Source organism: Nuphar pumila, chromosome 9 (genome assembly GCF_984573655.1).
Source record: "Nuphar pumila chromosome 9, dmNupPumi1.hap1.1, whole genome shotgun sequence".
Lineage (NCBI taxonomy): Eukaryota > Viridiplantae > Streptophyta > Magnoliopsida > Nymphaeales > Nymphaeaceae > Nuphar > Nuphar pumila.
This window is the reverse complement of record NC_143257.1, coordinates 125,315,279-125,387,367: the sequence shown is the minus strand read 5'-3', so window position 1 is coordinate 125,387,367 and position 72,089 is coordinate 125,315,279. Positions and strand designations below refer to the sequence as shown.

General features: G+C 39.4%; 2 pseudogenes across 2 annotated transcripts; both read right to left on the bottom strand.

The window, feature by feature from the left end:
• Nucleotides 1–15,768: 15,768 nt before the first annotated feature.
• On the bottom strand, nucleotides 15,769–29,588 carry LOC149829304 (F-box/kelch-repeat protein SKIP30 pseudogene; annotated as a pseudogene). Of its 2 annotated transcripts, none has more exons than XR_016434434.1 (2): nucleotides 29,500–29,588; nucleotides 15,769–17,265 (listed from the first exon to the last, which is right to left on the bottom strand). The product of XR_016434434.1 is annotated as an F-box/kelch-repeat protein SKIP30 pseudogene, transcript variant X1 (transcript). The 2 variants fall into 2 exon arrangements; XR_016434435.1 differs by having other exon boundaries at nucleotides 15,769–17,249; nucleotides 29,500–29,587.
• A 2,521-nt stretch (nucleotides 29,589–32,109) lies between these two features.
• LOC149829303 (protein ANTAGONIST OF LIKE HETEROCHROMATIN PROTEIN 1-like) lies at nucleotides 32,110–64,874 on the bottom strand (annotated as a pseudogene).
• Between the last annotated feature and the right edge of the window lie 7,215 nt (nucleotides 64,875–72,089).

The window sequence follows — 72,089 nt, the reverse complement described above, 5'->3', positions numbered from 1 at the left end:
ATGGAGAGTGTTTGGCTGAGAGAGCCGAAAGAATTTTCTTATTTTGAGCCGAAAGAAAGGATCATTTGGCTGAGAGAGAGAGAGAGAGAGAGAGAGGTATTTTGCCGTTGGCTGTTACGAAACAAAGAGTTTTTTTCCCGTTGGCTGTTTCGAAACAAAGAAAAAATGATGGGTGGTGGAAAAGAAGAGGCCGCGAAGTCAAACATTGCGGACTCTATTGGCTTTGCTTTTGGCTTTTAAAAACAGAAGCAACGAAAACATGGGGGGGGGGCGTTAGGATATATATATATATATATATATATATATATATATATATATATATATATATATATATATATATATATATATATAGAGAGAGAGAGAGAGAGAGAGAGAGAGAGAGAGAGAGAGAGAGTCGTTTTCCGTTGGCCACAACGGGACAAGGTAAAATCACGGGTGGCGTTAGGATCACAACGGGACAAGGTAAAATGACGGGTGGCGGAAAACAAGATGTCGTGAGGTCAAACATTGCTGAATATATTGGCTTGCCATTTGCTATTAAAAAAATCGGAATAAATCAACTCCCGTAGTTTTGCCCTTATTAAAGTTTAAGTCACAAAGATACCTGTACGACCAGACTCGTGACACGAGTTCGATTTTTTTTCTGCAAAATATGTCATGCGGTCACCGACTTTTTGACTGTTTTAATCAATAAAAAGCCAAGTGTTTCATACTTTTAGTATTTCAAATCTAAATTTGTCAAAATATTATTATTTAAACGATATTAAAATATTATACGTGAGTATGTTCATGTCAATGTTGTGGCATGGGGTGTGTTTGACCCAGGCCCAATCTGTTAGGGTTTGGTGACAAACAAGGAGGTCCTATTAGAACCAGGGTTAGAGTTTAAAGGGTCCGATTAATCTATGGAGCCAGGTATGATTTGTGAAATTTCATACTAGACTCAGGCCCTACCCAAGTTTCAACTAAAACCTGTAATTTTTTATTGTTAAAAAAAAAATAGTTTACTGGGTATGGCCTAGGTCTGGTTCGTGTATTCCTCATAGGATCCGGGTATGGTTTCTCTTATGGTGTATCTGATTGAACTCGAGATCTGGCCTGATACCGTCATCTAAAATCATATGCGAGTTTGGTTACTAATGCTATCATTTATCTTCATCTGTCATTTGAGTTCAACCTCATTCACCATCATCTTGAACCTCCAAAAATCTCCTTAATTTCTCACCTCCAAACAAAAGCCATGGAATGCCCTCATTCTTCCCAAATCTGTAGCCAACCCTCATCATATTTTAGACATTGCCCAACTGTTTCGATGATCATTAGAAAAGAAGGTTGTCGCGGCTGCTCCACCATTCCTAATTTGAAGCAAGAAAGCAAAACCCCAAATGATTTATTTTTTATAGGCTGAGGTTGGAAGGATTTTATGTCAAATAATTCATTCAAAGAAGCTTATTTTATTTATATAACATAATATTAAGGTTGTTTCCTCATAGCAAGTTCACCCAGCTTCCATCTTACAACAAGTGATGCTCTCTTAGGGTTTCTAACCATCCCTGTCAGATAACAAGCATCGGTCACTCGTACCTGGTGGAACACTTGTGATTGTGAAAATATGCATATAATCTTGGCGAATTCTAACTCCCAAGTACACTAACTAGTTTTGTTTTCGCTATCTAGAAAAAAGGCTTTTATCAAGGGAAAGTAGGGGAATTATCTGTTTTTTTAATACAAAAGCAAGTCTAATAGAATTTGTTTCCACTCATCCCCTTTGTCATCCCCCATCTTAATATCCATTTTAAATCTTATGATGCAAGTTGTTTTGTTCAAATTTGACCCTATAGATGGATTCAACATGGTCGATTTGATAAGAGTCGACCTTTGGATCGTATTTTTTCAACAAAAAATAGGATTTTTTTTAAATCACAAAATTTCATGCTTTGTCAACCATGGACTTTTAACTATCTATATTCAGTAAATGAATGATGTATAATACATCTGTGGAGTCCGATTTTGATAAAAAACAATTTGCATCAATGAAATCCCAAACAGTGGGTATGAAGATAGGGATGACGAACCGATTTGAGTCAAAATAGCAGCATGTTTGACGATCTCAATTCCGCCACCCACTTGTCATACGTACGAGCAAGTGATTATGCCCAACGGTCAAAAGACCTCTCTCTCTCTCTCTCCTTGTGTCTATAAATCACTTTCTCCATCTCTATTCCAACAAATCATCTCTCTCTCCTTGTGTCTCTTTAAATCACTCTCTCCATCTCTAATCCAACAAATCACACATCTCTCTCTCTCTCTCTCTCAATGGAGGAGAGCAAGGAACTCCCGATTACCCTAAGACCATTCGAGCTCACAGACATCGACGACTTAATGTTGTGGGCCTCAGACGATGGTGTTGCCAAATGGTGCGGTTGGGATGCAGTCAAGTCTCGAGAAGATGCTCAGTCATATCTTGAACGCTCCCTCATCTCCCACCCTTGGGCAAGAGCCGTATGCCTCGATGGCCATCCCATCGGTCAAATTAAGTTTGATGTGGGCGAGGGCATTGGGCGCTGTAGGGGAATGATTGGGTGTGCACTTGCCCGCACCCACTGTGGCAAAGGCATTGCCACACTAGCCGTGAAAATGGCACTCTCTTCCATCTTTCTCCAATTCCCACAGCTACAAAGGATCGAGGCTCTGGCCATTGTCGGGAATATCAAGTCTCAAACGGCCCTCGAGAAGGGAGGGTTCGTTAAAGAAGGTCTTTTAAGGAAATATCTCATTAAGGAAGGGAAAGTCTTAGACGTGCTTCTTTTCAGTATCCTTGCCTCCGAACACAAAGGCAAAGTGCCGTATCCTCGCCTTTGACCACAAAGAGACGTATCGAATGTGTAATAAATGCCTCGATCTATTTAAAAGATAATAGATCAATACAAGGAATATCTTTTATTTATAACTAGGAAATTGTTCATCTATGTATAGATGAGACGTTTGAGAGTTAGACAGTTCTGTTGAGATTTGATATTCAAGTTAACACCTAGTTTTCTAGTTAATTTCTTGTAATTTCCCATTATTTTAGAATACTTTTAGATATATATTCTTAAAAAGAAGCACACCACAAGAGAGAACAGCACGAATTTACATGCTTCGTTGTATTTTCCACTTACGTGCATGGAACACCTCAAAACGACTGCACACGAGGTGTTGTATTATTTATCGTGTTTAGTACCCATTGAAGAGGAGTCCTCCTTTCCACGTTTTTCCTTGGAGGATCTCCTTCATTGTGGGTATTGCTTACAATATTGTCAGTATTGTTACATTTAGATTTGTTAACATCGTCTCCTTCACAATTCTTCTTGATTCCATTATCAGCTGAACTTTTCTTAAAGTAGAGATGCTGACAAAACTTTTCATGTTCATGAGGATAAGGTTTCTTTCTTTCCATCTTCATGAGGATCCATACCATTATCGTTATGGACGTGGCTGGATCCCATAGTCCAAGTGTGTCTCTTATGCGTGCAAGGTTCTGCCGGAGTAGAGCCTTGGTGAAGATACGGTTCTTCGAAGGAACATACTTAGTCTTCAAGGACCCATGATCAACTTTCTCATGTATGAAGTGATAATTGATCTCAACATGTTTCATTCTAGAACGAGAAAACTAGTTTGATAGAAACTTGTAAAGCAGACAAATTATCACAGAGCAAAATTAGCAGTTTGGACAAATACAAGCCCAAATCACGTAAAACAACAGCAGAGGTTATAGTTTTGTATTCTGCCTCAGAAATGGAGTGAGCAACTTAAGCATGTTTCTTAGCATTCCAAGAAATGCAATTTGCCCCAAGAAAAGTGCATCATGCAGTGGTGGATCTCCTGCTAAAAGGGCATCCAGCCCTGTCAGTTTTAGAGAAGACATATAATTCAAAAAGTGATTGGGCCAATAACTGAACTCCTAGATCTATGGTACCATGAATATACCAAAGAATTCTTTTAACTAGCGGATGAAAAATTGTAGGCTTCTGCTTAAATTGACTCACATAATTAACATTGAAGTAGATATCAGATCTTGTAAAAGTACTAAATTCCCCCAACAAGACTTCGATATAGCATCGTGTCTGAAAAGTCCAAATCCACATGTTAGTAGATCGATGATTAGAGACTATATGAGTTGACAGAGGTCTAGAGCCAACCATTTGGGCTCGATCCAAAAGTTCATACACATTGGTTTAAGAATAAACCTTTCAAAACCTTATGAACTTCTTTGCCAAGAAAAAAATGAAGCATCCCAAGATCTTTCATGATGAGCTTTGTACTTACCATGTATTATTAATCATGTTTAGTATTGTTGATAAAAATTTGGAGTTGGCAAAAGAAAGACTTACTCGGATTATGCAAAATCTTTTTTGAATTTGTGAGGATGTAATGTGCAAGTCTAGACAGTACTTTGCCCAAAAGAAAGGTAAAGTACAAACCAGATTCTCGATTTTCATAGAGTGAATCGCACAATCAAGAAACAACAGATTGCAATAGAATAAAAAAAAGTGTATCTATTAAAATGAATAAATAACTAACTAAATAAATAAAAATAGATAAATTGATCTGAAAAGTATTTTTTTCGGTCTGGATGGTCCGTTTTGTTCTTTTTGGCCCTTTTTAGTCGGTTAGCACCTCCACATAGATTCTTTAATGGCTTCGGGACAAAGTGCAGGTAAGGTTAAAGTAGGCTTGTTTTGCAGGGCCAGCACTTGGGAATCTAATTTTTAAATGTTTAGGTTCTAGAGGTATAACCTTATTTATAGGTTTTTTGGACGAAATATAGATTACTAGATTCTTGGATCTAGATCCAAACCAAATGGGTTCAAGTCTAACCCAAATGGGGATAAGGCCTATCCAGAACAATCCTCCGTTCCTAAGAAATGTGTGTGGGGGAGGAGAACAGTTAGAGACAAGATAGGGATATGCCAAATGGTTTATCCGCACATTCGGTATACCAGATGATAAAAGGAATTTGTCATCTACTGACAGAACCGCAAAAGGCTTTTATCGTAGATTGACTGGACAATAAAGCCTTTTTGCTGTCCCCAAACCTGGACGGGTCAAACGGAGATGAAACAATATTATGTTGTGTCGTCCCCTAAATTGGACAACATTATTGGAATGCCATCCCTAGGGACAAGATGGTTGAACAAGACTCGACAAACACACTTTGTCATCCCCAATACCGAACGACAATCCCTAAATGCCCTTAAATGTAATGGCATTTTTAAAATGTATGTTTAGTTTTTTAAACATTACGAGTTCTTTGGTTATTTGTAATTTGATTCATGTAGATATGCTTGCATATTTCAATTGATTATTTATGATCTTATATATAAACGAAGAACATTATCTCATTGTTATGATTATGTAAAATAAAAAAAAATAAAAAGATGTGATTGTTTCTCATAAAATAAACTAATAAAATTCTACACTTAATTATAATTATATGTGGATACACAATACTCAATTGATAATAGTATTTGAATTTTATAAAGTTTATAAGTTATTTTTATTATCTTGACTTACTACATTTTCTAACAATTTTGACCAAGTTTGACATGATGGATGTCTTCGTTATGGTCAAAACCGTAGGAATGCGAAGTTAGATTATAATTTTTTGCCCTTAAATCATGTTTTTTTGAGGTTTGAAATTTTGATACATTGTAGGCTGTTGATTTTTCAACCCTCAAAATTTGACCAAAGATCATTTTCTATACTTGATATATAGATTACATCTGAAAGGTCGGATATGCAAAAAAAAACCAAAAAAATAAAAATATTATATTTTTTCACTAGGGGTTCCTTATTCACTAGGGTAGCAAATACGAAAATGAGTTTTGAATCATACAATTGTGACACATAAACATTTTTTGGAATGACTTCAAAAATTAACCATCCACAATGCACTAAAATTTCATGACCATGGAAAAAATCAGACTTACCATGGGAAAACCATACTCAGTGCCTATAAAGATTACATAAAGTACACTCACTTAATACCTGGTAAATAATATTTTTTATGCTTTTTACATTAAATATTGCAGATGTTAATTAAAACTTAGGACAAACCTGGATTTAGTGTGAAATTTCATAACCATATCCGGCTCCATACACCAACTGGTCCCTATGAGTCTAACATGAAGTCTTATTCAATTCTCCTTCATTATCAAACCAGAATCCTATTGGATCTGGTACTGTTGGGATCGGGTCAGATGATTGACACCCCTACTTTTCTCGCATCATGAACTTTGAGCTCAAAATAACATATAGAATACAACCAAACAAGATAAAAAACTATGTTTACATTACTGACTTGGACACTTGAACAAAGCTAAAAGAATACATTTTTTTTAATCAAAATACCTAAATCCTCACATTGAACAAACATCCCACTTGTTGTCCTGACTTTGACCCAGACCCGACAAAACCAGATCATGGCCTAGCTTGGTGGTTTTGACGATCAGGCTTACTAAGTTGGCCCAACACATTTTCTAAAGTCCACTCGACCTGTTTTTTATTTGAGGACCAAGAAATTTACACAGACCAAACCCGAATCCAGGTCTTGAATGTGAACCAGATTCAGTTTGTCCATACCTGATCCGTTACGCTATTCACTCATGACACCCTCCGTGAGAATACTGAAGACGACCACATCTCTGACTCTACCCTTGAAAACCAAATATTTTATCAACAACCCCTCCCTAACGAAGCCACATTTCTCCAAAACCCTCTGGGACACGATATCCTCCGAGACGACCTATGCCTGGATCCGCTCCAGACCCGAGAAGGTGGGAACTCTCTGAAGATGGTGGGGATCGCCATCCTCACCGTTGATGTGGTGATTCCCTTACCCCAGTAGGGTTGGGCAAGCACATATGCTATCTCTCCTTGGCACCTATCGACGTTGCTGCCTATCGAGAAGGAGAAGGAGATGGAGTCGATCGAACGGCCGCTGAAGTAGATGGTGTGGCACCAAGGGTGGGGCATGGCGAAGTCTCTGATGAACTATATGGCATCATCTCGGCACGTGTGGGTGTCCCACGCGAGGGTCAGTTGACACCCCTACTTTGTCAAGGACTAGCCCCTAAAGTTTTAAATTTGTGACTTTAGGAAGTTGCCCCTACTAGATGAGGGAAACCCCTTGTGGGCAACGGGTCAATGAATGTTTATACAAACTTAGTTGAACTTTATGACAAGCTTGAATAAAAAGCACAAATGCACTCACAATGTTCCGACAAGGAAAAGAATAATTGGGAATTTTCATACTCATCACCTTATGTTTATCGCATCATGAACTTTGTGTTGAAGCAAGGGCAGCGGAAGCAACTCCAGAAGAAGCAGAGGCAGATCAAACTTCCCGACTGATAAAAGAAAGAAAAAAGGAAAGAGGAGGAATTGAGTGGCGTCTTTGAGGTTTTCTTCGAAGGCTTCTAGTTACAGAGGTAGATTTCTCTGTGTGTATTTTTAGGGGTCGAGTCCCTTAGATTTATAGCCTTCGGTTTCCCTCTCTCGGCTCAACAACCAGTTGAGAGAATCATGATGAGTCGAGGTTTTTGATGAAAATAAAATGCGAATTTTGAAATGCTTTTATAAAACCGACTCTGCTTATCCATGAGCAGGCCTACTCATGGATAAGCATAATGTGCAACACATGGCCACACGCACCAACATCTCCCACTTGGACATGAGACTGGTCAGTTTGCTCTCACTAGCGTAGGTTTCCTTGAACTAATTATGGATTTTCCATTAAGGATTTCCTTCGTAATCATACGTATCTCAATCCCATACAGGCAACGTGCTTGGTAAACAAGTCTTATGAAATACCCTTTGTTAAGAGATCAGTTACCATATCCAATGTAGGATGGTAGTCCACAAATATTTTATTATTTTCAATCATATCATGTATGTAGTGATATTTCACCATTATATACTTGCTCTTGGAGCTATCAGCTCCACTTTTTATTAGAGTAATAGCTGCTTGATTATCACAGTATATCTGTACATGTTCACATACTAGATCTATCTTTAAGTTTTTAATGAACCTGTTGATCCATACTGCAAATGTCGCGGTTGCATTACACGCAATACACTCAACCTCTTGAGTATGCTGAGCCATACAACCCTGTTTCTTATATAACCAAGCAGCAACTCCTTCTCTAAAGAGGAAGATGTAGCCAGAAGTAGAATTGTTGTCATCATTGTACCCTGTAAAGTCAGCATCAGAGTATCCCATCAAGTCAAGGTTGTCATCTTGAAACCTCAGTTGTAAGCCTTTAGAACCTTTTAAGTATCAAAATATCCTCTTAACAACTTGCCAGTGAGGCCATCCTGAATTACTTTGATATCTGCTAACAAGACCTAATGTGAAGCTTATGTCAAGTCTTGTACATAGCATCACATACATTATACTTCCAACAACCTGAGCATAAGGAATTTCAAGTCTTTGTTGGCCCTCATCAAGACAATCACTTTTACTCCTTTAGCAACAGAAGTCCCAAATGTGTTTGGAGTCATGCATTCTATATCTCTTCAGAATATAGTCAATATACCTTTTTTGACTTAGACAAAGAGACCTTGAACCTCTGTATCGGGTGATTTTAATTCCCAAGATAAAAGAGGCTTCACCCATATCCTTCATTTCAAAGTTGGTATATAACCATTTCTTTGTGTTAACTATCATTTCATTATCATTACCAGTCAACAGGATATCATCAACATATAATGATAGGATACAAAATAGACTTTCACTTTTCTACACATATACACAGTGGTCTAATTGATTCGGTACATATTCAATCTTTGTTATGGCTTTGTAAAAAACCAAATACCACTGTCTTGGTGATTGATTTAGATTGTACAAGGATTTTTTCAACTTGTACACTTTATCATTATTTGTCACATAACCTTCTGGCTGAGTCATATAAATAGCTTCTTTTAAATCATCATTAAGAAAGACAGTCTTTACATCCATCTGCCATATGTCCAAATCATAATGAGCAGCTATGGATAATATTATCTTGATGGATGTAAATTTAGCAACTGGTGAATAGGTTTCTATATAATCAATCCTTTCTTTTTGAGAAAAATCTTTTGCAACCAGTCTTGCTTTAAACTTGTCTATAGATCCATCAACTTTATACTTTTTCTTAATAACCCATTTACAACCAACCAATTTCCTTCCTTGAGAAAGTTTAGTTAATTCTCAAACTTGGTTCTTTTCGATGGATTCAATTTCTTCATCCATAGCCCCTTTCCATTCTGTTGCCTCTTTTGAATTAATTACATCAACATATGAGAGATTATTGATCATTTCATCAAGGTCTACAGAGTAGCAAAGTTCCTCATATAAATACACATAGTAGTCATCCAAATAGAATGGAGGAGCTCTAGACCTTTTATGACCACTTAGTCCTTGAGAGGTAGGGGGTTTCAAAATTAGTTGGTTAATCGCCTAACCGTTCCACTGTTGGTTCATTACCTATAACTGTTCATCTTGATCATCAAGATCATCCAGCAAATCAAATGGTTCCCCAATTGGATCATTGAATTCATTGTTGAGATTTTTTAGAAACTCAACATCTCTACTCTCAATTAGTATCAATCTTTGGTAGTACAACCTGTAGCCTTTTGATCATTTTGGATAACCAACAAAGATACACCTTGCAGATCTGTTATCCAATTTATCCATAGTTGGATCTAAGATCTTCACATGAGCTACAGATCCCCATCTTCAAAGATGATTTAAATTTGGTTTCATATCAGTCCATCTTTCATATGGAGTTGTTGGGACAGCCTTGCAGAGCACTCTATTTAAAGTATACATTACTGTATTTACAGCTTCACCCCAAAAAACTTTGGGTCATTGTGCATCTGCCAACATAGATCTAACCATGTTCAAGCGAGTTCTATTACACCTCTCAGCAACACCATTTTGTTGCGGTGTCCTTGGCATGATTCTTTGCTTATTAATGCCAAGATCTTTGCAATAATCACAAAATTTATTTGAGGTGTATTCACCACCTCTATCAGATCTTATAGTTTTAATGTATCTCCCAAGTTGTCTTTCAACTTCATTCTTGTATTCTTTAAATTTCTTAAGTGCTTCATATTTGAGTATGATAAGATACAAGTATCCATATCTTGAGAAATCATAGATAAATGTTATAAAATATAACATGCCACTATGTGTTTGGATTCTAAACGGTCGACAAATATCAGTATAAATTATCTTTAATAATTCAGTGGCTCGTATAGCATTAGGTGGAAAGGGTTTACTTACCATCTTTTCATATATACAGGACTCACATTTTTCGAAGTGAGATTCATTAAAGGTAGAAATTATTTCTTGTTGGGCCAGTTTTTTTATTTTTTTTAGGCTTATATGCCCAAGTCTTTTATGTCATGTATTCAGATCAATAATTAAGGCACGGTCAATATAAGAGGAAAAGTTATCTTTATTATCGCATAACTTAAACATGTCATATTTTTTGTCAAACTTTCCTTCAAACAATATCCTACTATGTTTTTCCATTGTGACCTTTCCTGAGACAAAATGGACCTCAAAGCCTTTTCTAGTCAAAGTTGGTACAAACACAAGGTTTCTTTTCATTGAAGGGACATAGAGAACATCTTTAAGTAAGACACTAGTCCCTCCAACATTGAGTCTGTAAGACCTGACTCCTAATATATCACTATAGGAGTTATTGCCCATGTAGACCTTGTGCTTTCCTAAACTGAGCTCTTTGAGATCTACGGCTCCATCAGTAGACTTGACAATGTGGCGCGTAGCTCTAGAGTCTACCCACCATCTAGAGAGTTCTTTATTTATGAAGTGGTATTCTGATACAATATAGACGACTTCTTTTCCATCGTTCTTCTTGTTTGAGGTGGTGTATCTTCCATTGTTCCTGTTGTTCTTATTGTTGGAAAACATTGTCCTGCAATTCTTCTGAATGTGTCCCATCTTGGTACACTTGAAACACTTGACTTGCGAGCCCTTGTTGCCTTGAGGTTTGAAACCTGCATTTTGCCTTTTGTAGAACTTGCCATTACCCTTTTTCTTAAAGTTGTTATGTTTAAAGGGTACTCGACTATTGGATGGTGTGTCTTGAGCCACCATCAACTCAGTCTTCTTTTCTTTAGCCATATGTTCATGCTCTATGGCTAATTGTAAGGGCAACTCGGTCAGGTTTAAGTTCTTTGAGTTCAACCTCAGTGCAGTTGTCACCATTTTCCACGAATGTAGGAGACTATTTAGTATAATGAACACCTGCATTCTGTCTGTAATGACATTTCCAGCAATGACTAGGTCTTTAGGCATGACCAACATCCTATTCACATGGTCCATTACACTTTCTTTCATCCTATACGAATTGTATTGTTCAAGTAGTAGTTGAATATGGACTTCGGATGTGGTATCGTACTTCATGGCGATTGCCTCCATCAACTCCTTAGCGGTCTTATAGTCTTCAAAGACCCTAATTAGGTCATCGTCCATATAGGTGAGCATAATTGTTATGGCCATTAGGTTATCCTTTTGAAATTTCTTGAACTTATTGATATCATCTTGGGTTACTTCGACACTTGGTTTGTCCATAGATGTGTTCAGGACATATTCTAGACCTTCGAGGATTAAGGCCAAGGGTATCTGTCTTTTCTAAACTGGAAAATTAGTCCCATTCAGTTTGTCGGTTTGGCTAGCTTAGAAGCACAGACTCGACTTGTCATTTTATACTAAAGTATATTGTTTTATTATTTTATGACAAGTCAGCATAAAAGGATAAATAAAAAAAAAAGATTTCTATTAGGCTAAAAAATGAAAATAGAATTTAAAGCAGGTCTCTGTTCGCGAGACATAATAATTTTGGGCCTTAAAATAGAATTTAACAGAAACCATGAGCTAATTAGTAATAAAAAAACTTATTTCTGCAAAACTGAAACTATTACAGGTACTGATTTGGAATTAAGTCTCATTTTGAATATTTTCTGGAAATTTCAACCGATGCAAGCCTGCTTCTAAGAATTTAAAAAAAGTAAAAAGAGGCGGGTTACAAATTTAAGAATTATAACAGCTTTTTAAAAAAAAATGCATAAAATCTTAGGGCAAAAAAGTCTTTTTGCCCACCGTGATATAAAAACCCAAAACCCTATCGAAAACTTTATGTCGACAAGGGGGTTTCTCTCTCCTCTTCATCGAAGCACCAGAGCGATCAAAATGATCAAAGAGTTTCCGGACGTTCTTCTGTAGTGACAGCCCAACTCTGTGGTTGGGTTTGCTCCTCTCGACGCAGGCTCCCTCTGCGCACAAACCCGGGGCCAAACGATGGCTGAAAATCAGTTTTTCGGTAACTTAGGGTTTATTCTCGAGTTTCCTTTTTTCCTCCTGTGTTCGGTCTCCTGAGTTTCTACTATTTTTCTTGTTCTGTTTTTGTGTTTGTTTTGTGATTTGGTATTTGCAGGTTGTTGTTCGGCCATTGAGGGTTTTACCCTCTGCAGAACCGAGAGCACAGTGAATGATGTCAGAAAGGAGAGGGCTTTTGTTTACATAGCCCAAATCCACTCGACGTTGCTAGAAAAAGGGCAGTCGACCGACCTTAATCGGACAACAAAAAACTTTTTTTTTTGTTTGCAGAGACAAACAAGAAAAAGACTGCCTCTTTCGTGAAGAAGCCAAACCTCTATTTGCCCTTTAGGGTTTTCAGAGACAGAAAAAAAATGTAGAGGAGCAGACTCACTAGTGAGCACTTTTCCTTTCTCGCAGGTTGGAGGCAGCACAACTTGGGGAGCGTCCTCGAACCATGGCTCTGATACCACTGTTGAAGCAAGAGCAGTAGAAACTATTCCAGAAGAAGCAGAGGTAGATCAAACTTCCCGAGTGATAAAAGAAAGAAAAAAAGAAAGAGGAGGAATTGAGTGGTGTCTTTGAGGTTTTCTTCGAAGGCTTCTAGTTACAGAGATAGATTTCTCTTTGTGTATTTTTAGGGGCCGAGTCCCTTAGATTTATAGCCTTCGGTTTCCCTCTCTCGGCTTAACAGTCAGTTGAGGGAATCACGGTGAGTCAAGGTTTTTGATAAAGATAAAATGCGAATTTTGAAATGCTTTTATAAAACTGATTCTGCATGAGGTGCAGCACATGGCCACACACCAACACTTTGTACACAAAATCACATAACACTATACAACCAAACAAGATCAAAAGACATCATTCACTAAACTTTGGCACTTCAACAAAGCTACCAAAATACATCTTGTTAACTAAAATACCTAAAGCCTCACTTCAACACGAACCCAACTTCTTCTCTTGGCTTTGACCCAAACCAAACCGAAGCTGCCCATCCTGGACCCGACCCGACAAGAACAAATCATATCCTAGATTGGCGGTTTTGACAATCAGTTTACTGGGTCAGCCCGTGAATTATCTAAACCCCACTCGGACCTGTTTTTGATTTATAGACCATGAAATTTACCCGAATCCAAGACACAGTCTCGAATATGAAACCAGATCCAGATAAGTCCATACCCGATCCGTCTGGACTATTGGCGCATGACATCCTCCGAGAGAATACTGAAGATGACCATAACTATGACCCCGCGCTTCAAAATCACATATTTTCTCCGTAGCCCCTCCCTGACGAAACCACATTTCTCCAAAACCCTCTGTGATGCGATGTTCTCTGAATCGACCAGCCCCTTGATCCGCTCCAGACCCGGGAACTCCCTGAAGACGGTGGGGACGGCCAACCTCACCCCCGGCCCTGAAATGGTCTGTGTGTGTGTGTGTGTGTGTGTGTGAGAGAGAGAGAGAGAGAGAGAGAGAGAGAGAGAGAAAAAAGCTAAGAAACACCATCTGTGAATGTAGGGTATTGTTTCTCAGGTCAGTTTTCATAAGTCCCCATTATTGTATGCAAATCTATCTTGCGATACCGATATCCTTGTCTTCTTATGTACCTATAATCCAAGCATTTTTTTTCATAGATTTGTTGTGTAAAATAGTGAGCGTCTCATACATTCAGTTAAGTTCTTTAATATTTCATCTGCTTTTTGTTGCATGCAGATTTTTATACTTCCCAAGAATCAGAAGTCTCATACTGTGGAAGATGGGTGGTAGAGTTGAGATGACTTGACCTAGTGGGTGGAGCATCAGAGTTATTTAGCAAGGCTTTTGCAGGAGTGAATGGGATGAATTCCCTCTTGACCCAAATTATGTGACGATTTTTTAATTAGATGTTCTTTTTTCACTTGAGATGTTCAACTAAATGGTGATTTATTATTTTGAAAGATGTTCAACTGAACGGTGATTTTTACCATGATTTATTTCTGATGGCAATTTGTTTTGAAGAGGATAACATTAATTTTCATATATCTTCCGTTATCGATTCTCCCTAGGAGTTTTGATTAGTTAGCATATAGAGCAGTAGTTAAACGATCCAAGATGGCTTGTAGGTAAACACTTTCGCTGCACAACACTATAATCTAAGAGTTGATTCATGGTGTACACAAGATTGAATGTGGTAAGAACTATAAATAAATAAAGAGCAAGAATTAAATTTCTTTATCGTTAAAAGGTTGTGGTGGGAACATCAAGGGTTCATCTCATAGTTGACTGTTTAAAGCAACTGCCATCTGAATTGGTTTGATGACTGCCAATGACTATCTTTATGTTTTTTTTCAATCGCATATTTTTGTTGCAGAGAGAGAGAGAGAGGGAGTTCAATTAATAAACTTTCATGAATCAATCTCTTTTCTTGTTTGAATGGTTACAAATGGAACGCCATGAATTAATTACATACAAAACTAAGCATAGATGTGCTAAATAAGCAGTAAAAGCAACTATTGTTGATGCTCGTTCAACGTATTCTCCTCCTTATACATGACAATAAATTTTTTATGATGGCCTACAAGATTCAATCAAATTCTTAATTTTTTCAAGTGGACTCCTAATTCTTTTAACGCATACCTCAAAAAATTTCTAGTGACATCACTCGTTACAACACCTCCATGTAACATACATAATCGCTACATGCATTGCTCCCCATATTACATGGCCTATAAGAAGGTAATTTCGGAGCAAGACACACCAAATACGTACACCTGCACTTCACTAGCTAATAAGCCCTATCTACACACCGAGTTCAACGATAAGATTAACCATACACCTTTGCTCCTATTACGGTCAATCATGGGCTGAAATCGGTAGCTTCCAACCATGATAACAGAGAGCCTCTATCCGCTGTCTAGCAAACTTGTATATGAACATGCAGATAAAACACCAGTAAGCGTAAAAACATGGTGGTTAACTATTTCCTTTCCTTTCCTTTCAAAAAATAAATAGATAAATAAATAAAACTCCTTCCTTTCACCTGTGAAAGAAAATAATATCACACTAACCCCATTCCTACGTGATAATGGCATTCCATGAGAAGCCCGTACTCTCAAACATATCAGCAGATACTTGGCTTGCAATTTCAAATTCCCATTTTCACATACATTCTATTGAGAGAATAAATCAAAAACAAGTCGAGCTTAATATCATTTTTAATGTACCTTGTTTCATGAATCTTAGCACCGGTTCTCTTTCGTCTTGTTTCATGAATCTTCTTGAGAAAGTGCTTTTATTGTGTTTTGCAATTACAAGAAGATAAGAAAATCCAAAAATCAGTGTTTGTGTGTCTCATCACACATGCATACGCATGCACGCACGCGCACACACACATTCAATCATGTATGGTATGCCAAAGATTGCATATTTCACCTCCTAGTCTAAAGCCAGTCTAAAGATGCAGTCATTTCCATATCAATTCAATGATCAGCATCTCAACAAAATAAACTTACCAAACTGTAAATCAACCAGCTCATACATCGATATAACAAAAGTTGATGTTGATACCCGTGGCAATTCCACCACTCAAAATGGTGCTTTGTCCCTGTATGTGCCAAACAGTGAACCCTTGCGGAACCCAAAGTGTATGACATACAATCACAGGCAAAACACAAGCTCTTACATCAAATCCCCATAGAGGAAAATGAGCAAAAAGCAGATGCAAAAGACCATGAACAGCCACTCCCCATGCTCAAATCCTCAGCAATGTACATCCAACTACAGTTCCATGGCACCGTGTCATTGGAGACACTTGTCGCCATGTCGGCTTCTCACTCCTCACATCGAGAACATCCACATCAGAGAGCAACTTGATTGGAAGGTTCCATTGTCCCGGACCATCCACTCCCCCAATGACATACAAATCATCACCTAGTCCAACCGGTGCAAATCCAATCCTGCTTTGCAAATCAGTTGCTAGTGCGACTGCCTTCCTTGACCTCTGTCGTTTTGCCTGTTGAATGATCATGCCATGGCTGTACACATACAGATCCCCACCAACCATAGCCACTGGTCCCTGCAGCCATCCATAGTCTTCCACCACCCAACGATTCTCATAGTATTCCAGCACCTGCACCATCGACAATCCCTTATGCAACACATGGAACTTTCCTGAGATCACTACCCCAGTGCAAGCTGAGTTATGGGTGTGTTGAAGATCTGCTATTGTATCCCATATATCCTTGTCAGGGTCATATATCTCTGCTCTGGAGATGGATTTTCTGCAGTCACTGAAGCCACCGGCAACAATTATCTGCTCATCTAACACGCCGCAAGCAAACATGGCCCGGGCAACCAACATTGGTGAACGTGAGCTCCACCGCTGAAGAATTGGGTCATAGGACCACACCTCATTGGTGGGGAAAATCCCATCATGATCCCCAGTCTGTGGATCCACAGCATCACTGTTACCACCAAGCACAAACAATTTTCCACCAACAGAAACAACCCCAAAGTTTGTAAGGAGCTTGATTTTAGATGGCAAAGGTGGAAGTGTCATCCAAATATCTCGGTGGGGGTCATACAGTTGCCACAAGTTTTCCGGTTCAAAGGCAGCCACACAGAGGAACTCCTCAGCTGCCCCAACCTCAATCCGAGCCTTGAATAGCTCAGGACTGCGGAGGACAGCTCTCCATGAGCGGCAGACAAGCTGCAGCTGGGGATGGAGATAGAAGGGAACACGTGCAAGGCAGTGAAGTGCAACAGCATCTGGAAGACCATCAATCAGGCCAGACATACTACCAGGATCACCTATACGCCAGTTAGATGCTTCAGACAGCCCAATGTTCAGCTAAAGTGCAGTCAAACTTACTGGTTTCTGGAAAACTCGACTGCTCAATTCCTGCACCACGAAAAGACTGAAAACAAAATTTCATACAAAGAGATACAGAGAATTAGTGCCAAGCAGCAGTATAGAATCTAGACTTTAGGCCCTGGCCAAAAATTTTCACATGTAAAATAGGTAACCAAGACAATACCATGTCATCTAAATGCATAACGACCATTAGGTGCTTGATTGCAGGAGTCATCTTCTCGTCAGCGAAGAAAAGGATCAAGCTCATTTAAAGATACTGTATTGAATAGTATAGGTTTCATTTATTTGTATGTGTTCACAAGCACACAGGCATGTTTGGATTGGTGCAGATACCCATGCAATGGTTGGCACTGAATGATAGCGAAAAAATGGCATCCTGTGGATAAATATTTAGCTAGAATCCACCAGGTGTAATGAATTTCTTCATGGCATTCTGTACAACTTTGATGTTTATCTATCTCACGATCTTGTCCTATGAGTTTCGCTGGCTATAACAGACTGATTGAGAATGATTCTAACTAAAGGAATATTTTCAGAGAAAAAGACTACACTGCATTATTTAATTATGAGAGATCTGAAGTATTGAAGCAGTAATTATGGATCCAAAAAGTCAAAGACAATAATCCACTGTGTCAGCAACATCAACAACACAGAGTGATGTAGCAATGTGTAGAGTGCAGTGCATGTTGGCATCAATTCATGGTGAATAATAATATCTGTCGTAGCTAGACAAGATATGTCATATCGTGAGGATTCCAACCATCTTTTCACAAAGTTGAACATGCAATAGAACACCACCTGTGGGATGCATCTTCATAATTATCTAATCCAGAATATATATTCCTTCCCAGAATCAGAAAATCAGGTAATATAAATGATACCCACAGCATATTCTGTGGTTCTAGCCTATATAATAAGAATATGTCACCTTCAGTTGAAGAAACATTCACACCTCTACATGGCATTCAAAACTCCTTGCGAAAATACTGTATCAGCATATGTCATATCTCTAAAATCATCCATGTGAGAGCAAGAACCTTGAGTTTTCAAAAATTTGACCAGCAAAGGTAATGTTCTAAACTTGACTTTCTGTGAAAGCAACAACTTTAGCTGCAAATACAATATGCCAGCAAAAGAAGCTTCTCTAAAATCATCTCTATGAAAGGGTCAAAAGCTAAAAGGAAGTATGGATTTCTTCAGATGCAGCTTATCAAATTGAATTTGCTCAGACATTTACCTACTGAGGACTGTAGTGTCAAGACACATGAACCAGATCCATGCCGTCCTATCCAATTAAATCCATATCCAACATCTCAAGAGAGCAAGTTCACAATGGACACCAAAGGCAGTAGCAAGCTCAAGGAAATCCCAGGTTATGAGTTCCTAGTGCTGATGAGTTTGAAAACAATAGGGACTCCTTATGTAATCCAAAGTCCTTCTCAAGAAGAAAACATGCTGGTTTCAAATCTGAAATTTTCTCTATAAATAGAGAGCCTCTTCCTCACGTTGAATAAGAGAGGGAGAGGCATCGTGGACGTAGGTCATTCTGACCGAACCACGTTAAAATCTTTGTGTACTGTGCATGTGAGTGTTTTCTTCCTAACATGTGTGTGAGGTTTTCCTTCTTGTGTGGATCGACCTCTTAACTGTGTTTCTGCCTATTACGCAGTCGTTGATTTCTTTACGGCATCAGAGTTGCGACTTGGGCAACTGAATCAATAAGGGCCTCACTGTTTCCGTTGCACGCACCATCCAGGATGGAGTCGTCTTCGTCTGAGATAAGTTCTTTTGTCTCATCGACATTTGTTTTGCCTTCACCAAGTTGACTGTTGAAAACTATATGCTTTGGGAGTCCCAATTTACTCTTCCCATATCACATGATTTGGAAGGGTTCATTGATGAATCAAAACCCTACACAAATCAGTTTATTATTCAAAACGGAATCAGCTCTTTGAATCCTGAATTTATTTCATGAAAAAGATGAGACCAAGCTCTTCTTAGCCGGATAATCTAGTCACTTACTGAACATGTGCATACACAGGTGATTGGTTTGAGGTCATCGTTTGATGTATGGAAGGAATTACGAGAGGGCTATTCTGCTCACTCTCGTTTCAAAATTATGCAGTTGAAAGGACAACTGCAAACTTTACATAAGGGTGACAGATCTATTGTTGTGATCGGCCACCAGTTGACCATGGCTACCAAGCCTGTTAGTGATGATGAAATGGTGATGTATATTCTTAGAGGGCTGCCACATGAATATGCTTCTTTTCGCACGTCTGTATTCACCCGTATAGAGCCCATCACCATGAGCGAACTGCATCATCTATTATTATCTCATGAGGCTCAACTTCTTGAAAGTGAAGAAAAATAGTCATGTAGAGGACAATGTGGTTCAACAAAATAATAATTATCGCAACAATAATCATAGTAAAAGAGGTAGTTTTAATAATAATCATTCCAGAGGAAGAAATAGAGGACGATTTGGTCAGTTTCAGCAGAACTAGGTTTCAGGACGTGGTTATCAAAATAATTCTAGCCGTGGTTATCAAAAAGTCAGGATCAGTCCTACGGCCAGCAGGTCTGCCAATTGTGTGACAAAAGTGGGCACACGGCCAAAGCGTGCAACTTGTATGCACAAAATTAGGTTAAAGGCGATCCTCCTCACATCTACTCAGCTAACTTTGACTTAGGGAACAACAGTGATGCTTGGTATCCCGACTCCGGAGCATCACATCATGTGTCTCCAGATCTAAATGCATTGAACATCCACAATTAATATCATGGCAATGATTCGATGAAAATTGGCAATGGTAAAGGTCTACACATCCTTCATACTGGCAATAGTTGTTTTAATTTGAATTCTTCTAATATCCTGCTGAAAGATATTTTGCATGTTCCTCAGATTACTAAGTGATTGCTTTTTGTTCAAAGATTCACACAGAACAATGGAGTGATTTTTGAGTTTCACTCTAAATTTTGTTGTATCAAGGATAGCAGGACCAGAAAGGAGCTATTTCGGGGCATGAGTAAAGACAAATTATACTCTATTAATTTTGGTGATTGCAATAAGCATGCGAATGTTGGTGAACGTGCCTCATTGGATCAGTGGCACAATTGACTTGGCCATCCATATTTTAGAATTGTTAGAAACTTAAAACAATTATTAATCATTTTGGATTGCCTTTTATTAATAAAAATTTACTGCGTGTTTGTCCTACCTGTCAAACGAGCAAGTCACTTAAACTGCCTTTTGCCAACTCTGCTAACCCTATCACACGAACACTTAAGCTTGTTTATTTTGATGTCTGAGGACCTGCCCTTGTACCAAGAAACAATAGTCTGCGTTACTATGTGATTTTTATTGACGGTTTCTCAAAGCATACATGGATATATTTGCTATCTCACAAATTTGATGTGTATAGTGCTTTTCAAAAAATAAAAAAGTTAGCAGAAACCACTATGGGTAAGAAAATTAAATTTTTCCAATCTGATGGTGATGGAGAGTTTACTGCCTTGGCACCCTATCTAAGTCAATGTGAGATCCAACATCGTGTGTCATGCCCTCACATGCAAAAGCAAAATGGTAGGGTTAAGAGAAAGCACAGGCATGTTGTCAAAATTGGCCTATCCCTTATGGCACATGAAGATGTCCCTGCACGTTTTTGGACCTATGCCTTCCCTACAGTTTTTTACCTAATTAATTGTCTTCCTACCCCCAACCTAGGTCACAAAACTCCTCTTGAAATTCTTTTCTAGAAAAAACCAAACTTGAGTTTCTTGAAAACCTTTGGTTGTGCTTGTTATCCCAATCTTAGACCTTGTTGATCTCATGAACTAGAATACCAATCCAAACTTCATGTTTTTCTAGGCTACAATCCTACTCACCATGGGTACATTTGCTTAGATCCCACTACTAGAAAAATTCTCATCTCCTGTCAAGTTGTCTTCGATGAAAACCGTTTTCCCCTCCAGGTGTCACCCGCTTCAACCCAGTTCCCTCCTAAACAACCTGACACCCACTCGATAGCTACTCTTGCTCCACCGATTATCATTATTGAGCCTATGGTAACCTATTGGTCCTCTTCGCGTCAACCCAATTGCCCTGCTTCCTGTCGGGTCTTCATCAGCTCCTGATTCCCCGACTCCTGTATTGTCCAGCATACCCTTGGTTGTTGACCTAAGCTTACCCCAACCATCTTCACCTCTTCCTCCCCAGCAGACTCATCATATGATCACCTGTGCAGGTTGTTTTACACCACTGCTCATTATGTCGAACTCTTTGTTGACCTTGAACCCACTTCCTATAAACAAGCCTCTCGTGACCCTAACTGGCAACAGGCCATGGCTACAGAATATCAGGATCTTGTTCAGAACCACACTTGGACTGCTGTTCCTCCTCACCCCCAAGTCAGAATGTGGTTGGTTATAAGTGGGTTTACCAAATAAAACGCCGTGCAGATGGATCTCTCGAGCGCTATAAGGCTTGTCTCGTTGTAAAAGGCTTTCATCGAGAAGAGGGGCTAGATTTTTTTGAGACCTTCAGCCCAGTGATCAAGCCCCCGACCATTTGTACCGTTCTTGACATTATCGTCAGTCATCATTGGCCTATCAGGTAGCTCAATGTTAATAAAACCTTTCTCAATGTCGACTTGGAAGAATTAGTATTTATGGCTCAGCCACCTGGTTTTCAAGACTCTCATCATCCAAATTATGTTTGTCAGCTCTCTATGGCATGTGTCAGGCTCCTCGTGCTTGGTTCTAGAAACTTAGTATGGTCCTCACTGACCATGGGTTTCACAGCTCCCGCATGGATCCCTCCTTGTTTATCCTCATTTGTGGCAGCCTTCTTTTATATGTTTTGGTATATGTAGATATTCTTGTCACAGGCAGCTCTTCTACGGCGGTTTGTTCCTTTATCCGCTATTTGGGTTACTGGTTTGCTCTTAAGGATCTTAGAGATCTGCATTATTTCTTGGGTATTCAGGCAGTTCGCTCTTCTCGTGGTCTCCACCTCTCCCAACAAAAGTATATATTTGAGCTCCTTATGCTGACAAACATGCTAGATGTCAAACCTATGTCAACTCCCATGGCATCCTCCACTTGGCTTCCTGCACTCTCTGGGACGCCCCTTAACAATCCTTCCATGCATCGCAGTGTTGGCGCTCTCCAGTATGTCACCCGTACTCAGCCAGATTTGTCCTTTTCGGTGAACCGCGTTTTTCAGTTTATGCATGCTCCTACCACCGACCATTAGACCGTTGTCACGTGAATCCTTTGTTATCTCAAATACTCAATTCAACATGGATTGCAGTTCTCTCCAAACGATTCTTGCCGACTTTTTATCTATGCTGACGTTGACTGGGTTGGGTCCTTGGATGATCGCAAATCCACCTCCGCTTATGCTACGTATCTGGACCCCAACCTTATCTCTTGGAGCTTTAAGAAGCAATCAGTTGTTTCCTACTCTAGCACCGAGGTTGAATACAGATTTGTTACCAATGCAGTTGTTGAATACATGTGGCTCTAGTACCTTCTTTGTGAACTTGGTCATCGTCTTTCTGCATCCCCCATTATCTATTGTGACAATGTCTCTGTCACGTACCTTGCTGCACATACTACTTTTCACAGCAAGCATATTGAGCTTGACGTTCACTTTGTGCGGGACAAGGTAGTTGCCCGTGACCTTGCAGTACAGCACGTCTCTACCAATGACCAGCTCATAAACATTCTCACCAAGCCTTTTGCGGTCCAACAGTTCAATTACTTAAGATCCAAGCTCAACGTCACTCCCGAATCGTTCCCCTTGCGGGGGGATGTCAAGACACATGAACCAAATCCAGGCCGTGACCAAAATCCATGCTGTCCTATCCGATTAAATCCATATCCAACGTCTCAAGAGAGCAAGTTCACGGTGGACACCAAAGGCAGTAGCAAGTCCAACAAGGAAATCCCAGGTTATGAGTTCCTAGTGCAAATGAGTTTGAAAACAATAGGGACCCCTTATGTAATCCAAAGTCCTTCTCAAGAAGGAAACATACTGGTTTCAAATATGAAATTTTCTCTATAAATAGAGAGCCTCTCTGATGCAGAGCCGGATGGACCCGGATCCATACAGCCCCACGTAGGGGACTGGATTTGCACTCTGGGAATCGGATCCAAGCAGTGGATCCAATTCCGATATTGGTTCCGAGACATGGAGGCTCCGCTATGTACCACTGCTAGGCAAGCGCAGAGAGTACGGGTCAGACAGCTCTAGATCCAGCAACATACTGGAGCGACATCGGGTCCAGGGCCAGACCCGATAACCGGATCCAGCCAAAGTCTTTAAAAACCCCTCTAGGGTTTCGTGCACAGGGGAGAATATCGAAGACAAACCACACCTTTCTCTTTTCTGTTGTTATTTTCTTTTCCCTGTTATTCCCTTTCAATAGTTTTCCATTGTTAAGCTAGGATTAGTGGTTCGTTTACAGTTCATTCAGTTGATTTCTTTTATTAAGTTGATTCTTATTGGAATAAAGAAAAGCAAGCATTCAGTTTACACCACCGAATCGGTGGTCTATTCTCTATCTCGATTTTTGTACTCTGCACACGCTGAGATCATGGTTTCCTCTGAACCGACCCCCCCCCCAAGTACCCAGGGAATCCGGCACCCTCACTTCATCAAATGGTATCAGAGCCCCGGGCATCCTCCGTCGCCGACAGCGTGCCACCAACCGTGAGGATCGATCTGGCGAAGGGAAAGGAACAGGAGGACACCGACAGTGACGGTCAGATGTCGTGGATGATGGAGATGATGACCCGAATGGACGGGAATCTGTTGCGTGTCAGCTGAGACGTCACCGGCTTGTCGAAGCGGATGGATGGGATCGAGGCACGGTTGGGAGCACTGGAGTCCAAGGTAGACGCACATGAGGTGCGATTGAACCAGTTAGGCTCACGCGCGAACAAATCCGATGGTGTTGCCGCCGTCGATCCAGCCTCGTCAACACTCCAGTTCGCGGCACGTCGGGAAGACATTGGAGAGACTCTGCACAGGGATGCATGAGGCAACAGTGTTCATCCGGTACACCCTCTCCAACTGGACCCTGTTACAACTGTGGATCGCCCAGTTCCAGACTCTCTCCCACCGAATCAGCAAGGGGTGACAACACCTCAGTCATGGCAGCGAGTTCCTGCCACGGCATCATAGGCTGGGCTCGAGCTGCAGGACCACAGCGTTATGCTGGGTCCTGCCCCAGGCCAGGGATCGTGGCCTTGCACTGGGAAGCCCGCACCACAAGGGGGGTCGGACCTGTAGGGTCCCGACGTCCCCCTGAGCACTGCAGGGGACCCAGGTTCTTCTGTCCGACTTGGGAAGGATGTGACCTTCCCCCTTGAGCCCGTGCGTGGGAGCCGTAAGGCGGCAGACCCACGAGTGGGAGCAGGGGGGGCGTGTGGACAGGTCTGGACCCGAGAAGGTCCGGATCCAAGTTCGTGAACATGGGGCCCGGGTCTCGTGGACCATCATTTGGGTCCCCGGGAGTGGGTCCGAGTTCTGAACCTACTTACCCAACCTACCCAGTTGGATTGGGTTCGCGGTTCGCCCCAAACCAGACCCAACCCCTTAGTTTTGTCCCACAAAATGGATCCAGTGCCGACCCAAACCCATATCGGACCCGGACGCATCATATGGATCGTGGATCGAGTTCAAACCAAGTCTTCTACCCCCACAACTCGATCCCCGATCCAACCTATCCAAATCTGGGTCCGACGAGTAATTTAGGACTTGACCCGATTCAGATCCAATCGGGTCATTCATCTCAGTATTACACTACCCAAAACCCGCACCCTTACGAGGCCCAAGCCTTTAACCCAACCCAAATCCAGAATTCAGTACCAAACCCAATCCACTACCCCTACCCTAATCCAACCCATAACCCAGACCTATACTATCCCATTCCTACCCACCTAGAGCCCGAGACCAGGCAGCCCCATCCCCCTTACCTTGGACATCCTGTCATACCGGTGCCACAACGCCGGCCACAGATGGCTCCCGCCCATGGACCCGCCAGACCGAGGCACGTTCAGCAAGGACCGGCGCAACCAGAGCGCCGACAACAGGTCGTCGAAATTCGTCAACCCCAGCAGCCAGGCGAACAGTACCACGGAGATGAAGCAGTATGGGACGATGACACCTTCTGGCACGAGCATCCTGCAAGAATGGTGGAGACCCGACAACAGAGAGCACTAGAGCGCCCCTTCACGTATGGGGTGAAGTTGGAGCTTCCAGAGTTCGCAGGTCGATTCGATGCAGAGCAGTTCTTCGATTGGTCATATGTCGTCCAGTTCTTCTTGTACTACCACGATGTCGCTGAGCACCGTCGTGTCTCTCTAGCCTCTACTCGGTATATTTCTGGTTTTCGTCCTGCTATTTTTGACGATTTCAGTTGCATCAGAATTGAGTCATTGGATCAGGCCAATAGTTACGTCATGAATGTGGAGGAGAAACTGAAAAGGAGGCAGGAACATAGGACATCCCGTAGTGACCAGTCCGGTCAACCCAAGTCGAGTTTCCCAACCAGAGGAGCGAGCTCCCTTAGGAAAGAAGACTCAACGCCCACTCCAGAAGTCGACCCTAGTAAACCCGATCAGTCTGGACCCGCATACCACACCAGATCCAAAGGTAAGCCCACTGAGTCTATCGTTCGTTGTTTTAGGTGCTAAGGGTTAGGTCATATTGTGTCCAAGTGTCCCACCATGAGTAAGAACACCCATTTAGTAGAGGGCATTGTCGAGTCCGCATCCGATAGTGAGAGCGAGGGTGAGTCACCTGTTGAGGAAAATGACGGGATGAAAGTCGTAGAGTTTGATGGCAGCCTTGAAAATTTGTTAACCATCCGTCATGTTTTGACCACATCCCGAGAGTCGACCCCGACAAAATGGTTGCAGAATAACATTTTTAGAACCCGGTGCAACTGTGAGGGGCGCGCATGTAATGTTATCATTGATACTGGGGCGTGAGAATATGGTGTCCGAGAGTCTTGTGTCCGCCTTGAACTTAACAACAAACAAATTGTCACAACCCTATAAAATGGCGTGGTTCAAAAAAGGAAACGAGGTACCCATCACCCTGCATTGCCTAGTTCGATTCTCCATGGGGGAGCATTACCACGATTAGGTGTGGTGTGATGTGGCCCCTATGAGTGTGTGTCACATCCTTTTTGGGCATCCCTGGCAGTTTGACCGTAAGACTATTCATGACGGCCGTAGGAACACGTACACATTTGTCTTCCAGGGCCTCAAGATAGTCCTTCTTCCCACCAAGAAGCCCGGGCTTCCCCGACTTGCGAACCTATTAGACCGATCTTACCTCTTTGAGCTGCCCGAAAATTGGCACTTTTCTCCTACATTTACTGTGTATGATCTAAATGCCTACTGTGAGAACAATAAGTCGTCAGAGCCAACTTTTTCCCAACCAGGGGAGAATGATGCAAAGCCGGATGGACCCGGATCCATACAGCGTGACCCACGTAGGGGACTGGATTTGCACTCTGGGAATCAGATCCAAGCAGTGGATCCAATTCCGATATTGGTTCCGAGACATGAAGGGGAGGCTCCACCGTATACCACTGCCAGGCAAGCGCAGAGAGTATGGGTCAGATAGCTCCAGATCCAGCAACACACAGGAGCGGCATCGGGTCCGGGGTCGGACCCGATAACTGGATCCAGCCAAAGTCTTTAAAAAACCCTCTAGGGTTTCGTGCGCAGGGGAGAATATCGAAGACAAACCGTAGCTTTCTCTTTTCTATTCTTATTTTCTTTTCCCTGTTATTCCCTTTCAATAGTTTTCCATTGTTAAGCTAGGATTAGTGGTTCGTTTACAGTTCATGCAGTTGATTTCTTTTATTAAGTTGATTCTTATTGGAATAAAGAAAAGCAAGCATTCAGTTTACACCACTGAATCGGTGGTCTATTCTCTATCTCGATTTCTGTACTCTGCACACGCTGAGATCGTGGTTTCCTCTGAACCGACCCCCCCAAGTACCCAGGGAATCTGGCACCCTCACTGCATCACTCTCCCTCATGTTGAATAAGAGAGAGAGAGGCATTGTGGACATAGGTCGTTCTCACCGAACCACACTAAAATCTTTGTGTACTGTGTGCATGTGAGTGTTTTCATCCTAACGTGAGTGAGGTTTTCCTTCTTGTGTGGATCGACCTCTTAACAGTGTTTCTGCCTATCACGGGGTCGTTGATTTCTTTATTTAGTACATATTAAACACAAACCTTTGAAATAGGATCTTAGCACAGGGAACCTTTTTGAGTTTAACAATATCCTAGGAAAAACAAACGACAGCTTTAGTAGGATATAGAATAACTACTTTTAGAAAGATCCAAGACAAAATGAAGGCATATGACAGGAGAATCAGACCTATTGTAGAAAGTGCAGGCTGCTAGACTTTTAATAAGCTCTATAGATGTCATTATGCTATTTTGTTTGGCAGATGATGGTGGTTGCAATATTTGCATCAGAAATAGATGCATTAAACATTTTCAGCCGAAGCAACCACAAGAGGTGGCTGGGTCCTCTCTTCTATTTGGAGAAGAGAGCTTTACATAACCACAATCGAATCATTTCATGAAAAATCTCAAAGACCAAAAGTAATTGTGGTAAACAATAAACACGTTTGAACAAGGTGAAAAAGAAATAATTTATCTAAAAATTATTGGTGGAGGACCATGGTCCAAAAAAAAAACAATGAAACTGTAGAATATCAGTGGACTATCTAGAATCCCCTTTGTGCCTCAGATTCCACTGCACTCCACCAACACTGAGTCATCTCATATATTAGACATGTAATAATTGAATTGCTAAATGCCACTCCTCTTTGCCTGGCTGAACAAAGTGTATGCTCCAGATGATATAAGCAAGCATTTTTAGATCAGTTGGACATGTTCCAGATGCTCCCAGGTGTCTTTTGTAGCTTGAGCTCTTTTAGACTGCTGCCAAATTTTAAATCTCTATCAGATGTGCAACCAGCAGGTCATCTTGCAATTGTTTTATTTCTGCTGATTCAACCTCCTCTCACCATCTAAAATCATTAAAGATGGAAGCACCTCACTTTCACAGTTTCAAAACCCTCACCCAGTTGCCAAATTCTTCATGTGAACAACTTAGCATGAAAATTTCCTACTGCATTCAACTCTATAGCTACAACTCATAGATGTAAAAACTTGATACATCTACACCATGTGAAGAAATTTCAACTTCCTTTTAAGGATCACATAGATATTGTATTCTAGTGTGTATTTGGCCTCAAAAGATGCAACCACTGTTCTTATAATTTATTTCCACATGTAATCTTCTTAAATTAGTTGGAACAAACATAACTTCAGCCATGATACCCACAATTTCATGTTTGTAGGAACCTAATAGTTAGAGCATAACAACCCCCATTAACTGCAAAAAGAAACAACATAACAATCTAGCGCTTCATCAAATAAAATTTGAAAAAACACTGTAAAGCAACTCCACAACATAACATGATAATGCACGTATTAGCATCAATCTCATCATAAACCTAAAACCCCAATACAAATTACAAAGTGCCAAAAGCCTAACAAAAACACCTACTAGTGGTGCAAACATTCAACCGAAGGTCTGATCAATCATAAAATGGCAAGGAAATGTAGAGATGCAAAGGCATATCAAAGCGCAATACGGCACTAACAGCAGCATGATTGATAAGTATCCGCTAACTGCACGAAGATTTGTATGTAGAAACCAACTTCAGCAATTCAGAAACATTACAGAACCAATGCATCAAAAATATACCAGAGAATGAAGAATACCCATCATAATCCCAAAAACACCACGTTCATGATCAAGCCCAAAATGTATTCCATATCAAAGGGTACAATCATTTCTACCCTTAAATCCCATGGAATTTTTCAACGGTACAAAACCAACTTAAGCAAATCTTCAAAATAAGAGGACTAATCCCTAAAGTAATAAGAAACATCAAACACCATCATAAACCCAAAAAACCCAATAAAAATTGTTCAAAAATCCTTATAAAGGAGACCAATTTAAGATACCAAGTTTCAATTTATGCATGTAATCAAGTTGAAAAAGGCAAAATAAAACGGATATTGAGAAAATAAGCATATCAGAGAGAAATCCACCTCTAGACTTCATAAAAACTAATGGGTACAAAAGAATCTTGACAAAAACTCATCATTCTTATAAGACACCATCAAAAAAGAATTTGAGATTGGTGGCTGGAGGGATTACCAGAAAGGTGAGTTGAGGATCTCAACCATTGGCATCTTTTGGTGGAATCGATGAGACCAAAGATGGGATTGCATTTCAAGAGCTAAAGCGTCGGCTTTAGGCACAAAGATGGTGCCTGCCTTATATGGTGTTGCAACGCATATTCGGGGAATAGACGCGACCGGTTTGAAGACTGGGACTCAAAGGAGACCGATTCGAATTGTGCGACCGACTAGCGAGCCGCATTGACTGTATCGGACATAGGTTTCGGATAGAGTACCGACTGGCTTCAAAAATTTAAATATGATGCCGGAAGGGATGGTAAACGAGCCAAACAAACCAAACATGAGGTGTTTAAGCTTAGCTAGTTGCTGTGGCAAGTCGAGCCCATCTCAAGCTCATGATGAGCTAGAGGTGAATGAGCTGGGTTTGAGCTAGCTCGTATATATATAAGAAAAATATACATTGTTTCAAAGCTAAAAATAATAGCACTTGAACTCTGGATCTATTAAACCAAACTCGAGTTGGTCTGTTTTTAAAAAAACAAATACATTGTTTCAATGTTCAAAGCGATAAGTTTTAAAATCTAAACCTATTGCTTGCAATCTAAAGGGATAACATTCCCTCATGGTTAAAGGAGCCCCTTAGTTTAAACTCATAGGGAGAGGTTGTTTTGTCCAAATTTGACCTCATGGATGTGTTCAGAATGGACAAAATAGTAAGAGTTAACATAAAATATGTTCTTTTGAGGTTTGAAATTTTGGTACATTGTAAGCCGTTGATTTTCAACCTTCGTAAGATCAGACATATATGTCAGAAGAACATGATCCAAGGGTCAGTTTCTAGTAAACTTAATATGTGGAACACTTCTGGAGCAGATGTGCTAAAATGCTGAAAAGAGATAAAAATATTATATTTTTTTCACTTGGGGTTTCTTTCCCTCAAGGATAGCAGGCATTACCCCAAATCTAAATGCTTTAACTTTTTATTTTATATAAAGAGTAATGAGTTTGTTAGGCCCCCTTTTTAGTTAGGTCTCATTAGGCCCTTTAAAAAATCATAGTTTTAAGTATTTTTTCTCATGTTTAACACCGTAGATGTGATCTATAGGTTTTGTTTAGTGAGAAGGAACTTTTGGATCGCCAGAATCTGACCTGTATACAGGTTTTTTGGGTAATTCAAAATCAATGGCTATGAAGGTATTAGTTTTTTCCGGCTCATAAAAACATTTTTTTTGATTGAAAAATGTGATCCAAGAGTTGATTCCCACTAAATTGATAATGCTAAACACATCTAACGGTTCAGATCTATCATATAACACTTAAAACTATAGGGCAGAATGCGGCAGAACGGGAAATAGGGCCTAATATGTTCAAATTCTCTTATATAAAATATATCTATAATATATTTATTGTTACTTAATGAGCCTATACAAGACACGCGAAGCCGAACGCCTATTGTTTATGTTGAGCTTGTCAAGTCTATTTCATGAGTTTAAGTAAGCTCTTTAGGAGTTGATCACAAGCTGAACCACCAGTGGCTCATATTGTTTTCCAGCTCTACTCTCAGGTCTGTAAACAGGTTGGATCTGCACTGAATCTGGATCTGAATTTTAAGTGTTAATTCCGATTCTGAGTCCAGGTCCAACATCACATGGCATAGGGGAACCATACCTTCAATGGTAGGGATGTTAGTAGGCTGGGACTCAGGCATGTGTGGATATGGACCCAGAATGGATGAACTGATCAAATGGAGTGATCGGTTCTTCCTACCTGGGTAGGAGGGAATGGATAGGTTTAATTTCTCATTTTTTTCATGTTTTGGTTTATTTTTTCTAATATGACCTTACACATGTAATCTATATGATTATTTTATCAGGAATCGACTTTTGGATCATCCAAATATGACATGTGAGCAAGTTTACATAAGTTTAAAAATTCAACAAAATGAAGTTTTTATAAATTTCAAAGCTTATAAAATCGAACACTTTAATCAGAAAAAACACTACCCAACAGTCAATTTCCTAGTTAATAAATCATGTTGGACACATCTGTAAGGTTTGATTTGCAAAATATGGCCTAAAACATTGAAAATCAGCACTGTCCACACCGTATGGTCTAAAATATTGCCCCTTTGAAAGTGAAACTTGTCTATTTTCCCTCGTCAAAAAAAAGAAGGGTCGGCATTTTAGTAATTTGTCTCAATTTAACTGGGATTTAGCCTGAGTAAATGATCAATTGTAAGCGTAGGTCTCCTTTTACAGTTTCAGAACAACAGAGGCCCATATCAGGAAATTCAGAAACGTGACTCTTTTTGGGGTTTAGGGGAAAAAGGTGGTCCCCTAAATGGAATTTTCCTAAAATTATCTGGAAAATGTTGGTCTGATTTTTCTGTTCGTTTTTAGAATTTGAAGAGATTATTCATATGTCAATTCTGCTCTAGCAGCGCAATTTGCAAGGAAATTTTGGCAATAAGGGGATTACAAAATCATTTGTACATTTTTGTTTGGATAATTTGGAATATTGATAGTGTAAATGCAACTTTACGGTCCATTATATATAGCAAGAGAATTGCTGATGGACAAACATAGATTGCATGTACCATGTTGCGTGATCAACCCAGTATGACTTCCTATACTGATGATAAACAGTACAACAGATTGTTTCTCATGGAATGACCATGTGTATCCACTTGCTGGCTGCATTGCTCTTTGTAGCCTGGATCATGGTGCTCAGAGAGAGCAACAGTCGGCCTTAAGTGTCACCTGTGTCCATAATGATATTGTGCAAGAGGCAACAGACCAACTTGTGCTTGTCAGGTCTCCACACAACCATGTGAAGAATTCTCCAACTACCCTTTAACTGTGCCAACGCTCTCTCTGCAAACTGCCTTGCAGGCTTGTGCTTAGCATTGAAGTTCACCATTGAAGTGGAGATGTTTGTGCTCCACTGGGCAATGCTTTGGCTGCACCGTTCAAACATTCACCACTTTCACAGAGTTTGAAAAATCCTGAACACTTCAGGAGCTGAGAAACTGTCATGCTTCCTGGACAACCAGTCACAATATCCAGAAATCTCATCGTCATCCACTACCACTTGGAGAAACATACTATAGTTTCTCTCAAGGTCGCACCATTCTTCTGAGGTTTCAACTACTAGAAGGGTCATAATGATGTGAGTAGCGTCGATGGCACCACAACAATTAGGCATTCCAAAGGCTGCCTTGAAATGGGCCTTGATCCTCTACTGCATTGGCATCTGGCCACTGTAGATGGTGTTTTGCTCGCTCCTCCAAGGACTCAATGAACTACGCCATGTTACCTGAGAAACTGTTGATTGTCCAACACTAAATGCATCTCCAACAGATAACTGGGAGTCCCCTGAAGCCAACATTCACAGAGCTATAGCTACCTGTTTCTTGACACTAAGAAGCCTGCCTTCAATGTTTGAGGCCTGATGGTGGCCTTGAAATGAGATCTTCCCTCAGAAGTGAACAAATGTATTCAAATGTTTGCTTTGACACTGAAGAAATGTTTGAACCTCTCTTCCTCATCGAATATAACACCCTGCCACATGAAAAAACAATTTCAGGCTCCTTTAGATACTAAGCTTAAAAGATGCAAACAACCTAGGGCTCACGTTTAACAATGTGCAAGTTGCAGACCTCTTCAATATGATGGCACATATTAGTATTGGCATTAGTAAAGGCAAAGCTGCCAAGTCTCATCCAATTTCATGTTTTGATCAAGTTGTTAAACATAGATGAAACATATGTGAAAGTTATAACATATCTGTCCAAGTATAGACCAAGAAACACTTTATGTGAAAGTTATAACATGATTTGTACTTATGTTGCTCATGTTGGAGCCAGAAGTTCAAACAGCCTATATAGTGCCATTGGGCATATGGTGGGTATGATTTGTGATATAATATAAGCATGCATGTACTTTTGTTGGCTCGATGCGAAAGGAGCATTGTACCATGAGAAATACATCATTATATACACTTATAATGTTATGTTCACCTTCAAAGGTAAAGTGATCGTATGGGCTAAAAACACTCGAGCAACAACTGAATGGGTTTTGTACTTACAAATGGATTGCTCTAAAGGGATACTAGGATTATTGAACCCTAAATTGCTTAATGATATGAGGTACATGAAATGACAAAATCCCATAATAAGAATTTTGTAACTCATTTAGATTTATGGTATACTTTGAGAGGTAGGTGGTACAAGCCTCGAGAGACAATATTATATTTTATGTGAGCAAGGTGTTTCAATGATCTCCAGTCACTTAGAGGTTAGGAGATTGGAGCTATCAATGTGTTCTAGGTATTGCAGCTAGTTCAGGATGTACTATGAGTGAAAAGACACGCCCTTTTAAAAAGTACCCAAAATTTTGGAGTAAGAAATAGATTCAGTTCCCAAGGGCCCCTGATTTCATGTACTATGAGTTCGATCTAAGGTGCTCAACATATAGATTCAGTTCAACCCCTTATTTTGGTCCTAGTTCACATATTCAAAAAAAAAATGAATGAAAAGACACGCCCTTTTAAAAAGTTACAGAAAAACGGCAAAATTAGTCGACTGGAATAGTAGTTAGTCGACTCATAATATCATCAGTCGACTGATAAACCCTTTAGTCGACTGTTGCTAAATTTTTCAGAAAACAGACATTCTGTCCGGTCGACTGATAAAACTTTCGGTCGACTAATTTTATGATCACTCGAGTGATAAACCCTTCAGTCGACTGCTGCTAAATTTTTCCAGAAAACAGACATTATGTCCGGTCGACTAATTTTATGATCAGTCGACTGATAAACCCTTCAGTCGACTGCTGCTAAATTTTCCAGAAAACAGACATTCTGTCCGGTCGACTAATTTTATGATTAGTCGACTGATAAACCCTTTAGTCGACTGCTGCTAAATTTTTCCATAAAACACACATTCTGTCCGGTCGACTGATAAAACTTTCGGTCGACTAATTTTATGATCAGTCGACTGATAAACCCTTCAGTCGACTGCTGCTAAATTTTTCCAGAAAACAGACATTTTGTCCGGTCGACTGATAAAACTTTTGGTCGACTAATTTTATGATCAGTCGACTGATAAACCCTTCAGTCGATTGCTGCTAAATTTTTCCAGAAAACAGATATTCTGTCCGGTCGACTGATAAAACTTTCGGTCGACTAATTTTATGATCAGTCGACTGATAAACCCTTTAGTCGACTGCTGCTAAATTATTCCAGAAAATAGACATTCTGTCCGGTCGACTGATAAAATTTTCGGTCGACTAATTTTATGATCAGTCGACTGATAAAATTTTCGGTCGACTAATTTTATGATCAGTCGACTGATAAACCCTTCAATCGACTGCTGCTAAATTTTTCCAGAAAACAGACATTCTGTCCGATCGACTGATAAAACTTTTGGTCGACTAATTTTATGATCAGTCGACTGATAAACCCTTCAGTCGACTGCTGCTAAATTTTTTCAGAAAATAGACATTCTGTCCGGTCGACTGATAAAACTTTCGGTCGACTAATTTTATGATCAGTCGACTGATAAACCCTTCAGTCGACTGCTGTTAAATTTTTTCAGAAAACAGACATTCTGTCCTGTCGACTGATAAAACTTTCGGTCGACTAATTTTATGATCAGTCGACTGATAAACCCTTCAGTCGACTGTTGCTAAATTTTTCCAGAAAACAGACATTCTGTCGGGTCGACTGATAAAACTTTCGGTTGACTAATTTTATGATCAGTCGACTGATAAACCCTTTAGTCAACTGCTGCTAAATTTTTCCAGAAAACAGACATTCTGATCGGTCGACTGATAAACCCTTCAGTCGACTGCTGCTAAATTTTCCAGAAAACAGACATTATGTCCGGTCGACTGATAAAACTTTCAGTTGACTAATTTTATAAAAAATAAAGTTGTGCTTAAAAGATTTGAAGCAAAAAGGTTGGTCGACCGGTGAGTCTATGGGTCGACTAATAAACATGAAAAATTAAGTAAAGAGTTTTCTAAAATGATTTTCATGAAGGGTTCTTTTAGAGAAGTTTTTCTAATGACTTTTCTAGGTGAAATGCAATTGAAATATCTATGAAGGAAATAGTTTTGATGGTAAACTAAATATGTGATTCACATATAGACTTTAGGATTATGTCCAATACATGGAACACACATAATAAAGTTGGATATTGCCATGTTGCGGCATAACCAGTGGGGGTATGAAACGTACACTCGAGCTCATAAACAAAACTGAAAATGCCGAATGTTTAAGTACTTGACACGAAGTTGAACCAGAATTATGAGAAATTGTGGTTGGTGCCTTTGAGGCATTCGATGGGTAATGTGCATACACTAAGATCAACCTGAGTGTGGGTTGGGGTTTTGAAAATCCCCTGTGGTGCAATGACTTGCACATAAGAATAAATAAAATTAAAAATATGCACACATAACCTAAATATGGGATTCTGGGTATACCTGAAAGATGGTATATGTTACTGGTTTCCCAGGGTTCTGGGTACATCTGAAAGACTATGTATGTTACTGGATTCAAACAAAACAAGAATGAAAATTATGCACATATATAATAATTATGGGATTCTGGGTATACCTGAAAGACGGTATATGTTACTGGTTTCCCGGGATATTGGGTATACCTAAAAACGGTATATGTTACTGGTTTCCCAGGGCTCTGGGTACACCTGAAAGATGGTGTATGTTACTGGACCCATGGTCTACCTTGGAGAGGGTAGGTGGTACAAGCTTCGTGGACATTCTAGTTTTTTTGTGAGAGCTAGGCGTCTCACCCGGTCCCCAGTCCACGAAGTTAGGGGACCAGGACTACCAGTATGTCCTAGGTGGTAGATCCAAGTCTTCTGCAGAAGTACGGGGTGCATCCTAATTTTTGTTCTAGCCACTGGGGAGTTCTCTCTTGATCACTGACTGACCCTTTTGGATATCCGTACAGCTAGTCATACGGGTTATTAAATAATAGACCCCCGTATGGTCTCGGTCCGTTACGAGATCTATGCCTGTGCGTACCCACAGGGTAAGAGTAAGATCAACATTAAATAATTTAAGTTGAATGGAAACTTATTTCTGAAGAATTTTATATTGTTGATTTGACTTTAGTAAAACTTGTGGAATCTACAGCTTGTACTAATGGGGATAAATATATCTTTAGTTCAGTTAGCTTTTGCACTGTATCATGAATTAGAAAGCATAATCATCTTCTTAGAATGTTATAAACTTTTATGCTAGTTATATCTGCAATTATTGCACATATTTGTACACAGGTCACTGAGCACCACATATAAATATAATGCTTCTTACGCAGACAGGGGAGTCTGACCCTTCTGCTTTAAATGTTTTCAGGTAGCAACTAATCGGAGCATCGGGGTGTCGTTTTGGATAAAGCCAAGAGATCTCATTTATTCAGTATTTTATGTTTGAACTCTGATTAGTAGATTTACATTTCTGTTATGGGATGTAATTAATGACATTAATATTTCAATTAATGAATGGTATGTTTAGTACTTCTCTGTTTTAGCCTGTAATGCACCCGACTTGTGTTTTCCGCACTTCCGCTATTTCAAAAAAAAAATTACTCCAAAATTTTTACTATAAAAGTTGGGGCGTTACAGGATTGAGGAGGATAGGTCTAGTTTATCCCTGATCTAGATCCAAAATATGTATGGGTCTAGTCTTGACCCAGTCTAGTTTGATATTGGAGCTCTGTTTGATTCTGATTATGTTTAGATTGGGTTTGGATATGTGAACTAGGACCAAAATAAGGGGTTGAACTGAATCTATATGTTGGGCACCTTGGATCGAACTCATAGTACATGAAATCAGGGCCCCTTGGGTCAAAACGGGTGGGATCTATGCTTAGTTTGCATCCAAAACACCTGAGACTGGGTTATGGGTCTGTAATCCAGTTCTGATACTGGACTAGTTATGGGAACCGGTTCGGCTGGTTCATGCCTCTCATGGAAGGAAACCACATGTGCATTTACTAAACGAGACTGAGCAGGTGGTGGCCCTCATCCACCACCCCTCGTCTAATGAAAGCTCGGCGGATGGTGTCTGGGCAATGATGGGGAACCCCCTTCCTTCCTTTTGTAAACCCCTCTTGGATTTATTATGCAAAATTTGAAGGCCCATCATGGTTTCCTCTTTCGAGGATTCCGTTGTCCCATTCAGGTTAAGGGTTAAGCATGAACCTCATTTTTTCATGAGGTATCGTCCCTCTTTCAGGTTAAGGGTTAAGCCTGAGCCTCGTTTTTCCATGAGGTATCGTCCCCTTTCAGGTTAAGGGTTAAGCCTAAACCTCGTTCTTCCACGAGGTATCGTTCCCTTTCAGGTTAAGGGTCAAGCCTGAACCTCGTTCTTCCACGAGGTATTTGTCGTCCCATCCAGGTTAAGGGCTAAGCCTGAGCCTCATTCCAATGAGGTAAGTGGTGTTGGCATTCTCTCCGTCATGTGGGAAGGTGAGTGGTGGTGGAAAGGGGAGGGAGGGTTGAAACCCTCCTCTGAGTTTTTGCGAGACTGAACCTAGCAGCACGAGGATAGGCAGAACCTTGTCGTCATTGTTTATTGGAGTCTCCTCGTCTTGGGATAACAACTGTAGCCCTACGATAGTCAACCTCTTGAATAGGTTTTTCTTTGTCACTGTCACAAATATGATCGCATTTAATCAGCCGTTTCTTAGATGCTATGAGAGATTAACATGATGTTTCAACACCTCTAATCGTTGATTTGTTGCCCCTTGAACTTCTTTTATCCCATTCATCATCTTAGCTATCAACAAGACATCATTGCTCAATCTAAAGACAAGTGCCCTCACTGACGTCATTTCTTTTGATAGATTCCAATAATAGATCTTTGCTTTCGACTTTGATTTGTTCCATGATTTCTTTGTATTCACTTTTAGACATGGTAAACACGATCGAGACTTTGTTTTTAATACCAATTGATGTAAATCGAAAGTCCAATTTATGAGAAATTTCTAACCAGCTTTGGATTATTTAGAAAAACAGGAAATAAATCTAAAAATAGTAAGAAATTCAAGAAAATGCTGAAAATAATAGAAAATTATAAGAAATTAACAAAAAGTAGAAAATAAACCAAATAAACTAAAAATTAACAAATCTTGAATCCAACTCTAGTCTCCTCTAATCCTAGATCTTTCCTATACTTATAGAAAAAGAATCCAAATCTAAGTAAAACCAACCTATCAATTTTGATAAACATAAATTAAAAAACTTGCTAATCCTAATGAACTACTAAGTTGGAATATGAATCAATTATTTATATCTCATTCATTTCAAGAGTTTTAAGTAAAAGTAAAAGATTACTAAGACGGATCCAAATGAACCATGTAGACCCTAAATTATGTCGCTCATGTCCTGCATTAGGGACTGAGTGCCTTGATAAGGCAGGGTTTGCCAAAGAGGGTCGGCTGAGGAAGTATCGAGTTGTAAAAGGGAAGGTTGTCGATAGGTTGATTTTCAGCGTTCTCGTTTTTTATGAGCGTGAGGCTGAGCTCAATGTAGGGGTGGCAAAACCTGACACGACCCGCCAACCTGACCCGCCAACCCTCCTCTTAGGCGGGTTTGGGTTGGGCTTAAGCCAACCCGTTTAATAAACGGGTCGACCCGCCTAACCCGTTTATTAAACAGGTCGGGTTCGGGTTGGGGGTATGCCAACCCGCCAACCCGGCTGACTCGTTTAATAAACGGGTTAGGCGGGCGGGTCGACCCGCCAAGCCGCCAACCCTCCAACCTGTCTGCCAACCCTCCAACCCGCCAACCCGACCCATCAACCCGTCAACCTGACCCGCCAACCTGACCCGCGAACCTGAGAACCCGTTTACCCGACCCAACCCATTTATTAAATGGGTTGGCGGGTCGTGTCGGGTTACCCGTTTATTAAACGGGCCGGGTTCGTGTTTGCCACAGCCGACCCGTTTAATAAACGGGTCGGTTCGGGTTGAGGTATGCTGACCCGCCAACCCATCGGGTCGACCCGCCAACCCGACACGATTGCCACCCCTAGCTCAATGTGTAGCTGATGCAATGGACTTGCAACGAGAACTTTGAAGGGCAGTGCGAATAAAGGATGGGAAAGGAGTTGCGAGTTTTCATCCTGTTTGGTCTTTCATTAGTAAATAAATGTCTTCTCAATATTGGGCACGTTACCTTGTGTTGGGATGTTGCAAGTTCAAATCCCAATGGTATGATGTTTATAATTGGTGGGGTCTGCCTAAACCCAGCTTACCTATAAAAAAAAAAGGGATGGTTTCACCAAGTTAATTTACTTTCATCTATATTTTGCTTTTGAGTTGGCTTGGATTAGTATATCAGTGTTTTTTTAGGGAAGTATATTCATGGATAATCAAAATTAGGAGTTATTCATGAGAAGCAATTAAGTAATTGGTGTTGGATTTTTCTTGGCAGAAATTAGTCATGCATGGGTGGTTCCCTTGGTTGAGAGAGGGGAGGGTGGTGTATGTTCGCCCTCGATGATTCATTGAATCCCACGTCTATGTTTGGGGGGTCGAATGAGCGCCACATATTTACGCACATGGGGCTCGTATTCCCATGTATGTTGACATAACTTTGCATCGTAGTCTGGTGTTGTTGCAAAGACTTAAGTACCCTTTTCTGATATTCTTACCCTGAAATGACGGTTCGAGGAAATGACAAAAATATCCTCCATTCAAAAGTTGGGAAACTACGGTTCGAGAAAAGGGCAAAAAAGTCCTCCATCCAGAAAGCTGGTGTTGTTGCAAAGACTTAAGTACCCTTTCTTGCTATTCTTACCCTGAAACGACAGTTCGAGGTAATGACAAAAATATCTCCATTCAAAAGTTGGGAAACTACGGTTCGAGAAAAGGACAAAAAAGTCCTCTATCCAGAAAGTTTGATGTTAACTATTTAAAGTGGAGACGTTCCCTATTCATTAAACTCCTGCGCCATCTGCTGTAACAGTAGCTCCCATTGTCAACCCAAACTTTGCCTTTGTCTCCAGTTGAGGTTTCCGCCTTGTTTTTTATCCTGTTTTACAACACATTGTCGCATTCTCATGCCTGCCTTGTGTTACAAAACATTCCCGTGTCTTCTCTTCATTTTTGTTATTGTTAGGCATTATGGAAGAAAGCAATGATGCACAAACATTCCAACCAGTGCCATTTAGGCGGCGTGAGTAGATTTCCATCTCATCATGCTATCGATGAAGAAGGCATGTCGTCTTGTGTGCCATTAAGGCATTGTTTGGTTATTGCAGGTAGATCTTGTTCTTACGATGGTTGGAAACTTATCGATATTTGTAAGACGCTGGGACCTGTTGACAAGAATGCTTGTTTACAAATGCTAGGAAGGGCCTCTACCCCATCAGGTATCCTACATTCACTCATTAATTATATGCATTGTATCTCAAACCGCTGTATTAGTAACATACTCTCGACTTTGTGAGATATATTTTTGTTAGTTAATATCGATTTGTTTGCTATTATGCTCATTTTTTCCGTATCGATTTGTAATTTATTATGCAATATATTTATCGACCTTTGAGATATTATGATTTTGTATTGTCGATTTGTAAGTTATTATGCTGAACTGCCGTATCGATTTTCAATATATTATTCGATATGTATATCTATTTGTAAGATATTATATGTTTTGTAATATGTATTTCTAAGATATTTGTACACAGACTTTGAAAACGTGTGCGTGCAGAAACATATTTTCACACGCATGCGGGGGCAATTTTCGCATTTATATCGCTGCTTTGTCAGCAATTTCTATTGAACTCGCTTCACTGCCTCGTGGATATAATGAGAGCGTTATCGTCAACACACATGTACGACATGTGTCTTTTATTGGCATGGTAAGTGACAACTCGATGCTCAGTATAAGCAAATATCAAACCGCACTTGCTTTGATACTGTCATTCATTAAATCGTTTCTTTGACTTGCTTAACCTTATCGGTATCCGTTGTTATATGCATCCTGATTAAATCGTAGTAAACGTATGCGCTTGCTAACGCAAATCGATATATTGCTTACAAAATATTCCACTATCTTCTCTTCTTTTTCGTTGTTGTTAGGCATTATGGAAGAAAGCAATGATGCACAAACATTCCAACCAGTGCCATTTAGGCGGCGTGAGTAGCTTTCCATCTCATCATGCTATCGATGAGGAAGGCATGTCGTCTTGTGTGCCATTAAGGCATTGTTTGGTTATTGCAGGTAGATCTTGTTCTTACGATGGTTGGAAACTTATCGATATTTGTAAGACGCTGGGACCTGTTGACAAGAATGCTTGTTTACAAATGCTAGGAAGGGCCTCTACCCCATCAGGTATGCTACATTCACTCATTAATTATATGCATTGTATCTCAAACCGCTGTATTAGTAACATACTCCTGACTTTGTGAGATATATTTCTGTTAGTTAATATCGATTTGTTTGCTATTATGCTCATTTTTTCCGTATCGATTTATAATTTATGGTGCGATATATTTATCGACCTTTGAGATATTATGGTTTTGTATTGTCGATTTGTAAGTTATTATGCTGAACTGCCGTATCGATTTTCAAGATATTATTCGATATGTATATCTATTTGTAAGATATTATATGTTTTGTAATATGTATTTCTAAGATATTTGTACACAGACTTTGAAAACGTGTGCGTGCAGAAACACATTTTCACACGCTTGCGGTGTCGATTTTCGCCTTCAAATCGCTGCTCTGTCAGCGATTTCTATTGAACTCGCTTCACAGCCTCATGGATATAATAAGAGCATTATCGGCAACACACATGTACGACATGTGTCTTTTATTGGCATGGTAAGTGACAACTCGATGCTCAGTATAAGCAAATATCAAACCGCACTTGCTTTGATATTGTCATTCATTAAATCATTTCTTTGACTTGCTTAACCTTATTGGTATCCGTTGTTATATGCATCCTGATTAAATCATAGTAAATGTATGCGCTTGCTAACGCAAATCGATATATTGCTTACAAAACATTCCACTGTCTTCTCTTCTTTTTTGTTGTTGTTAGGCATTATGGAAGAAAGCAATAATGCACAAACATTCCAACCAGTGCCATTTAGGCGGCGTGAGTAGCTTTCCATCTCATCATGCTATCGATGAGGAAGGCATGTCGTCTTGTGTGCCATTAAGGCATTGTTTGGTTATTGCAGGTAGATCTTGTTCTTACGATGGTTGGAAACTTATCGATATTTGTAAGACACTGGGACCTGTTGACAAGAATGCTTGTTTACAAATGCTAGGAAGGGCCTCTACCCCATCAGGTATCCTATATTCACTCATTAATTATATGCATTGTATCTCAAACCGCTGTATTAGTAACATACTCCCGACTTTGTGAGATATATTTTTGTTAGTTAATATCGATTTGTTTGCTATTATGCTGCCAACACAAATTGATATATTGCTTAAAACATTATTGAGCTTATCATCAGGTTGTAATAAAGATGATGTAGCTCAATCAATTGAAAGATATGGAGAATTGAACATCTATACTAATGACGCAACTGAAGAATTGAACATCTGCACTAATGATGCACATGAAAAGAAATGTGCAGGCATTAGACCCACTCTAGACTTGAATGTTCCAGTGGAAGAAATACAATTCAATAATGAGTTAGATTACCATGACAGTATACATAATAAAAGTGTAGGCACTGGGAATGTACATGGAATTACACTTGACTTGAATGTTCCAGTAGAAGAAATGCAATTCAATAATGAGGTAGATTTTGATGTCAGTAAACATAATAAAAGTGGAGGCAGTGGGAATGTACATGGAATTACACTTGACTCTGTTCCTGTAGAAGGAATGCAGTTTAATAATGAGGAAGCTGCATATAAATTTTACAATGATTATGCCTTAAAAGTTAGCTTCGGTGTGAAAAGGTTTTCTTGGTCAAAAAATGCACAGGGTGTCTTGGTTAGAAAGACATATGTTTGTTCCAAGCAAGGTTGGAAGAAATCAGTGGGAAATCCAACAAGGAGCATGCCAGAATCAAGATGTGGATGTCAAGCGAGAATGGTTTTGAGAAGACATCCGAATGGAAAATTTGTAGTTTGTACTTTAATTAGTGATCATAATCATGATTTATCTGCATCATTTATGACTCCTATGCTAAGGTCACATTGTAAAGTAACTGTAGCGCATGCTGCAATGGCTGAAATAGCCGATAGCGCCGGCATTGCACCAAGGAAGACATACAATTTGTTTACCCACATAGATGGTGGTCGCGATAATGTGTCATTCACACCTTTGGATCTAAGAAACCACTTGAGAAGAAGAGGACAGATAACATGAAGAATGGAGAAATATGTTCTTTGGTTGATTACTTACAGAAGAAATCAAGCAATGAACATGGTTTCTTTAGTGCAATGCAAGTGGATGAAGATGGATATGTTGTGAATATGTTTTGGGCAGATTCAAAGTCAAGAGTAGATTATGAATGCTTCAATGATGTGCTTGTATTTGATACTACAGTAAAGATTAATACTGAACAGTGGCCATTTGCGCAGTTTGTCGAAGTGAACCATCACGCACAAAGTTGTATATTAGGCGGGGCATTTTTGTATGACCAGACCAAGGAAAGCTTGGAGTGGTTGTTCAGAGTATTTACACAGGCAATGAACGGGAAGCAACCTGAAGTTGTACTTACAAATGGTGATCACGCAATTGCGGCTGCAGTGCTTCATGTGTGGCCAGATGCACATCATCGCCTATGTTTGTGGCATATCTTTCAAAATGCAGCAAAGAACATAGGACACATATTTAATCAGAAGACAGGGTTTGACAAAAAGTTTACAAGGTGTGTACTTCATAGCGTAGACGAGGTCACCTTTATGTCAGATTGGGAGGAAATGATTAAGATATACGACCTTAAAGACTGTCCTTGGTTACAAAATTTATATGCAGAAAAAGAGAAGTGGGCATTGGCATATGGAAGACAATACTTTTGTGCAGGTATGATAAGCACACAAAGAGCTGAATCTATGCATGCCACGCTGAAGAAAACCTTGTATTCATGTTTAACAATGTTTCGTTTTATGGAACAATATGAATTATTTGTAGACGGTCTAAGACAGAATGAGCTTGAACAAGACGTGAAATGCTTCAATACACGACCTCTAACTTTTGGCATGAAAATATTGATGTGACCTGCAGCTCTGTATACACTAACTGTATTTGAATGGATCAAGAAAGAGGTGTTACATGTCATGAATTGCAACATAGAAGGACTCGTGCAAACCGAGAATATGCACAAATACCATATTTTATGGCAGGGCGAAAAGCATCACGATAGGCAAGAAGCACATGTCACGTACAATGTTGACAACGGAAGAGTTGAATGTTCGTGCAAAATGTATGAATTCAAAGGTATTTTATGTTGTCATGCATTAAAGGCACTCAATCAAGAGAAGATACAAGAAATACCTGAGTCTTATGTAATGCGAAGATGGAGGAGACATGCAAAGATTGAAATGCTTGTTATGGACAATGTGAGTAAATTTGGTGTTGACGAGAAGTGCCACATAGCCTCCCGTTACCAACAATTGTGTAGGTCATTTATGCATGTTGCTGATTTGGCATCGAGAAATGAAGAAGGCTATGTATGCGCGAGAAAAACGTCAATGGAATTACTTGAAAACGTGGAGTTAATTCACCTTAAGTCCGTTGCAGCGAATAAATACCAGTCGAAGATAATGGGATCGAACAGCGTAGGTGAAAATCATGTTTCGCTTGACACTCCTGAGAAGTTGCGCCGAAGCGTAAACATTATCTTCAACAAGTCAGTAGTGAACGTTGTTGATTATGATGGACATATTCATGAAGCGAAGGGTATCAAAAGAAAATCTGCCTCTGATCGCAGTCGTCGGAGGGCAAAGGGTGCACTAGAATTGGTTGGCAAGAAAAGGACTAAGAAACAACCAACCTGTAATAAAAAACAACAAAGCCCTTCGAATGAACAGGTATGTAAGACATTATATTGCTTTCCATTACGTGAAGCTTGTCAATATCTAACTCGTGCAATGTCCAACATGCAACAATACCCTATAGAAGTAACACCAAACGTTGAAACCTTCATTCCTTCCGACCAGATTTTTGGCAACGATAGCTTCAGTTTTACAAGTCTTTTGGTATGTAATCAATGTTGGGAGGAGGTTTGTATTTCTTGTGAAACTTAATGTAGTGTCTTATATTTTCTATTTCATGACAGGCTCTGATGAATTCGACAGATAGGTATGGGACACAAGAATCTCGTGTGGGCTATTAATTTAGTTGTCATGCCTCTTTGCATGACCCGATTTCCACATTGTCGGATTTGTTAAGAGTTTATAGTGATTTGTTAGTGACGACTTGCGGTCTGTGGTTGGATTTGCTTAAATCGATTTCGTATTCGCTGTATAACAATTTCTGTAGTCAGTCTGCCAGCGATTTGTAGTATCATAATCTTATGATTTGTGAGGATCGCGAGAAAGCGTTTTGTGCTGAGTCAGACATCCATTTGTGAGCCTCGGTAGATAGCGATTTGTGGCTTCTGCAGGAAGTCGATTCATGACATCACTGAATGACGATTTGTGGTTATCGTTGAATAGCGATTTGTGGCATCGCAGCACAGTGATTTGCGTGTATTGTTGGAATGTCAATCTAAGCGGGGTGAGAAGGGTTGTTCCAGTAAGCTTTTTTGGGCCATTGATCAAGGTTGTGATTCATTTTATGATCTGAGTAAGCTTTCACCTACGCAAATGAAAGCTTACTCAGATCATAAAATGAATCGCAACCTTGATCAATGCCCCAAAAAAGCTTACTTGATCATAAAATTCCCACTCAGCTTAGATTGACATTCCAACAATACCCGCAAATCACTATGCTGTGATGCCACAAATCGCTATTCAGCGATAACCACAAATCGCCATTCAGTGATGTCATGAATCGACTTCCTGCAGAAGCCACAAATCACTATCTACCGAGGCTCACAAATGGATGTCCGGCTCACAGCACAAACTATACAGCGATGGCTATAAATCGTTGTCCAGCTGACAGCACAAATCGCTTTCCCGCGATAACCATCGTATTCGCTATGCAGCGAATGCGAAGTCGACTTACGCAGCTCCAAGCGATAACCACAAATTGAAGCTCACACTTCAGGACAGTTGAATCGTCATTCAGCTGATGAGCACTACTACAAATCGTTGTCCAGCGAATACGAAGGACAACCTCAACATGATCAGGCGGCGCGCTTGGAATTCTGCTGCGGAAGTCAATAAGGAGAGAAACCAATCACAAACAGCTGTGAATTGTAACACCATAATTGTTTTTCACTTTAATCCATCACTTATAAGACCCAATGCTTTTCAGATTGCTATAGTGTAAGAATCAATATATGCAAATCGGTCGCACAAATGGTGTTAGGACTGTTTTGCTGTAAGCTTGCATTCGAGGATTGTTTACTTAATTTTTCACTAGACAAAAGGTCTCCATAATTATTACTGTTATCCCATTAAGGTAGGCCTTCTTGAAATCCAGTGGACTATGGCAATTATTCCTCTTCTTCTTCGTCTGTATTGCTCTTCTTCTTCTTCTTCGTCTGTATTGTTCGTCCTCTTCTTCTTCTTAATCCTTAAAAAAATAGACCACAGCGATAGGAGATGCGATGATTGCGGTCAACAAGCGCTATTAATGTTCGCTTTCATAAATAGAACTAGTCCACAGCGATAAGACACGTCTGTTGTTAAGAAATCGTGGTCTTTCTCACAAAGTGTGACTGAAGATCGCAATAACAGATTCTCGATTTATCTGTTGAAGAAGCCTTATAATCTTCGCCCTTAAAAAAAAAATTCCACACATATAAGAGATCGTGTTATTGCTCACCCTCCAGGAATGAAAATCACAATTACTGGTTTGCGATTTTTCTGGTAGATAAGGCCTTTTAATGTTCGCCCTTCGTAATTTAGAGTAGTCCACAACGGTAAGTGAAATATTTATTTGCGAACGAAATCAATTTATTTTAACGCACTTCATCCAAAATTATCATAATTATTGACAATGTGAAACACATAATACATATTTACAAAGAGTATTTACTTCAAATACTGTGCAGCAATTTGTCAAAAATCGCAATATTACTCGTCCTTATTCAATGAAAATCGCAAAAGAAATCAGCGATTTATTCGGTAAACAATTGCCTGTTTGTTGCTCAGAAATCGCTCATTTATAAATCTTCCTTAAAGGCAAATCACATAATAATTTTGCGATTCATGCAGTGAAAAAAGGCTTCTAATATTCCTTCAATATCGAAACACATTCAGTTACAAAAAGTATTTACTTATAATACATAGCGACCAATGGTTTGTCTTAGATACAATACATTAACATCAGCATCAACAACATCAAGCGACGTCCATTAATTGATGTGCTTTGAAACAGACATCATCAACATTGTCGTCATCATCATCAGTAGCAGCAATTTATTGGAGCCCGTATATGAAAACTGGCATTGTTTGTTTGATTAATGGTGGCTTGTGAAAAGAAATTGTCATCATATAAGAATAACACGTCGCACAAGTACTGGCTGGTGTGATTATCTTCTGCTTCGAGATCGAGCAACAGACAGACCCACGGTTTCGTTATAAAACTCTAGTTCGTCAGTCAAACATGTAACCAGCTACATAGCAAATTGTGGTCGATGAGGCAGACGGAGACAACTACACGACCAGCGATGGCGAATCAGGCGTATATTGTGTACACATCGTCGCCATTTTCATGAGATTTCGTCTCTTTTATGATGTTTATGCAATTTCTGTTGTGTACTGTGTAATGTAATTTCAATATCGTTGATTGAAAATTTTGCTCATTTCAGTACAACATCCACCGAAGAACTTGGGCGAAAACTCAGTCAATCACTCCTGGAGGACATCAAACGGATGCGCCATGAATTCGCACAAGGCAACATGATCAGTAATTTTGTTCGTATGAAACCAGTAGGAGTTATCTATATACGTAAGTCATGTGTACCTACGTTAACATCATATTTGCTATAAACAGACTATATCTGATTTCGTCAATTGTATTAAAAGCAACTCCAACAGCAAAACTATAAGCATCGTCAGCCCTTATTTCATGGTATATCGGTTCCAAATATTTTTTTTTGGGGTTATTGATTAACTACAATTGATGTGTATTTTAACATTGTTGTTAACAATGTTTTGGTTTACAGACTGTCGTACGTCGTGAACCATACTCCTGTGGATTTCAAGACGGCCTACCTAACTGGGTTAACGGTAATCATTGCAGAGACCTTCTGTCAAGTGAAAAAGTAAGTAAACAAACCTCTAGTGCAAGGTTACAACACAAAATTGCTAACAGCAATTGTACGATCTATTTGCAGATATTGATTCCTACAATCTGGCAATCTGAAAAGCATTGGGTCTTATACGTGATGGATTTACATGAAAAACAACTCTGGTGTTACAATTCCTTGGATGTTGACAGTGGTTTACGGCTTGATATTTTCCATCTAGTAAGATTTCATCTATAGAAGTATCATGTCATGTACTGGGGTCATGAGTTTACTTTCATCCGCATTATTCTCAGATCGGTTTCATCAAAGTCATTTTGGGAGTCGACGTTAGCGAGTGGATCTATCGCATGGCAGACCATGCTCCTTTACAAAATAACGGCGTTGATTGTGACGTATTTATAATGAAGTACATTGAAGCGATATACAATGGTGTAGAACCTTGTTTCGACGCTGTATGCCATTTATTGCCCTCTGTTATTGGGGATTCAATGTATGTCTATTGTTGCCACATTACAGTTTTTTTTTTTGCAGGTTGATATACCTGTATTCCGCAAAAAACTCTGCGAAAATTTGACGGCCTTTCTAATTGCGGAAGAGAAAATAACTCAGCCAGCACTAAGATCTAAAAGGCAACAAACAGCGGGACCCACCACGTCAGAGTAATATCATGTTCGTCTATTGCAAGTGGATTTTAACCACAAAGTTTTGTGTAAGCAAACCTATTTACACCGAATATTACAAGTCGTTGTTGACCGCATGAATCGTATCGATGTCGACTATTATCATTCAAGGCGTAACATTACCATGCCTCTTTTTTGACAGCATACATCGCAAATTTATTTTTCGAGTTTTAGACCAGGAGGGATAGAGTTACAGCAATTTCTGAACGTCAATCATTTCTTATCGTTCTTTACTTTTATCAATTCTGAACCACGAAGGAGGAACAAATGATTTGAATAACCAAATGATTTTAATAACCAGCCCTAAATGTGTAGCAGCACTTGCTGCCTTTTTTTATTATCGCTCATCCATCCCTTAATTAGAGGAAGAGATCTGCAATAGATGCTAAAAGACCAAACGTTACACAAATCGTCACCGACAAACAACTGAGTCACAAACTTCTGAACAGCTGAATCGTATATCCTAAACCATATTTCCTGAACAACATCGTTTGAGGGTGAACATTAAACTGTAAACCGTAAACCATATATCCCGAACCCACCAACCTACACCGTATACCGGAAACGACAAAAACATCGATAAGAAAATTGCCACGGTAGCCGGTCTTAAATGATAATAGTCAACAGCGATAACGAATACTTGTTATTCCGCAATCGCAATATTCCTATCGAGGAATGAACATCGCAGAACGCGTATGCGATTTATGCGGTCAACACAGGCACGAAATCGAAGTCCGGAAATGAAAAATTGAACATCGAAAAAATAGGACTGTTGTTCATAAATCGTTTTATTTCTCATACTGGACTGAAAATCGCAAACTCGATAAGCGATGCAAGCTCTCAAAAAACATGGAAATGTGCGAACTAAAATAATAATACTCAACAGCGATAAGGAATGTTTGTTGTTTAGAAATCGCAATATTATTTGTCTTCGAAAAAAGTAAATATCGAAAAATAAGACTATTGTTCATAAATCGTTTTATTTCTCACCCTACTGGACTGAAAATCGCAAAGTCGATTAGCGATGCATGCTCTCAAAAAACATTGTTATGTGCGCCCTGAAATAATATTACTCAGCAGCGATATGGAACGTTTGTTGTTTAGAAATTGCCAAATTATTCATCATCATTGAATGAAAATCGCAATAAAAGTATGCGATTTATACGATCAGCATGCTTAAGTAATAAAATCTTGTAATTGTTAAAAGATTTGCGCTCAACCCGCGTGATTGACAATCAAAGTAGTAGATAGTGATGTATGCAATCAACATAGGCTTGTAATGTTCGAAATGATAAAAGTCAACATCGAAAAGAAGATAAATCGTGGCCTTTCTCACAAACCGTAACTGAAAATCGCATCAACGGATTTGCGATTAGTTTGCTGAACAAGCCTTATAATCTTCGCCCTTTGAAAAAAAAAACCACAGCTATAAGAGATGTTTGATGTACAGGATCATGGTATTGTTTACCTTCCAGGTGTGAACATTACAATAAGTGATCTTAGAAAATTGCGATGGAAAAAGGGCTTTTAATGTTCGCCATTCGTAAAGTATACCATAAACAGTAAACCTTAAACCCGAAACCCTAACTCAAAAACCTAAACCCTAAACCCTAACTATATAACCTAAACACTAAACCATACACTAAACCATAAACCCTAAGACATAAAGCCGAAAACCTGAACCATAAACCCCGAGCCGTAGACCCTAAACCCAAAACCATAAGTCTGAAACCCTCTAACCTATACCCTAAACCATAATCCTTAAATTTCGTTAGATATCGCTGCATTGCTCAATGATAAATATTAGAGATTTGCGATGTATGCATTCAAAAATGGCTGGCCAGGTTCGACCGTTTTAAATGATAATAATCAACAATGGTAAGGAATGTTTGTTATTCCGATATCGGAATATCCTTGTCATCACTGAACAAACATCGCACAACGCATATGCGATTTATGCGGTCAACACAGGCATGTAATCGACGTTCGGAAATGAAAAAAGGAAACATTGATATAAAATGATTGTTATTCACAAATCGTTGTATTGCTCCACCTCCTGTAATGAAAATCGCAAACTCGATTAGCGATGAATGCTCTAAAAAAAGATGATAATGTTCACCACAAAATCACAATAGTCAACAGCTATAAGGAACGTTTGTTGTTCACAAATCGCAATATTTTTCGCTGTCATTTAACATAAATCGCAAGAAACATATGCGATTTATACGGTCAGCATACGCAAGTAATGAAATCTTGTAATTGATAAAAGATGTGCGCTCAACCTGCGTGATTGAAAATACTAAGCCGTAAAACTAAAGCGATCGATTCACGAACAAGTCGTTTACGCAAGAATTGTTGATTTTTCGGTTCCTTATTCATGAAGCAAATTAAGACACATCTATAAAGTGTGTGATATGTCATTCATATATAAATGAAACGTCCTATCACCCTACGCCAGTTTTCAAATCATTACACCAGTTGTTAGAAACAGCGATCAAATCTCAAATAAAATACACTCCGCATTAATGAAATTAAACAATGTCATTTCATATAGCTGTATACAAAACTAATGAAAGCGATGGGACATATCTTGTGGGTTTGATTATAGACAGGACTTCGTCCACAACTACACACCCATCACTCCCTTAACAAGGATGCATGAATCGCTAACATATCATTTCCAAACGTCGATTACATGACTGAGTTGACCGCATAAGTCGCAGATTAGTTTTGCGAATTGAAATCAATGTCGATGAGAAAAGTCCGGATTGTTGAAAAACATACGTTCCTTAGCGCTTATGACTCTTATCGCTTATTATAAAAGAATCGCTCATTTACTGATCTACCGTAATTGTAAATCGCAGAACGCGTATGCGATTTATGCGGTCAACACTGGAACGTAATCGAAGTGCAGAAAATGAAAAAAGTAAACATCGACATTGAATGCAAATATTTCTCTCCCTCCTGGAACAATTACTGGTTTGCTGGTCAGAGATCGCTCATTTACTGATCTACCATAACTGCAAATCGCAGAACACATATGCGATTTATGCATTCAACAATTGCAGGTTTGCTGGTCAGAGATCGCTCATTTACTGATCTACCGTAACTGCAAATTGCAGAACTCATGTGCGATTTATTCGGTCAACACTGGCACGTAATCGAAGTACAGAAAATGAAAAAAGTAAACATCGATAATAAAGGATTTATTTCTCTCCTATCTCTTACAATTGCTGGTTTGCTGGTCAGAGATCGCTCATTTACCGATCTACCGTAACTGCAAATCGCAGAACGCATATGCGATTTATGCGTTCAACAATTGCTGGTTTGCTAGTTAGAGATCGCTCATTTACTGATCTACCGTAACTGCAAATCGCAGAACTCATATGCGATTTATTCGGTCAACACTGGCACGTAATCAAAGTGCAGAAAATGAAAAAAGTAAACATCGATAATAAAGGATTTATTTCTCTCCTATCTCTTACAATTGCTGGTTTGCTGGTCAGAGATCATTCATTTACTGATCTGCCGTAACTGCACATCGCAGAACGCATATGCGATTTATGCATTCAATAATTGCTGGTTTGCTGGTCAGAGATCGCTCATTTACTGATCTACCATAACTGCAAATCGCAGAACTCATATGCGATTTATTCGGTCAACACTGGCACGTAATCGAAGTGCAGAAAATGAAAAAAGTAAACATCGATAATAAAGGATTTACTTCTCTCCTATCTCTTATAATTGCTGATTTGCTGGTCAGAGATCGCTCATTTACCGATCTACCGTAACTGCAAATCGCAGAACGCATATGCGATTTATGCATTCAACAATTGCTGGTTTGCTGGTCAGAGATCGCTCATTTACTGATCTATCGTAACTGCAAATCGCAGAACTCATATGCAATTTATTCGGTCAACACTGGCACGTAATCGAAGTGCAGAAAATGAAAAAAGTAAACATCAATAATAAAGGATTTATTTCTCTCCTATCTCTTATAATTGTTGGTTTGCTGGTCAGAGATCGCTCATTTACTGATCTACCGTAACTGCAAATCGCAGAACGCATATGCGATTTATGCGTTCAACAATTGCTAGTTTGCTGGTCAGAGATTGCTCATTTACCGATCTACCATAACTGCAAATCGCAGAACGAATATGCGATTTATGCGTTCAACAATTGCTGGTTTGCTGGTCAGAGATCGCTCATTTACTGATCTACCGTAACTGCAAATCGCAGAACGCATATGCGATTTATGCGGTCAACACTGGCACGTAATCGAAGTGCAGAAAATGAAAAAAGTAAACATCGATAATGAATGATTTATTTCTCTCCCTCCTGGAACAATTGCTGGTTTGCTGGTCAGAGATCGCTCATTTTCTGATCTACCGTAACTGCAAATCGCAGAACACATATGCGATTTATGCGGTCAACACTGGCACGTAATCGAAGTGCAGAAAATGAAAAAGTAAACATCGATAATAAAGTATTTACAGGATCATGGTATCACTCAACATACAGGAATGAACATCACAATAATTAATTTTCGAAGTTTCCTGTAGAAAAGGGCTTTTAATGTTCGCCTTTCGTAATTTATACCATAAACCATAAACCATAAACCATAAACCAAAAATTATAATCCATAAACCATATAACCTAATAACTAAACCCTAAAACCCAAACCATAAACCATAAATCTGAAACCATGAACCGTAAAACCCTAATGCCTAAACCATAAAACCGTAAACCATAAACCCAAAACCCTTGTAAACTAAACCCTAAAAGTCAACATCATAAGAAGTTTTTGATCCGCGAAAATCGCTGTATTGATCAACCTACGAGAATGAAAATCGCCGTTTATACGATCGATTCTCGAACAAATTGTTTATGCAGGAATTGTCGGTTTGTCGGTTCCTTATTCACGAAGCAGAGTGGAACACATCTTTAACATGTGTGGTGTCATTCATATATAAATGAAACGTCCTTACGGCAGTTTTCAAATACATATGCAGTTTTAAAAAACAGCGAGCAAATTTCAAATTAAATATAATGCCCATTAATGAAATTAAACAATGTCATTTCATATCATACAACTGTATAGAAAACTAATCAAAGCGATTAACAAAATCCATCACAGAAAATGATACATTGCTGACTGCTTCGCTATTTTCGATTTTAATTCATGGAGATTGAGCAATTGAACGATTTCTAAGCATCAAGCGTCTCTTATAGCTATGCACTATTTTCATTCACGATGGGCGATCATAACATCGCCTTGTCTGCAGCATAATTCGGCCAAATATATTACGATTTTCATTCTCGTGAGTTCAGCAAAACAACGATTTCTCAGCAACAAACCTTATCGATAATTACCTAGTCATTTGCTAAGGGCGAACATTACATGCCTTTGTTCATCACATAAATCGCTAGCCTATTTCCGCGATTTTCATTCACGGAGTGTCAGTTATACAAAGATTTAGGTACAGCATACAACTGTTATCTTTGTGCAGTATTTTTAATTACTGAAGAGCAGCATTACTAGCCTTGGTTCAACGCATACAACACAAAACTATTTGTCATTCCGATTTAATTTTTGTAGATGAAGCAGTACAACGATTTACAAGCATGTTTATTAAATTTCAATTTTTATTTCAACCAAGACAGATTTACAAAAATTGTATAGTCTTGCAAAAATTGCCTACGGAAAGTGTTGTAGACGATATCCTTCGTCTGTTAGAAATCTATTTACATCCTTTTAATCTTGTCTGGATCGTGCTGTTCGTTTCCTTGTAAGTACTCTTGTTGGCTGATTATTTTTTGTCAGACGACTTTTTAAACTCAATCAAATTTTGGCATAGTTCGTTGCGTATTTCCGGTATATCTTCCTGCAACAAAAAATTGTAATGTGAAACCAATATATAAAAGGATTCCCCAAGAACTGCGGATACAAAGATCATACAGCTCCGAAACAAGGTTCTTCTCCATTGTATATTGCTTCAATATGCTTTATTACGAATATGCCACAATCGACCCCATTAGTTTGTAAAGGAGCATCTTCATCACAGAGCAACATCCACTCAGCAATGTCGACACTCATACCGTCTTTTAGGAATCCCGCCTGTGATAAATGGAGAATATATTAAAATCAGGTCAACCGCAAAAAGATACGGTACACCTACGAGCAGAAGCTTACCAAATAAATAACGTCACGTTCTACACCAATGTGATTGTCCAATGAGTTGTAGCACCATAGTTGTTTTTCCAGTAAATTCATCTCGTATAAGACCCAATGTTCGAGAGTTTGCCACAGTGTAGGAAGTAAAATCTGCGAATCAACACAATATTTTATCAATCGATAGTCATATCGTGATGGGGAAGTTAGGAAACAACCTAGGAGAAGAGGTTTGTTCACTTACCTTTTCAAAATTCCATAAGTCTCCGCAGTGATCATCGTTATTCCAACATGGCAGTGCATCTAGGAATCCACTGCTGTATGGCTTTCGCCGGACGTACGTCTGTTGAACGAAATATATATGTTTAACCACCAAGAAACATGAGTAATTCATAAAAGCAAATAAAACAATAGCAGAACAGGTATACCATGAAATAAGGGGTGATGATGCGTACGGTATTGGTTGTTGCGTTGCTTTGTTATAGTTGACGAAATCAGACATTGTCTGGTTGAAAAAATTTGCGAACTTGTTAACATACAAACCGATGACCTGGAAAATGATAGTGGTTACATACGTACAAAATTACTGATCGTGTGCCCTTCTGCAAATTCATCTTGCATCTGATGGATGTTCTCTTCAAACTCTTTAGAGCGTTGTCGCCGAATGTTTTTTGTGGATGATGCACTAACATGAGCATAGTATTCGAAAATCAACATTGTAATAGTTTTCTACAGTAAACAACATAAATCGAATACACGACATAAAAAGGCATATATTGCCTAAACAGGTCATGAGGTTCAAAAAATATACCACTTAAGCGCTATTATTGGTCCTGTAGATATGGTATTCTTCTTCTTCGTCGACGCTGACTGTGTATCTATCGTCTTCTTCTTTGGCGCCATCCCTGGTCGTAAAGAAATTGTCGTCGACTACGAAGATATCGATGACCCCTTTGCGCCGCAGCTACGGAATCGACTTGTCAGGCATATATAAAGGAAACGTCGTTTCACATACCGCCCTCTTTCAAAAACCGCGCACAAATTAATTGATTGTGTTCTAAATAAAGACAAAAACGTCGTTTCGACTGCATATTATAACAAAAGTTACGTTGGAGATTGACCCGACCCGACCCAAACCGTTGTCCGGGTATGTATAATCTTTGATGATTATTGTATTGACTATCATCTATGGATACCTCGATATATTAAAGAAACATACGTTCCTTATGTGATATTGCGATTGTGCTATGCTATTGTCAGTAAATAACGACGAGTTATATTGCGATTGTGTTGTGCGATTGTAATTAAATAACGACGAGTTATATTGCGATTTGTGAGGAATAATTACTCGTCGTCAGGAGCTATTTTCTTTCAAGGAAGGAGGGCAATACAGCGATCGCTGAACATTAGTCATTGGTAGATTGATCTGCCTTCTTTCGTTCCCAGTCACTAGCAAAGGCTGATGATGAAGATGACGATAATGTTGATGATGTCTGTTTCGAAGCACATCACTATATGAACTTTGGTTGATGTTGTTGATGATGATGTTAATGTATTGTATCTAAGCCAAACCATTGGTCATTATTTATTGTAACTAAATACTCTTTGTAACTGAATGTGTTTGGAGGGGCAAATATTAGAAGCCTTTCTTTAACGCATGAATCGCAAAAAAATTATGCGATTTGTAGTTACGGTAGATCAGTAAATGAGCGATTTCTGAGCAGCAAACAAGCAATTGTTAACCGCATACATTGCCTATGTGTTTTGCGATGTTCATATAATGACGCCAGAGCAATATTGCGATTTGTGAACCACAATTATTCCTTTCGCTGATGAATATTATCATTTTAGACGGGCGAACGTGTACAACGATTGTTGACAAAATACATTGCAATCACGGAGGTTGAGCTTCAATAGTCATTGTTGACATCATAAATCGCATATTTGTTTTGCGATTTTCATTTAAAGACGACGAGTAATATTGCGATTTCTGATCCACAAACGTTCGTTGTCGCTGCTGAATATTATCATTTAAGACGGGCGAACGTGTTCAGCCAATGTTGACAATATACATTGCATTCACGGAGGTCCCGCAATATTATAGCTGACGACTTTAATCGCTTACGTACAACGACCATTAAAGGCCTTTGCTGTCCCGATGAATCGCAATCCACATTTTGCGGTTTTCCAACAAGGAGGTTCACAAATGCCACGATTTATGAACAACAAACATCTATTATCGATTAAAGGTAATATTCTAGGAGGTTGAGCAATACGGCAATTTCGGAACGTCAAAATTTTATTAATGATGACGTCAGTTTTGAAGGGCGAATATTAGAAGCCGTTGGAGGTTGTCATCGGATAAAGCGATTTGAATTTTCTGATGATCATAAATAGCGATTTCTGAGCAGCAAACTTTTGTTATCTCTCTTGACTGTTGTCATTTAAGACGTCAGAACTTGTTCAACCACGGCTCACAGCATACATTGGAAATCCATTTTTGCGATTTTCTTCAGAGAAGGAGAGAAATTTAGCGATTGATGAACAACAATGATCTCTTCAATCGATGTTGGCCTTAATCATTTCCTAACGTCGATTACGGGCCCTTGTGGACCGAATAAATCACATATTTTTTCTGCGATTTTCATTCAATATCAATGGGTTAGAATGCGATTTGTGAACAACAAACATTTCTTTTCGCCGTTTACTAGTATCACTTGGGACTGGCGAACTTGTTCAGCCCTTGTTGACTGCATACATCAAAAATCTCATTTGATATTTTTTTCAAGGATCGCTGAATATCATAAATTTCTTATAGCTGACGACTTTAATCGCTTACGTACAACGACCATTAAAGACCTTTGCTGTCTCGATGAATCGCAATCCACATTTTGCAGTTTTCCACCAAGGAGGTTCAGAAATGCCATGATTTATGAACAACAAACATCTATTATCGATTAAAGGTAATTTATTTATGAGGGGCGAACAATAAACGCATTTGTTTGCTGCGAACAATGATATTCCAAACTGCGATTTTAATTTACATAGGTTCTGCTTTACTACAGTTTTCAAGATTTAAATCTTTTGTATAGTTTTACAAGATTTGCATACAAATATTGGTTTACAGACTATAAAAAATTTGTTAGAAAACTATGTACATCATATTAATCCGGGATGGATGAACACTTACCGTTAACTTATATTCTATGGATCTCTTTGTAGAGATCCATAGACGAAACATGTCTGTTAGATGTAATAAAAAAGAATTGAACAATTAAAGAAACATGTCTGTTAGATGTAATAAAAAAGAATTGAACAATTAAAGAATGTCACGTTACGACAATTACTTATAGAATTACAACAAATAATTATAGTGATAAAAAGAATAGTTAGGGTTTATTCCGTGCCACTTGATGAATCAAATGAAATAAGATAGAGAGCTCATCCCTTTCTTTTTCTTTGTGGACTGTCTATCTTCGGTGGCCTCTTGGTACCGTCCATCTTATTAAAAAAACTGGTCATCATATCTACCAGTGAGTTCAATTGTATACCCATATTGTTTACATCCATCCGTAATTTCTTATTCTCCCTCTCCATCAGTTCGAACCTGGCGGCGGAGACAACGTTCTCTTTTCTAAGATGTGTTCGCTCTTCATCGCGATTTGTTAATGAGGGAATCGTTGATGTAGACGGCGGGGGACGACGGACGGGATGCTGGGATGCAACATGAACGCGGGCAGTTGGGAGGCATGGGTTCCCAATTTTCTCAATCTCCAGATTTCTTCGCATAGGTTCTCAATACCTTTGGAAATAAAAGGGATCAAATTGTCGTCCTTTATAATCATACGCTACGGCAGGGACACCTCTTGTGTTCCAAATTAATAATTTGTCCCTGTAGCGTTCGTGCCAATTCACGTTCCTGCCTCCACCACTATTCATCTTCCTTCTTACTTCCAAAGGCTTCTTTGGGATAGACTGCCCCAACCCAGATTGTAGGAGAACTCGACTACCATGCTGCAACTCGGCTTCAAAATTACAAAACAGCCACATATCGCGGTTACACAATCTAGCAGCCTCGACAACAACGTCTTGGTCATCGTCCTCCCCATCTCCATACGGTCTCCACAAAACCTATATGCAATTGTAATTCTTTTTAATAACGAGTGAAAAATATATTATAATTTACTTAATGCTATGGCGACAACGATTTGTACTAAGGAAGACAAAATCCTACAACGATGATTACTTAAAACTGCTAAAAATTTCAACGATTTATAATACTGAATGATAAATGCTGAACCGATTGTACGCAATTTTAGAACGTTTACCTTATTTAGTTGCAGCCCATCCAAAATGGACTTAGCGTTATGAAATGTGACGTTTATTCTAGCCCAGCGACCGATCTTTGGAAAACCACAAATCGCAGGGCCACAATGGGATAATATGTTCCAACGCCCAAGCCTAAAAAAAATAATACGTTAGTAACACTACAACATTCAATGAGTTTAGTCTACAAGTATTAAGTATGTAAACAAATACCTGAACAAATGGCCAAAATCCCTCAACTGTTTTGGTACCCTTACTCACACGGTAGAGTTGACTGTAGTGTGAGAGCATAGCGGCACCCCATGCATAGCTGTCGACTTCATCTAAGTCTTCCAGGTACTGCAGCCACATGTAACTTATTCTAGAACTAGAACAATCGGAAAATAAAGTAAGAGCAAAAAAAATAAAGAATGAAGTCGCGCAACTCTTGGTCAGCTCTTTCAGATGCACAAGTAGCGGAGCGGCCTTCCCATTTATTACGAAAATATGAGACTTTCATTGATGTGAAATTGATTCCACCAGAAATACATTGACTCCATTCTTCCATCGGCATTCCTAGAAGAGTCGTGCATTTTTTCCTTGCGTTATAGTTTGAATCACGTAATAGGACTGCAGTGCCATGGCACTTAAGGCCAGTGATCCTTGCCACATCTTCTAGGGTCATGGTGATCTCAAAAGAATCAAACTGGAATGTGTTCGTCTTATCATTCCACTTATTTACCAGGTTGGTCATGGTGTTCCAGCATGTTTCAAAATAATGTTGGTCCAGAATGCCACCGAAGTGCATATTTCGTAATCGGTCCTTCTGATATGCAGTAAGCTGACCATACCACGACAGAACTACAGGCCACTGACACCGACCGCCGAGCTTTTGACCTGATGCTTTACTTCTCTTATGAGCTCCCTGTAACACACAATAACATATTACTCGTACCAATTGTAAATTAGACTCATTTGTACTTATAAATAATATTCTACTAATCGCTATAAATAATATCGGTTGCACACACACTATCACAGTAATCGCTATACATATTAATACCTATCACAGTAATCGCTATACAAAAATCGCTAAACGTAGAATTAAATCTTCACAGACAAGACAGATTTATTTACCTTGGTCGCACTTTTCTCCTTTTCAACCAATCCCTCCAACCTAGGCCTTTCGGGTTCGTCCCCTTCCTCCCACTGCATTTTCACTTCTACCGTCCCTAGCTCCATCACCGATATCATCTGATTTTCTATTTTTTCTGTCCTTTGCCTTTCCTTCTCTTCCTCCTCCTCCTTCCTTTGCCTTTTATTCTCCTCCTCCTTCCTTTGCCTTTCCTTCTCTTCTTCCTCCTCTTCCTTCCTTTGCCTTTCCTTCTCTTCCTCCTCCTTCCTTTGCCTTTCCTTCTCTTCCTCCTCCTCCGCCTCCTTCCTTTCTCTTTCCTTCTTTTCCTCTTCCTCATTCTCCTTCCTTTCTCTTTCCTTCTTTTCCTCGGCCTCCTTCTCCTTCCGCCGCCTTTCTTCCTCTTGCTTATGTTGTTTCCTTCTTTCCTCCACTTCCTCCTCCTACTTCTTCCTTTCTCTTTCCTTTTCTTCCTCCTCCTCCTTCTCCTTCCTTTCTCTTTCCTTCTTTTCCTTATCCTCCTTCTCCTTCTGTCGACTTTCCTTCTCTTCCTCAAACTCCTTCTCCTTCCTTTGCCTTTCATTCTCTTCCTCAAACTGCTTCTCCCGCCTTCGCCTTTCCTTTTCTTCCTCCTTCTTATTCAATTGCCTTTGCCTCTCCTCCGCCTCCTTCATTTGCTTTACCCTCATTCGCATAGCTTTATGCTCATTCAACAGCTTTCGCGATTCCGTCTTAGCCTCCTCCATTAGAATCTTCAATTGCCTTTCGCTCTCCTCCTTATTCTTTTTGTGCCTTTCCCTCTCCTCTGCCTTCTTCCTTTGCCTTTTCTTTTCATTCTCCTCCTTATTTCTTTGCTTTGACTTCGCTTGGTCATCCTTCTTCTGCATCTTTAGTTCTTCAGCATTCTTTCTTTGGTCCGCAACCTCAATATCTGATGGATGATCCTCCGCATGATACAATTCTAACGCTTTTTCCCTGTTTTTATCATTCTCAATCTTAAGTATATTTTGATACATTTCAAAAGGCTCAGATAGATGGAACTGGCAGAGCACTTCTCTAATACACAACCCATAGAATGACAGGGTATTTCTTCTCTGATGAGCTGCAGACATTGTTAACCTGCACAACACATTAATAATACAAATTATCCAATTTGTTAAACGATAATCATGATTATAAATCGTCGTAATATTTGGCTTCATAAGTAAACATCGTTATAAGATTTAACAAACTTATGTACAAATCGAGATACCTTCATAAATACACATCGCTATTTCGTTGAATGTATAAACATCGTTGTAAGATTTAACAAACTTATGTATAAATCGAGGTACCTTCGTAAATACAAATCGCTATTGCGTTGAATGTATAAACATCGTTGTAGGATTTAACAAACTTATGTACAAATTGAGGTACCTTCATAAATACACATCCCTATTGCGTTGAATGTATAAACATCGTTGTAAGATTTAACAAACTTATGTACAAATCGAGGTACCTTCGTAAATACACATCGTTATTGCGTTGAATGTATAAACATCGTTGTAGGATTTAACAAACTTATGTACAAATCGAGGTACCTTCATAAATACACATCGCTATTGCGTTGAATGTATAAATTGTCGCAGATTCAAACTTACAAATCGTTGTATAAATCGCAAGATTCAGATTGCATAACGAAACCTTACACGAAACTCACCAAAACGATATAAGACGGAAAATGATGCTCTGGCGGTAGCATAAGAAAGCAAAGGCTGCTCCGGAGGCAACGGATGATCCGGCGACAACAGCAGAAGGCAAAGGATGCTTCGACAACAGAAGATTGTTTGGACTATTTAAATCCTACAGATAAAGCTTCCTGCATACGCAAACTTTGATGAAAATTTTGGCGTCATCACGATGGAGGGCAGTTTTATCCTTTTCACGAACCGCCGATTATGGAGGGCATTTATGTTCGTTCCGGGAAGAGGAAGAGAATTCACGAACCGCCGATTATGGAGGGCATTTATGTTCGTTTCGAGAAGAGGAAGAGAATTCACGAACCGCCGATTATGGAGGGCATTTATGACCGTTTCGAGAAGAAGGAAGAGAATGGCGATAAAGGGTACTTAAGTCTTTGCAGGGGCACCAAATTCCGATGCTATATGATGTGGACATACATGGGGGGATACTAGCCGGGCTAGATCTTATAAGTGGCGCTCATTGGAACCCCGAACATGAGATGCAGGTACCGGTCCTGTTAGGGGGGGCATATAACCTGCTTCGTTGAGAGAGAGAGAGAGAGAGAGAGAGAGAGAGAGAGAGAGAGAGGACGTATGGCGTTGAGATTTGAGGATTTTGGTTTCTATTTCCACTTTTGAGATTTGGGGAGGCCCGATCAGATGCAATTACACTGCACAAAAAGTGCAATGTGCCACTGCAGTTGATCACCCTCCATCTGCTGTTGAGCCTCGCAAATTCCTAGCAAATACAACATTATCAATTTAATAAGAGACCCTTGCTACAACGTCGAGTTCTTGTTGGATCGGGGAGCTTGGATCGACGCCGTCGATGACACCGGCCACACGCCGCTTGACCTCACTGCGAAGGTTCGCCGCAGAGGTCCTCCGTCTCTGGCCGGCCATGGTGGCGTTGGAGGACGCATGTACAGAGACCCCTCTGCACGAAGCATGCCGGCAAGGGTGAGAACGCGAAACCGGAGGGTGTTGCAATTCCATAGATTGCAGCGCTGGGAATCTCGACATCGTGAGGCTTCTGCTGAAGGAGACGAGAGGGGGAGGAGCTGCTTTTGCGTCGCGAGGTGGTGGCCCTCCGGTGAAGGGCAATGAAGCTATCGGCGAGCGGCGAGGCAGCAGAGTGCAGAGGAGGTGGTGGAGTCCCCTCCATCGGATGGGCGAGCACTGCGTCTGCCGGACAGTTGCCGGAACCCCCGGCGGCAGTCACACAACATCGGAAGAAGAGGGAACTGAAAAAAAGAAAAAGGAAAACAAAAGAGAGTTAGGGTTTCACGAAAAATCGAGAAACCTTAGTTTTATTTTCTTTTCATATTCAGTCCTTATTTTATTTTAATATTATATTTTAAGGTCTTTGGTTTTTTATAATTTGAGGATTTTTTCAAAACTACTCTTAACTTTTTTACATTTTTTTAAAAGCACCTATAATTTTATGTTTAACTCAAAAAATTTTGTTTAGTGTTCTGATTTGATATTTTTGCTGCTTTTTGACTTTTTTTATTTTATAGAAAAACATCTTCTATTTTGTTGAATACCTCAAGTTTAGATCTATTATTTGGATCATGAATTATTTTCATGAATTTGATATTTGATTAAAGTAATATCTATAAAAATTAATTAGATATATTAATTTTTTGTGATAAAAAAAATCATAGTTGATTTATTTTTTGAATTCTAGTATTGGATTTAAAGTTGGATCCAAATATTAGATCTAAAATATAAAACTTTGTATTAAATCTAAAGTTTATCATTGGATCTTATAAGAGAATCCAATGACCCGCAGTAGTGGGCCACGTACAAAAAAAGCATGTCCTTTGGTTTTTCTAACTTCTTCCTATTCTATCCTCACGCACAACGCACCATGGACCTTTGGAAATGTGTTGTCGGTGCTTTTTTTTAATCCTTTGGCCTATTAATAAAAAGGCACCGTACTGACGAACAAGTAGACTCTTAATTAGTCGACCAGCCCTGTGAGAGCAAGGCTGTCACTGACCTCATCTTCCCAAGCGAGGTGAATGATCACGTGGTAGGGATGACCGGTTATATTAAATATGACTCGGTTTGGCCTAAGTCCTTATAATACAGTTCAATGCTCTCTCTCTCTCTCTCACACACACACAGACAATGGAGGAGAGAAAGGAACTCACAATTACACTCAGACCATTTGAACTCACAGACCAGCTGGACGACCTCATGGAGTGGGCTGCTGACGACCGTGTGGCCGAGTGGTGTAGATGGGATTCACTTGTGTCTAGGGATGATGCTCAATCATACTTACAACACTCCCTCATCTCTCACCCTTGGGCGAGGGCCATATGCCTTGATGGCCGTCCGATATCGGTCAAGTAACCTTCAAGGTGGGCTTGGACCACGATGTGATACTCTTACTGTAATTTGATGAACCTCTCTCTCTCTCTCTATATATATATATATATATTGATTTTTTGTTTTTGAGATTTTCAATTTTGTTGAATTTGTTGTGATACAATCATGATAAATTCTGCTTGTTAAACAAGCTGAACGAACTGAACAGGGCATGTTCAAGCTCGGCTCTCTTAGCAGTGAACCTAGTTTGTGACTTGGTTCGTGCTTGTGTTTAGTAGAGCCAACTTCGAGCCCGGCTCATTTCTGAATGAGACAAGCTAAAGCCAGTCGCATGTAAAAAATTTCGTGTTATTTATACATGAAATATGCATATCCTTTTTAAAGAAATCTGTAGTTTCCAAACCTTTTATCTACCAAACTGTCTCAGACCTCTTTAAAAAACATTTGTGCATGGGTTTTTTTTTGCTTAGTCCAAGCATGTTAATGCATTTTTCATTGTTTATGTACTAAAAACCATCTTTTGAATCAAATCAATTTAACAAAAATTAATTAATGATTTTTAGTGAATCAAGTTTTCGGTGCAATATGTACTGTTTTATTTGTTTAGGTAAAAACACATCTAGACATAAAAAATGCCTAAACAAATACAATTTTCTAATAAATAAGGCATAGAGATCACATCTACGATTTTGGATTAAAAAAAAACATATTTAAATATATTTTTTTAAAGGGATCTGAGATAGTACGAGAGATAAGTTGTTTGGAAGCTACATAATTTTATTATTTATATATTACACTTAATATATATTTCGTCCCATATTTGTCTTCCACTTGGGGGCGTTTGCATCACACGGAAGGAGGCTCCACACCGCAATCCGTGCGGAGCTCTCACAACATATGCCCATATATAGGTTGAATAATTGGGTTTGTGATATTTAATCTGATAAAAATGGGTAAATGACTTCAGTATGTAAAGGAGTCTGGTTGGCCTCGATTCTGACTCGGATCCAACCACATATGTTTACTTAATTTTGGATCTGCATTAGATAAGAATCCAACATGTATGTTATGAATCCAAACTGGATTTGGGTTAAATAGCTCCCATATAGAAAAAAATGTGTAGGATCTGGTTCTGACTTGAGCCCCCTAATTCCGGTCGATATTGGCCAGGCCCCTCAAAGGAACATGTTTGGAGCAGATATCCGACCCACTTGAACCACTGGGCAGATTCTTTAAGCAGCATTGGATCTCATTAAGACTAGGGGTGGGCAATGGGCAAGCTTACCCAGTCCACTATATGGGCCGAGTTTGGGTCAAGGTTTTATGCCCTAATCCGTTAGCTACACGGCCAAATCCCAGCCCGTTATATACATGGGCCCGGCCTAGGTCAGCCATGGGACAGCGCTACATAATTGATTTTTGAGTAGTTGGTTGTATAGTAACTTGGTGACTATTATTATTTATCTAATTAGTTACATTGATTATATGAGAAATAGAAAGATAATTAGGTTGAAGCATTAATCTTTCAATTAATTCATTATTTTTGGTATTATAAAAATTAATTTATGAATTTCATTTTAAAATAACCTACAAATAGGTTTGGGCTGAGCTGGACCGATCCGCTGAACATTGTCCCATTGGGCCAATGGGTCGGGTCATGAACTGCTCTTCAAACTCGTGTTCGTTAAGAACCAGGCCAAAACCCAACCCATTAGTAAATGGGTTGGGCTATCTCCGAGCTGGGCCATACTTAAATCCAGATAGGATGAGCTCTAAATGGGTTTGGGACCCGCCGGCCTGATGCCCACCCTTATTTAGGACTATGGTTGGGGAAGTATGGGGACTTGGATGTTGTAACCTGAAATAACATCCAATAAGGTCCAAGACCCGAGAGCTTAGTTTCCATGCGAATTAGGATCCGATGGCTATTTCAACTTGGATCTTGCAATGCTTTTCTGAGGTGACTCCAAAGTCTGAATATGAAACCCAATTGTGCTAGATTTGTTTCTATGTCTCAAAGAACACCTCGACAGGAGAACACGTGACACAGATTCGACTTGCAAGTTCGATTTTTTTTTTTTGAAAAATAGGACACAAGGACACGGAATTTGTTTAAAATTTAATTAATAAAAAATATGTATTGATATTTTAATATTAAAAAATGAAGTGTTTATTAAAATAATTCTTAAAACCATTAAAAATACTAAAATAATACAGTCCGTAAGTGTCAGTGTCCACGTGTTCGCTTGTGTCATGGGGGATACACCACCAAAATGTCATGTCCCTGTGACATAGATCTGATTGTACCAGATTTGGGCATTTTTTAACCAATCGGATCGTGTCATGGAGCCGCTCCAATTCTTATAAGCCCCACGGTTGTTTGATACACGAAATGATCGATCAAGGTCCGTATTCTGTTTTTTTTTTATTGACAGACTAGGGTTAGGCAAACCATGATCAAGGTCCATATTCTAGTCAACAACTCTTATGGAAAACCTAATCAAGTTTGACTCAGCTTTGCGTCCCATGGAAGTGAGCTTCACAAAAAGAAAAGAGAAGGGGCCCATTGAACAAGTGATATTGAAAACCATCATTGATAGTAAAACCCATGTTAGAAACCCAAATAAAGATGGAATTTTGTCAAACCATTCTGAATCCGGATTCAATAATACTAATGAACCATAGTCAAATAGATTTAAGTCAAACTTAGCCCATAAAACACAGACTGATGACCCTACTACCAATAGAATTTTAGTCATAACCCGGATACATAGGTTCCTGCACTTAACACAAGTGGGTCGACCATGAAGGACCATGCCCCATATCCAAAACAACCTGAATTTAAATTGTCTGAAACAACTAGGGTAACATGAAAGAGAAAATTATCAATTTTTAAGATGGTAAATGAAGATTATCAACCATTTGAAGGATGGGAAAACGAAGAAAAATATAAAGAAAAGCGTCTAATGAAATGAAAGAGCTTCCAGCTAAAGGTTAAAGTTCTCACCAGATCCGAGGGATATTACTAATTAAGGCATGTGGGTAATCCAAATCTGAATTTTGGTAGGATCTAGAATATATGTATAGACAATCGAACTTGATATAAAAGGGCATATCAACTTAAACATCAGATCTGAGACGAAATCAAGTTTCAATATTAAAGAAACTTGATCCAATTATGATTTTTTGAGCGGAAAAATTTGGCACATTGTATGCCGTTGATTTTCCAGCCCCTAAAAAATCCAACATACGTATTAAAAAACATGATTTAAGGCTGGTTTATTCTAAACATTCATGTAGAACATATCTAGTAGGTTAGATCTATAAAAAAGGGTAGAAAATAGAGTTTTCCACTATGGCTTTGTAACATTATGCATATAGGGAAATGAAAACCTCTTTTATGGAAAACCCTCCCAAACCTCCCCAATGGATGTTTTATTGGATTTTTGATATTTTTTTCAAAATTCTGATCTATATGCTTGTTTTTATAGCAATCTTGTAGCATTTGATTCCTATATGTGGATAGGTTTTTTTAAGTTTCAAAATCAACACCGTACAATTTTTATAAATTTTTTAAGCTCCAAATACCATTTTTTTCTATCCAAAATCCATGATCCAAGTGTTGATTTATAGTAAATCAATCATGCTGAACACATCTCCACAGTCAGAATTTTGAAACAAACACCAAAAAATTTCTATTGGGAAGGTTTGGGAGGGTTTCCATTGAGGAGGTTTTCATTCTCCTATATATATAAGGTGATACCTGCTAACCACTTTTTTAGGTAATCATCCAGCTAAGCACAATTTTGAAAAGTTTTATCATGTTTTTCTTAAATATGATCGTACAGATGTGCTTTACATACTTGATTTTATGGAAATCGACCCTTAGATCATCACATTCCGATATGCTGGTAGGTTTTTATAAGGTTTAAACAATTGATGATTTAAGATTTTTTCTAAATATTCAAAAATAAAAAAATTATATTTTTAATTGAAAAAACATGATCCAAGTGTCGTGTCCTAGTAAATCGACCATGTCAAACACATGGCTCTCTTTTTTTTTTTGGATTTATAACTCAAAGAAACCGCACAGACCTGGTCGCACCAGCTGAACCTGCCATACCTACAGGCTATGCTTTACTCAAAGGGGTGACGCCCATGGGAATCAAACCTTGACTGCCCGTCTAACAGCCAAGGCCCCACCCCACTTTACCAACCCCCATTGGTGCTTTCAAAAAAACAGTTAGCTGTGTGTTAGCAGCTATCACCTTATATATATAAATATCTATATATACCTTGAGAGAGTGAGATTCATGTGTCGTCCAACTAGATAATAGATAGCCTTGTTAGAAGGCAGTGAGTATGATTCCATGTGTTGCCTTATCTCTCTCCCTATATATATATATATATATGAAAACCAACAAAACATGTAAACTGATATGCACCAAGTCTTTTATACTTTTTTGTTTTAAATTTTAATGTACGGATGTGATTTATATGTTTGGTTTTATAGAAACAGACTCTTATCACGATGCATAAGAATGATCTTTTAAGGCTTGAAAATCAACAACTCATAACTTTAGTAAATATTCAAGCATACAAAATCATATTTCTTGATCATGATGATCCAATAGTTGATTCCGAGCAAATGGACCACATACATATTTTTTCTAGTTTTACATATTTGGCTAGTTTATATATTTCAGCTTTCCTATATATAGACACTCCAGGGAAGGAGATCCCTTTGGCATCCAACTAGATACTTAAATAGCCTTGTTGGGAGGCACGTGAGTCTGATTCCATGTGTGCATGTGTGCTACAATCTAGTATAGTCAAAATAATAAAAAATTGCTAATTCATGTAAGGATTTTCTGTAATATTTGAGAATTTTTGTGAATATTTTTAATATATTATTGAGGAATTAACATTTCAAAAACAATGTACACTAGAGAATAGCAGTTTATTGTTTATTTAAACATTAAACTAGGAATTTATAAAGTTTCATATAAAATATTTGGATCTGGATCTCAAAAAATATCCAATTGACCAATGTGATCGGGATTAGATCTTTTTGAGGGACCCAATCCGAGTTTAAACCATTGAATTTGGACCTAAGAGGGGGTCCGAACTCAAATGAATCCTTATTGGTTTATGAGACTTTAATTCACACTATTTGGATCTCTGAATGAGTAAGATTAGATTTGGGTAAGGTTTAGATCCATATCAAGGTTTAAACCAATCATAGGAGATATTTGAATCCATTTGGAGACGCAAATGGATCCCACTAAATAAAAAAATATTTTGGAAATCCAAATGGATCCCAACAAGAGAAATTGGGTTTTTGGATTCATTTGGAAGACCCAAATGAGTCCCACTAAGAAACAAAATATTGGATCCACTTGAGGACCCAATTCGATGCCGCTAAATGAATAAAATTTTTAGATCAATTTGAGACCCAAATGGATCTCATTACAATAAAATAGTTGTTTGGATCCACCTAAGATCCAAATAGATCTCTCTCTAAAGAAAAAGTGTTTTGGATCTAATTAAAGACCTAAATGGACCCCACTAAGCAAAATAAGATTTTGGATCCCTTTGAGATCTAAGTGGATCCCATTAAACAGAATAGGATTTGTGTCCACTTGGGACCCAAATGAACCAAGATACATATATATTAATATATAATAAAATGATAGATTGGATTTGGATATGACCCAAATGGCTCTCACCAAATCCAACACATGACACACTCACTTAAACCCGTGGGTTGGATCCAATTGGATCCAACCCCATGGAACTAAAAAACCACTTTGGGTTGGATCCATTTAGATCCAACCCACCTCCACTACCCCACCTTGTAAACCATTTGGATTGGGTCCAAATAAGACCCAAACCCAAACTCTCTTTCATTTTCATCTCAAACCTTAGAAAACCTAAGGTTTTAAATTGTTTTTTTGTTGTTTTTCTCTCTTCTCGCCCACCCCCACAACCATGACCACCATCGTGTCGTTGACACGGTGGCACCCCCAGACAACCACGCCAACCCCACCACCATGTTGTCAGCACGATGGGCTGGAGGTGGGTGCGACCACCGTGCCACCCAACACGGTGGCTTGAAACATGGCCACAGCTGGCCTGACCTAGCAGGGCGTTGGGACGCCCTTCGCCGTGCCTGAGGGGATGGGTTTTGTCCCCTCCCCCATTTCACGGACGATGGGGGTCACCTACCCCTCCGCCCATTCAATCGCACCGGAGGTACTCTTTAGTGCCGAGAGACCTCAAGGGTTTTACCAACCGGAGGTAAGGAAATGTGTTGTCGGTGCTTTTTTTTTTATCCTTTGGCCTATTAATAAAAAGGCAGCTTACTGACGAACAAGGACACTCTTAATTAGTCGACTAGCCCTGTGAGAGCAGGACTGTCATGGGCCTCATCTGCCAAGCGATGTTGATGGTCACGTGGTATGGTTGATCGGTAATAATAAATATGACCCGGTTTGGCCTAAGTCCGTATAATACAGTTCAATGCTCTCTCTCTCTCTCTCACACACACACACAGACAATGGAGGAGAGAAAGGAACTCACAATTACACTCAGACCATTTGAGCTCACAGACCAGCTGGACGACCTCATGGAGTGGGCTGCTGACAACCGTGTGGCCGAGTGGTGTAGATGGGATTCACTTGTGTCTAGGGATGATGCTCAATCATACTTACAACACTCCCTCATCTCTCACCCTTGGGCGAGGGCCATATGCCTTGATGGCCGTCCGATCGGTCAAGTAACCTTCAAGGTGGGCTTGGACATCGAACGATGCAGGGGAGAGATCGGGTATGCGCTATCCTACACCCACTGGGGCAAAGGCATTGCTACAATGGCACTGAAGATGGC